The sequence below is a fragment of the Ursus maritimus genome, unplaced genomic scaffold, assembly GCF_017311325.1.
Source record: "Ursus maritimus isolate PB19 unplaced genomic scaffold, ASM1731132v1 scaffold_11, whole genome shotgun sequence".
NCBI classification, from domain to species: domain Eukaryota; kingdom Metazoa; phylum Chordata; class Mammalia; order Carnivora; family Ursidae; genus Ursus; species Ursus maritimus.
The window spans coordinates 24,747,845-24,819,933 of NW_024423453.1; the positions used below are offsets into that span (position 1 = coordinate 24,747,845).

The 72,089-nt window shown below is 35.1% G+C and overlaps 1 protein-coding gene across 1 annotated transcript; it reads left to right on the plus strand.

Moving 5' to 3' along the window:
• Positions 1-25,028: 25,028 nt before the first annotated feature.
• PCDH10 (protocadherin 10) lies at positions 25,029-44,024 on the plus strand. Its single transcript, XM_040625941.1, has 5 exons — positions 25,029-28,013; positions 29,592-29,650; positions 30,201-30,307; positions 38,012-38,317; positions 43,984-44,024. Exons 1-5 carry the CDS (start codon positions 25,383-25,385, stop codon positions 44,022-44,024), a joined length of 3,144 nt encoding a protein of 1,047 aa, XP_040481875.1. The 5' UTR covers positions 25,029-25,382.
• Positions 44,025-72,089: the final 28,065 nt, after the last annotated feature.

Here is a 72,089-nt window from a genome sequence, read left to right on the forward strand (position 1 = left end):
CAAAATTTTAAAGAAAAGTAATGAAGTGATTCACTTAAAGTCAGAACTATTCTAATGAACACAGATGGGAAGATAATCATTAAAAGAAACAGCATATTTTCAGATTGCTGGAATGTTCTATGTCTTGATATGGATGGTGGCTACCTAGGTGATCACTTTATAATTATTAATTATATTGTACATTATGTATTACATATTTTTTTGTATTTTTGTTATATTTCAAATTTTTTTAATATTTTAAAAATTTGGCCATGCCCATTGTAAATGGGTTGAAAAGTGACCTTCCAAAAGGTCTTTCCACCCAGAACCTCAGAATGTAATCTTATTTGGAATTGGGTTTTATAAATGTAGTTAAGATAAGAATCTCTAGAGACCATCTCTAGGACCATTTAAGGTGGGTCCTAAATCCAACAAGTTTCCCTATAAGCCACAGGAAAAAAAGAGACACTTAGATATAAGGAAGAAGGCCATGCAAAGATGGAAGAGGCAACTGGAGCTACACTGGCATATGCCAAGGAAAATTGTGAGCCACCAGAAGTAGAAAAGGCAAAGGAGAATTCTTCCCTAATAGAGGTTTTGGAGGAAGGCAACATTTGATTTTGGATTTCTGCCCTCCACACCTTTGAGAGAACAAATTTATGTTGTTTTAAGCCACTAAGTGTGTGGTAACTTGTTACAGCAGCTAGAAGAACTAATACACTCATTCTACAGACAATATTGTACACTGAATCCTTTACATTTTGGGCTGTGGAAATGGCCTTGGTTACAATTCTGACTCATTTACAAACCTCGGACAATTCATAATTTTTTGTAACTTCAGTTTTCTCATGTGTAGAATGAGAATAATACTATCAACCTAAAAGTGCTGTGGTAAAGGGTAAAAAAAAGCATTAAAAGATCTCAATACATTATACCTGTTAAGGGCCTGGATAATTATACACATTTATATACTCTCCTCACAGTGTGCCACAAATAATGGACTGTTCTTCAGAGAAGACCATCATGAGATGAGAGATGAATAAATTAAATAATTTTGGTAATGCTATAAAATTAAATTAAATCAACTTGCCTTAGTCTCATTTCAGGAACACCTAGCAACTAGTCCCAGAAGAGGCTTAACTACGTGAAGTAAAGAAGCTTTTCTAGTCACACAGGTCTTTACCGTTCTGGTCTCTGTGAAGTTAGTTACTCATTGTTGTGGTTAAATACATTCTGCTGCTTATACTGTTGTTCAATAAGAAACGATACCAGAGAAAGGGAAATAATTTCAATATATTCAAAGAATCACGTTATTCACCAACCTTGAAAAACACTTAAATGAAGACTTTTTAGGAAAGAAACTATTGGTCCTTCCCTAAGAAGAAATCATAGCCTTTTTCTGTTCTGTACACTTATCTGAACCTCCAGTGCAAAGCATGGTTCTAAAGAACAAAATCACCTAAAAATATAGTCACCAACTACATAGACATTCATGGTATCATTTTCATATAAACAAAATTAATTCTAATTATAACATTATCACAGTTATCATAATTGTGCTTTATTTAAATTTTTAAACAATGAGAGATCAAACAAAACTAAAAATAATGAAATGTAAACACAAGCACTAATTCCCTTTTTAAGGCAATATTTATAGTTCAAAGAAGATTTGTAGTATTAATTTTATTTAAAATATGATGATCAGCTTATGCTTTGGAAACATAATTAGAACATGTAACTTTGGCACCTAATCTAGTTTCCTGGTAAAACTGTTTTGAAATTTGTCATCATTAGAAGTTTTTTTTCCACTAAAAGCTTACTCAAGCATTGTCCATTCTGACTAAACCTATCCATTCACCTTCACTGAGCTCCTTACCTTCCTAACTAAAAAGTATTAAGTTGGATGGTGGTTCAGAGCAGAGATCCTTTTTTATTTTTTTTTAAGATTTTTTTTATTTATTTGAGAGAGAGAGCAAGAGAGAGAGGACGCGCTGGGGGGAGGAGCAGAGGGAGAAGCAGTCTCGCCCATGAGTAGGAAGTCCTATGCAGGGCTCGATCCTAGGACTCCCAGGGAGATCCTGCCTATTTTTTTTTAAAGACTTATTTATTTTTAGAGAGACAGAGGTGTGTGGAGGGAGAGGCAGCAGGGGAAGGAGAGGGAAAGAACCTCAAGCAGACTCTGCGCTGAGCACAGAGCCCAAAGTGGGGCTCAATCTCCTGACCCTGAGGTCATGACCTGAGCTGAAACTGAGAGCAGGTCACTTAACCAAATGAGCCATCCAGGTGCCCCTAGAGATCCTGCCTAATTAAGAAGAAATAGGTAGATTGTGATTATGAGTTGACAAAGGGTCTCTTACGTATAAAATTTTAGATCTAGTATTTAGCAACTCTGGGTCTCAGTTTAAGTCATTTAATCTTTCAGACCTAAGTTTATTCACTTATAAAATGGAGATGATAATACCTACAGCAAAGGGTTAGTGCATATAAAAGCATTCAATACATCAATAGATAACATCACTTAATAAATATTAATTGGACATTAGCCTTAACACATCCTCCATATCTGAGTCACCTCTTTCTGAGTTAGCTTTATTCTTCACAAATCCTGTATTTTTGGACTACTGTCCTATCTCTCTCATCTCTCATCCAAGCCTTTTGAAGGATTTGTTTGTTTCTCTTTAGTTCCTCATCTCCCATTCATTGCTCAACCCACAAAAATCTGACTTCACAATAAGGTTTTTTAATATACATGCTGTGATTTATACATATCTACATTTCAAAATGCAATCTATATGCCAGTGACTTAATATAGGACTGTGAGATGCATACTCCATCTTCCATTCCCCTATTTCTATTTAAATATAAATAAAGCCATTTTTTTTGTTTTGTTTTTAGCCTTCCATGTTACCACACAGAGTAAAAGATAATATTTCCAGGGCTTCCTGGTAACCTGGTGAGATACAACTAAATTCTTGTGAAAGAGATACAAGCAGAATGGAGTGAAAGTTTGGCTAAGTCTCTTTAAAAGGGAGGAGCTATGCCTTCTTCCATTTTGCTACTGGAGACACCACTGTGATGGAGCATTTACACTAGAAAGTTTGGACCCTGTGAAAGGAGTGCCACACCTTGGAATGGCAGAATGAATATCTGAAATAAGTCTGGATGACTTCTTTAGTGCTCAATTCAGCCTAAGTTGCCTTCCACTATGCTTCTCCCACAAAAGTGAAAAAAGTCTCTATCTTGTTTAAGCACCTACGATATGGGAGTTTTCCCTCTCTGTGCAGCTTAGCTAATTCGATCAATTCTATATATTTGAACCAAACCTTTCTGATGAGGTCCAGTCCTATATCACAGATTGCTATTTCATATTTCAAAAGATCCTCAAGGTTAATGCATCTGAAACCAAAACAGTTGTGTCCCCCAAACTTCTTTCCCATATATGTCTCAATTAACCATACCAGTATATGCTCACTTATTCAAAACCTACATTCCCTTGGATGCTTCCTCTCTCATTTGTAATATAAATATGTATTATATATTTATATATAGTTTACAATATTACCTTGAATTGACTTGAATTCATCTCCTCCCTGAGTTTACCCCCATTTCAATAGTATATTCTTATCTCTTACTCAATTACAGAAATTTAATGCTACAAATCAATACGTTTACTGAATTCTATACATTTGAGCAGGACATTTTATGATATTGGCCAATAATATCAATATTTTTATAAGCATTAGTAATGTCTAAAACACACAGACAACAGTGGCAATTTTTCTAGTAATAGGCTAAACACAGACTCCAATATTATTCACAGGACGTTTCATCCACACATTCTTAACATAGGGAACGGAGTACTTTAGAAAATCAATTGAACATTCTGGTATGATTGGTGATACAGTTTTACTGATGAAGGAATTCAATCAGTATATAAATATACGTATTTTTAACTCATCTTTATTCCAGTGGAAGAAAGATCAGATTTGAATTCTGTAGTTAGCAAGTAATAATTTCTCACAAGAACGTTTTGCCATCTCAGCTAACGTAAACAATTATTAATGTGAATTCACTAAAGTAAAATAATGAAAACTTTGAATTACCGAATAGTTTTACAAATTAAAATTATTTACATGACTTCTGGTTAAACATGGCTTCCTCTGATGCCTCTCAAAACTGTATTAAAATGACAAGTAAATTAATTTTTGAGAAGTTACCTATCCAGAAGAGAATGAGAAGAAACCACACCGGCCGAGAGATGTCAGAAAATTTTAGGTATAAGAAAAGTGGATGGACATAGTACTGCAAATAAAACCAATGCTAAAATGCCCTCACAGGAAGAAAACCAAGTGGCTCCTTATACACCATAAATTACTCAGAAATTGGAGTTACCAGTGAGCACATGGGATAAAACTGAAAATAATGAGATTTATTAAAAGATGGACTAGATCACTTCTCAGATCTTTTTAATTTTCCCCCCAGTCCTAAAAGTACCCTTCCCTCCCCTCAACATACATTAACTTTATGGAAATGGTAAGTACAAGAGACTTTTATCTCTGGGTCTCCAGACAAGGGTGACAGAGGTGGAGGTGAGGTACCCAAATGAAAACAAAAGGTTTAACACGGAAATCTGCATAGTCAAAAGTGGCCCGTTTCATGTTTATCTGCAAGAGATTAGAAGATCCTGCTCTATGAAAATTAGTCCGGGATAAATGATCCCAAACATTCATATTTAAGAATTCCTGATTAAATGATTCTTCCCACTCTGAGGGACATGTATCATTTTCATACCGACCCTTGTATAACTGAGCATCCAGCGAACTTTTATTCTAATCATTAAAGCAACATTTTAGTTGTGCTTTAAAACTGAATGGATGGTCAATGAGCACCACACATAAAGCAATCCTATAAATGAAAAATATTGAACAAAATCAACCAACAGAAAATAGGATCTGAGAAGAAAGAATAAATACAAGAGAGCATAATTCAGAAGAAAATATTTTTTTCTCAGAGAGGTATTAAAAAGGTACATTAAGAGTAAAAAAAATCTCTTATAAGTTAAATATATGCTAGCAGACATAAAAACATCCAGTAGAAATCTTGGAAGATCAAATTGAGAAAAAATTTAGGAAAAAAATTACAAAGACACAGAAAATAGACAGGAAAATATAATAGAATTAAGGCACTGATTTAATTGAGTTTCAAGAAAAATTAGAACAAAATAGAGAAAGTAAGTTTAAGAAACAATATCAGAATATTTCCAAAAACATATATATATGTATGTATATATGTGTGTGTGTGTGTGTGTGTGTGTATATATATATATATATTTTTTTTTTTTAAATTTCCAGGAATGGCCAGCATCCTCCCTGTACGGAAGGATGAAAGATTACTCCAAACTTTGCTGTGAAAGAGGAGCAGGCAAGGGGGTCAATGCTCAGAGGCGAAGACCATTTGCTCTTCTTTGCTCCCCCTTTTATTGGTCCTTCAGGATAATCACAAATCCTTATCACTGTTCCTCAAGCACTTGATGTGTGACAAGGGATCTTACTGAAACTAGGAGGATCTGTTCAAGGGAATGATACCTTATGCTAATCTGTGTGTTCTACAAATTCTGCTAAACATAGCCTCAGGGACAACGCATACAGCTCTTAGATCACAGGGTGGCTGTTTGGGCTAAGAAAGCTCCAGGAGGGCAACTCCCCGAGGCATTCCAGCAGGTGGTCATGCAGGCCTAGGCATTCCAAAGGCCTATGCCCTTCTCCAAAACCTTCTCTTGCCCCCAGCAGCCTCAGTGATACATTTTAGCAAGCCAGGTATTATGGATGATTTCATACTCTACATTAACCCCCAACATAAATATATGTATTTTAAAAAACACACATATTTTAGAATGCAAAATGGTCCAGTGAGTACTCAGCTCAATGAAATGTGGTTGTTTGGTTTTGTTTTTTTTTTTTTGTCTCGTTTTGTTTTGCGTGGAGCAGCACACAGGTTGTATCATCTTGAAATTTAAGAATACCAAAGATAAAGAGAAAAATCCTAAAATCTTCTGGAAAGATAAATAAGCACAACAGGTCACATTACACAGCACTAGGTTTAGAATCAGAATGTCAGAAGATTTTTCAAGAGCAACCCTGGAAGCTAGAAGAAATGGAATCTTCAACTTCTGGAAAAATAAACATTTCTGAACTAGAATTAGATTTTCAGTCAAATACAATGTTCAACAACGTCTCTCAGAATTGTATGATCACAAAAATGTGATCCCAAGACAAACCCCTTTCTCATACGTTTCCGGAGGACACATTCACCTAAAATTAAGGAATAACCTAGAAGGAGGATAAATATAAACTGGACACAAGAGAACACACAGGAAATTTCCAGATGATCGTGAAAGGAAGTCCTGGAATTGATAACTGTATCTCTGACCTGCAGCTCAGCTGCTGCAAGATAGAATAAGATGCTGGCAGTGAAAAGGGAAAACAAAAAAAGAATCTAAAAGGTCACCTGATATGTACGTACTAAGGGAGTTTTACGGTGTTTCTGGAGAATTTGGAGTGATAGGTATATACAAATTAAAGACATAATTCATCATCCACTTCAGATAAAATCCATTTTACAAGAAAGCAATTACATTCATACTATATGACATTTAACTCAGACTTAAACAGATTACATACTTACAATAATGTAAACACCAAATAATGTTTTAACCAAAATTATAATAAGACTCCAGTGGGATAATGGAAGGTTTAGAAGACTGTTTTTATACGTATGAATGGATTGTTAAAAGAACTTCTATTCTGGGACATTAATAGCTATATGCAGCCTAAAATGCAGAGGTCAAGAAACAAAAATATCAATGAGGTATTTAGATACATAGCTAGAAATATCAAAAGAAAAAGCTTATAAAGTTTAAAATACTTATCCTTGGTGACTAGGTATCTTGGATGGGGAGGGTGGGAGCAGAAAATCCCAGTTTTTTGCACACTGAACTATTTAGTTAAAATATATGCAAATGTATTACATTAAAAAAATTAAATCAAAAATTAGTTCTTTTTAAGCAACTGGAACCTGAAATATGCTAAAATCTAAAACAAAGAAAATATTTCTTAGGAACATAAACGCCATAATTAATAAGTTGAAACTGTCATGTCAAAGTGATTGAAAAATAATGCTTTGAACATTTTCAACTATTTTTAAAACTTTGAAAACTGCTTCATCTGTAAGTATGTATACTTCTCCTATATAATTTTTTACGCTATTTATTTGTTTAGTACAATCTTTCCCACTGTGTCAAAAAAGTCCAATACTACACCGAAATTTTCAGAAATTCTCAATTAATCAAGTGTGAATTAATATATGATAGACGCTAGACAGCAAAATCCCAAATGCTGGCATAAATTCTGCTTCTGAATCAACCTCAACTAAAAAGTAGCAAAACTGAAAATAATCTCCATAAAAATCCAATAATTTACAACGTAAAAAAAAAATCACTGGTAAGAAAAAAAAGGTCTTCATCATCTATCTGAGTTGAGGGAGGAAACATAAACAAAATGTTACTCATTCTATTACTTATGCATTCAATTCTGCAATTTATGTTCCTCTCGTGTTCATTTTAAGAAAAGTTACTCTTAGCTTTTTTATTAAAGTGAGAGGGAAAGGAAAACATTAATGGGATTGGCCTGGTATAATGCATTTGCAAAGGTGAAACCTTAAAATGAAATCGAATGGGGCACAAGAAATCAAATGAGCTTAAGGATTTAACTATAACCAGGGAATAAAAGGTTATTCACTTTTGCAAAATCAAAGCAGTCTCTGACGAGTCTAATTAATGAATAAAATTATTGTTTCTTTTACAATAGACCTTTAAACTATTTCTACTCAGCAGTCTCAAAATGATTTCACTAGTAGCTACTGGAGTTATTGAGCTGAAATGGCAGCTGCTGTTTTTCTTAGTTCTCTTTATTCCATAAAAGGATTGGTAACTTATATTGGGGTTCCAAACACTTTGCTAGCAACTCCCCTCTGCTTTGTTTCTCCCCAGAAAGTTTAATCTAATTCAGAGTATTAAAAGGGGAAGAATCAGGTTATTTTTATATAGTAATTAAAAGTATGATGCCTTTTATTCAATTGCTTCTAAATTAGGACTGCCCTTATAAAGAAATATTAAGCTGAAACAGATAAAGTTCATCTTCATAAACACTACAATTAACTGGGGATGGAAGGATCTATATGTAAGCCAAGTTCTCTACACCTGTGGTTTACCAATATCTACATGAAAGAAAGATTAAGCAGCTTTCCAAACTGCATTTTGAACTATTCAGTAGATGTCAAAATACTAAATCCCTTACTCTTAAAGATCAGTGAAATCTGTTTTCATATTTGAATACTTCTTTACCATAAAAACATATTCATGCCTTTCTGGTATAAAAAAAAAAAGACTGATATTGACCCTAGATTTAACCATAGAGAGGCTTCAACAAAATATTACTTAGACAAAAGTATACAGTCTGGAATTTTTCAGTGAGTCATTTAGAGTGAATAAAACTAAATCAAATGAGCAGAGAGAAATGTAAAAAGGTGAAAAATCCCCTGATTCAATTAACTAAAGGCAGGCTCCCTCTGACTTCTTACAACTAAAGATTCTTCTGTGGATACAAGTAGGCTAATTAAATAGGTAGCTTTGTGCTTCTTAATTACTCACATTTCTCCCATAAAGATATTATATGAAATTTAACAATCATTCTATAGAAACTAAAACACACATTTCCAATTGCATGTGATGAAATTATTAGAAACAAGACATCCATAAGCATGTATAAGATAATTATATATATGGTATACCGTACTGTACTGAGCTCAATGTATGTAAATGCAAGAATGATTTTTTAAACGTGATTCTTTTAACATTTAGGATTAAAAATATATTCATTAACTGCATCGCAAATCTGTAAAATAGGAAATTCTTTATCTAAAAAATAGGTTTGCTGCAAATCAGGTATGGCAAATAAGTAAGCTAAATACATATGGAGCATCTTTTAAAAAATAGATTAAATACGATCTATAATGGTACAATTTATTCATCAAAGTCTAAAAACATAATCCACACAAAATAATTTTCTTTACAAAAGAACTTTAAAAATAACTAATCAAGGACTTCACAAACTTCTTAAATACATAAATGTAAAGGATTATTATCACTAATGTAATTTACTATTAACTTTGTATAAATGTGGAGCACTGTGTTGAAATCATTCTGAAATGTATTAAAAATGTCTCTTTCTTATTAAAAGGACTACAGGCAAAAACATTTAACCTTTTCTCTGTCTTCGTTATGTACATCATCACATGTGTAGCACTTAACTGAATTCGTACAGATTTCTGTCTCTCTGTTTTCAAATCTGGTGATACTTCTACCCACATCCTGCCTGTCATCCATCTCTTCTCATCTGTATACAGATACACACTAGAAAGAACTAAACAATGGCTCTCAAATCAGGTACTCAGACTAGTCATATTACCTTACCACTTTTCATATGAAATTTTTTAACTAAAAAAAGTTTTTGTAAGCACCGAGCACGATGTCCCAAACATGTAGGACTTCATTTCACATTTTTCAATAAGTGAGTAAATAAGTAAATGAAGTTAGTAGCAAATAAATAAGCTTGGGAGATAGGCATTTTGCTAAATAAAACTAGGAAATTTAGGCAGGCAGGAGAAAATCTTTCAGAGCATTAAAACAAGAGTGAGCATTTTGTAATCACAGATTATGCATTCACAGAGGACATGACTTGTTCTAAAACCACTGCTTGCATAAGAATGGTATTTTTGCAAAGGGCAATGGAAGCAGGCTCTTGGAGCAGTCAAGTTTGATGAAGTTCTTTGTCGTCAGTTTCCATGTGAAACTTTCTTGTTCAAATGACGATAACTACATTTTCTTTTTCACTTTTAATTTATTTTTATTATTGCTTAGCCATTCCTCATGGAAGATAAGGGTTTTGATAATGTAACCAAGAAATTCTTCCAAGGTCTCCTTCTGGGAACTCAACATCTTAAACCACAGTTTTACCTCCACTGACACATTCTTAAATACTACCTTACCTTTCTGCCAAGGGAAAAAAAAAAAGGAAGCCTACGCTATATCCAAACATCCCTTTACACCTTTTTTCTTTAAAAGCCTTTTTGCCATTAGAATGACAAAGTTATTTTAATGGTTCTCCCACTAATTTAGTGTTTGGGGCAAATTGCCTAGTGGGAAAACATTCAATTTAATGGCTAATGAGAAATCTACTTTAAAGCAACTCCTGAAGGAAATCTTAAAAAAAGAACAGCTAAAGTTGTGTTTGTGTTCTCTTTCCATGGCAAACCACCATAGTCACTTACTAATAACACACTCTATTTCATATGTGAATTCTATAACCCTCACAGATTTCAGAGGTACTTAATTTTAAATTAAAAGATCCTCTTAACCTGTTCAGCTTTTCCTATTCTTCACAGCACTTTCCACCTTCTGACATACTAAACGATTTATTTATTTAATACATTCACTTATTGTTGTCAGTACACACACACACACACACACACACACACACACACACACGGTAAAATGAAGGCAATATATCCCAAACACCTTGACACATGGTAGGTGCTGAATATGCATTTCTTGAATGAATAAATGAATAAACCAAAATTTCTTGCCATTTTTTAATTTCAAATTGAAGTTACATGGAGCATAACAATTTATTAACTTCTGAGGAGGGCCCTATATTTAATAAACTTGAGTTCATAAACTTTAAATCTAGATTATCATACAGGTCCATGCAAGCACAACCTAAATAAATGATTTTTTCCCAGGCCCTATCTAAACATGCAAAATAAGTCAGCTGTACTCACCCTGCAATATCCATCAACATCTTGACAATGTTTACTTATTTTTTTTTTTTATTAAACTGAGACATCCATAGTGGGAAAGATTGAGATCTCAACTAATATAATAATAAAACATTCTTAGAAAGACATATTCCGTGGGAATATGATAGTTCCAAACATAATATTTCTTTCAGGTGAAAAGATACTTATTCTTAACATGCTATTTGACTCAAAAGCTATCTGAGAGAGTAAATTATTCAAAAACACGAGGCAAAGTCCTGGGGTCCACTGCATTTTTCCAACCCAAATGGGAGGAGATTTAAGGTTGCTCTCCTAACATTTTCATGGTTTCAATTTGGTTTTCAAATGAACTCAGTTCAATACATTTAGCTAATGTCTTCTTACATTTCTACTGGTCTATACCTATTTTAGACTCCAAATGCTTACGGGTATTCAGACTTCCAAATGCTAGAGAACCACATCTTTTCAAAAAACAATAAAACCTGTTGGAAAGTACTTAAGAAACGTTCAAGTTTTGAGAACTTGACTTTTTAACCTTGAAAAAAAAATTTGAAGAAACAGTTTCTGAATTTCTTACTTATTTCTTATGAGAATTAATAATGCTTCAGTATCAGCTTGAGAGAACCAAATGATCCTAAAACAACTGCCGAGCATTAATGTGAGCATTTGCAAGCAAGCAAATCTATTTGAAAATTATAAGCTACATATAGGTCCCAAATTGCAAAGTAACTGCATTAAAATGAATAAACAAATTATGGTAGGGAAAGGGACAAACAAAGCAAGCAAGCAAACATAAAAAAAACCCCACAATGGAGAAATTACACATACAAAGTAAATACCGCTTACTTGATTAGCAGTATAGTGGCAGTACTGGGTAATGTCAGCCCTACGCTGCTAATTATTGACTTGACCCTCAGCAATATCTGAATCTATTCCATTCTCAGTTTTCTCCTTTATATATAAGGATTTGGGATTAGATAAAATGGTTTTAGTTTAAAAGGGAAAGAGATTATCTGACAAAGCTCAATATGTAAAACAAAGCAACAGGAAAATTGCAGGGTACAAGAGTTTGACGGGCTTGCCTCTTTGGCTCTCAGCTCCGCTCTGCCCCAACTTCCAATCCTGTATGTCTCTCAATAACCTTCATAAAACCTCTGAATGCACGTCGTGAAAACTTCTGGAAGGAATGGTGTCAATGGACCACTCTAATGCCTAATGTTCTTATTCTCCATAAAATGCCACAGTACGGGTATTGATCATCAATTTAAAGTTTTTCTGTTTCTTTACATCATGTATAATTTTATAATCATACTCACGAATATAATGCTTTCAGGGTGGATATGAGGCATAAAGAATAGCAATTTTGTACTTATTCTCAAAGATAGATATCACACCTCAAGATAGTAAATCAAGAAAGTATTGAATTTTTACAATTAGCAGTCAAAACACATTTGCTTGTAACTTTTAAAACAGAAGATGCAGAGACAGAATAAAAAATCTCATCACTGGTTTGATATGTAATTCTAAGAAGACTTTCAGCTTTAAAATTCTGATGTTAATATTAAATCAACTGGTCAGTGAATATTATATTGTTTCTAATATATCTTTAATAACATTACAAAAAAAATTTTTTTTGTATCTTTCAGAATAAACCTAAGCTTTAAAATACTTCCCAAGAGCAGGCATGCTCTTATTTGAGGGAGTTTATCTGATGTTTTTATTAAAAACAAAAAGGAAAGGGGAGTTCAGAATGGGAGTTAGGATTACAGTAAGCTTAAATATGAAATTGTTAACCAACTAATATATCTTCTATCTACCTGCAATAAAACATAGAATTTAGCTGTGTATACTGCCACCTATAATTCACTGAAATGTAACACATTCTTCTCAGATAAAGAAAATTCGCAAATGTTGCTGAACACCATACAAATTCAGCAGGGATTCTGTGACCATCAGCAATTTAAGAGAAGAGCACCATATTAAAAAGATGTTCTTAAATGCCATAACCTTTATTTTTTAATCCATTTTATTCATAATTATTAAACTTAGAATAAACTATAAAATCAATATTTCTTTTATAACTAAAATTCTTCTTCATATGTAAAATTTCAGAGCACAGAAATAGAGGAGTTCTTGTTATAGTCTCCAGTCTATAAATCAGATCTCATGCTCCCATGCATGTCCTTATTTTAAACATAAAAATGTTACATAAGTCATGAGAAAGTCAGCTAAATCCAAGCTACTAACTTTAAGGGTAAGAAAAAAAGAGCACTTTTTTAAAGGGGCATTCATTTTAAAATTGTAAATGAATTTTCCCAGCCTAGATTAATTCGGGTGTGCTATTAAACAGAATCAGGACAAAGATCAATAGATTTTTTAAATAAATAAACCACGTGCTCTAGGTTGATATTTACTTTTTTTTTTTTGCCTTCCAGAGATAAATCGTATATATTTAATCTTAGAAAAACAGTTAAATAAGAAATGATACACTAAAACATAAATGAATGAAAAAACAAAAACCTTTTAAACAAATTTTAATGTGAATTTTGGTAAGAAATAACCATAAAACGACCAGTAACTTAGTTTTCCAATCAGAAGACACTGTCAAAGTTATCTATGCATGTTAGAAATACTCTCCACTTGGAATCTGAAAAACAGGTTATTATTTCAGGACTCTCTAACTGAAAGTAAACCTCTCAAAAGAGTTTCTGGGGATCTCAACATCAAAAATTGGGGATTTTTCTAACCCTGGTAATGAGCAATATATTGAAAGGCTAACAATATTAATTCCCCCTCCTCCCATATCACTCTCAAAAGGAACTCACATTGCAATAAAGAGGTCCAAAATTTTCAAGCTTCGATTTCCCCCTCCGGAATCTCCATCTGTTGCCACCATTAGCAGTTTCGGTTAAAGGGATCCCGGGAGTGCCTCCCAGAAGGTTACTGTTCTCCACTCGAGGGCCTCACGTTGTGCGAAGAGCACAGTTTCTGCTGTCTCTCACATATTTGTTTAGAAGTTCAACTGTTACTTGCCTTCAGGAGTAAACTCGAAGAGCACACGGTTAAGCCCTGTTGTGATGTAAACGTGCCACGTGCGAACCGTCTAAAACCGAAACAAAGCTTCCGAGCTTCCGAAATGGAGAATCTCACGCATGCGCTCTTAAAGAAACCTAGGAGCGTGATTTCCCGCAAATGCCCCATTTAAAAAAGAGGGAAACTTATCTCTGGGCCAATGAACATCCGCGAACAATCTCTCTCTCCTCAAGCCAATAAACCTACTGCTTGGATTCTGGTCAGACTCTCCACTCGTGTTCCTTGCTCATAAATGCAGCCTCCTGAGTCCCTCGGACTGGCAAAAATTTGGTATATTTTTTCCTTTTGATTTGCAATTCCTTTGCTATTCCCGAATAAACTCAATTTCTGGTAATTCGAGTTTACCTCTTTTTTCAGTCGACAGATGCTATCATAAACCTAATTATCCCATGGTTTTATATGTTTTAATTAATGCTCAAATCCAGCAGGGAATTCGTTTTCATATATCATGAAAGATGAAAATCTAAACCTTTCTTTTCACAACAGACATGAAACGTCTCCATTTTAAACCAAGCAAACTTCTACATATAGCATCACCGGATGTTGTGACATCCATCCTATTTCATTGATACTTTTTTAAGTTTTCCTATACCAAAAACATAGTTTTAACTGCTATGCCTTTTTTCTCCCTAACATGTGTACTTACCTTTACACTGAAACCCTTTCATTCTGGTCAACTAATCCTGACTTTATTAGTCTGTGAAAAACCTCACAGGATTACTCTTAATCTTGCATATGTAAAATAGTTGTCAGACTAATTACAGAATTATTTCCAAACTCCGTAACATCTAAACCACAAAATGGGTCTGGCAGTTATAGAATAAGGAAGCTGGGGAATACAAAAGGAAAAATATATATGTATCTATATACACTAAGGCAACCAATAGCCTTTTCTTGAAGTGACATAATTCCATTTCAGAAGATTGAAGAATAGAGAAGCTAGAAGCAAGACAGTGTCCCCTCTGGATTGAAATTCAGTATATCTCTTTGAGTCTACGAAGGTAATCAACATTTCTTTTTAACTGAACCCTGAAATACTCTTCTAAATTATAGTGTCTCCTGATTCTATCTGAAGCAGCAAATGTCCTCCCATCTCATCCCTTAACATCTAACATTCTAATCACAGAGGACTCCTTCTTAGCTTGTCATGACCTTATAAAAGGAATAAAATAATTCAGAATATTAGCCATTTTACTTACTCTATTCATATCTGTATATAAGGTCAACATTATATATATGAAATCAGGTGAAAATTAGAAAACAAAATCGTAATGATATATCACTTTTCAGTAGTAGTTGGGGAGAAAAAAAATACATTTCATTAGTTGTGAACACTTACAAGGTGAACCTTCCATCTTAGGTTTCTTTGCAATAACCAACTTAAAAAGACCTTTCTCAAATATGGACTATAAAAAAACATAGATTGTGGAATTGAGCAAAATATCTTAGAAATATCTTTAAAGATGAATAATAGTAGAAAGTTAAAAGGTCAATCATTCATTTATTTAGTCAGCACATTTTTATGAAGTACTGGTTATGCAGCCAACAAATCCATCAAAAATGTGACCATTTAGCTGAATTTTTGTTAGGTTCCTTAGGCTTAAGTAATACTTCCCTCTTCTATCTGTCCAACAGAATGAAAACATGTTCTTGTTAAATTAGATACTTACTTAGGTAGTCTCAGTAGGAAAGGTTCAAAAATGGTTTGAGAAAATCAGCAATCAGCACTTCATCATTAGATTAGCAACAGCCAAGGTCCTCAAATACATATGCTAACAAGCAATAATATTATGTTTTATCATAATTCTAAGGCTGAACATTGGCTATTAGCCCAAACCACACCAAAAGCATTATTCAGGTATATTGCCAAATGAGGATCTCACCCTTGTCTACTGACCTTAAATTTGGCCAGGTTCTTGCAGCTGGTGATGCGGAGGGAAAAAACCCAATGAAACAAAATTAAGGCCTTCTGACATTGCAGACTTCAGGAACTAAGTCCAGAGTCAGGATATTGCCCCATAATTGAAAAGATTAATTTGCGGCCTTTATGATCTCTATAGAAAAGCTTTTTGCTATCACTGCCTTCACTTCTTCAGTGTGCAAATTCCTCTAACCTGCTTCAGATAGTTTTAAATCATAACAAGGGGTGTAACATAACAAGAGTGACTGACTCTTGATTTCGAATCAGGTCAGGATCTCAGGGTCCTGAAATCAAGCCCTGGGTCAGGCTCTGTGCTCAGCGCAGAGTCTGCTTGAAATTCTCTCTCTCCCTCTGCCCTTTCCCCCCCCATTCCTGCGTTCTCTCTCTCTCTCTCTCAAAAATAAATCAATCATAACAAAAACTGCCCTCTTCTGGGAATCTTTGTTTAACTAATTGGTGTTATTCTAGTCTTTCCTTTACTCTTTATGCACTTGGTTGTCATAGTCATTACATGTTTTAACAGGGTTTTTTTCATACTGTTCAATTAAGTTATTAAAACCTTTTGATGTATATTATTTATATATCAAATTGAGTATGAATTCTTAAAAAAATATACCCATGATTTACATTTTTTTCTATCCTTTCAGATGACTGTGCTCCTATCACATAAGCACCCATGCATGTTTTTGCTTTTAAAGTTATAAGAACCTACTGAAAAGAATATTAATAACAGCAATATTGAGCAGAAAAATTACAAGGAGAAGGGTGCTGAGGAGAAAGTTAAATACAATTGAGGCTTGAGACTCAGAATTGGTCATTCTAATAAACTCATTCTATCTTAAGTAACTGATTTACACTAATTCGTTTTTAATTTTGAGAATTTTGGTACTCATCATCATGAATAGAGTAGTAGGTATTAAAGCTTTACATCAAGGAACTGGAAGAAAAATAAGTGAATCTATCAAATCAATGTACTTTAATCCTAAAATTTTGATAAATACAGAAGTAAGAAAAACAAATTTTTACAATGAAAGAGCATGTTCTTATCAAAATGATTTTTTAAATCTATCTACATATCAGTATTATCATATAAATTAAAAACTAATATAAAATTTAAACTTATCTGGAAGAAAACAAATAAAAGTTTTAAAATAAAACACAACTATGAAAAAAGGTCATTATTGATTTTTATGTCTTGGTGCCTAATTAAAGTATTGTTAGTTTAGTCTTCTTCATTTATTATTTGCATCCAATCTTCAAAATTATAATTTCCTGCAAAATAGAAACAATGTGGAATTGTTTTTGCACCTCAAAGTAAATACTTTAGTTTCTGTTTCACGAAGGAAATAAAATCATTAGGAATCAAAGCCAATTATTCTCAATAAGTATCTCAATAAGGACACTTCATTCAAAACATCTTGTTATAATAATATTCAACATTTATTGAGAGTCTACTATGGGCCTAGAATTTTACATAGAACATTTTAGTTAAGCCTCACAATGACTCTACAAGGTCAATATATATCATCATATTTTAACAGATGTTCAGCATGTTTGATACACTTTGACAGAGTTTCAAAGGAGTTAAGTAATGTGTCCAAGTTCAAATATTTTGAGAAGCAGTGATTTGAGCCCAATTTGGCTTAATTCTCAAGTTTATGTTCTTCATAATTTACTACATCATTGCCTTCCACAGTTGGGTACCTTTAAAAATGACTAAGATATAGAACTTACCCTGCAGAGCCTACATTGCACATACTCTGAATGACTGGGTACACTTCTAAAAGAAATATGATATTTCCTCTGTCAATACTTATTATCAAAATAATAGTACATATTTTACTTACAGTAGGTAAATAAGATCCCATATCATCTTCCTTTGATTATTTCTTTCCATATTAAAATTGTTTTAAAGTTGTTTCCTTCCATTTTCTGCTGGCACAAAATTGTCAAATAAATTTGTTTAACTTTGAAATTTCAAGTTAAAACAATCTTTTCTGAGCAACACTGAAGAAATTAGTATAAAGTGATATTTTGCTAAAAGAAACAGTTCTCCTTTTAAATGAAAGACCAGTTCAGAAAAATATACAAAATAAACACTAATATTTGCATTGGAAAAAACTGATATACTTCTTGGGTTTTTTCTAGCTTTTAACAAACTCTAATAAACTAACGCAATACTGCCGGGACCATTGATCAACATTGTATTTTTCAGGACTGGATGAGGCAGAGATGCCTTCCTTTTGGACACATTTGCTTTATCAATTTCCATTTTTAGTCATTAAAACCTACAATTCCCATGTCAGGCACTTCTGCATGAGAAAGAGATGGCTGCTATAAACCATTCACTCTTGTAAGAAAACATATTCAAGCTTGGGTTTCCTGAAAATACACACACACACACACACACACACACACACCACCTCCTTAAATTCATTTATGAATTTCCCAACGGCTCAACTCAATGTACTAGCCATTTTGACCAATACTGCTGTCCATACAAAATCTGGATGAACCCGACCTCTAAATTAGCTCATTTTTTTGTTTGTTTTACTTCTTAAATAAATCTAACTCAAACTAGAAAAACATCATGGTGTAGGAAAGTGAGCCTCGACATGAGCATCAAAAGGCCTGGATGTGAATTTTGTATTAATTTGACGAGTTATTTAAATTCTGAACATCCTTAGTATCTTTACCTGTAATATTGAAATGGTAATATTTATAGACATGGGCAGGGATATGATAACTTATGTAAGCATGCTTGGAATACATTGGCTGTTTAAAGGTCATTAGTCAGTTTCACCTAAAAAGCCCCAAAAAACTGTAATAAAATAAAGCATTTTACAGTGTAGCATTGCCAGGCCCATTGAAATAAGACATCATGAAAATCAAGTTTCTAATATAAAGAGCTATACTAAGTAGGCAGGCAGTCAAACTGGAATAGATAATTTTTTATTCAAGTGTCTACTGTTTACTATTGTAACTCCAATTACTAATTACTAATGTAGTTCTCAAGTTATGTTTGATATTCTTTGCATGGTGTCTGTCTCCAATAACATTTTCAAACTCTTCAGAAAATAATGCTATGGCTTGTAACCCTAATCACAACTTGGATAAGCTCATTTTGTATTTATAAACTCAAGGGACTTCCCCTTAAGAAAACAATTTATACTTACCAGACAAACACTAGCATTATGCTGACTGTATCATTGTCAAATAAATAATGCTGACTGTATCATTGTCAAATAAGCAGCAAACACACTGGGGGGGGGGGGACACACAGAATTCTAAACACCTTTTTTCTTACTTATATAAACTTAACCAGGGCTTGCAATTAATTTTTGAAATTGTTCTGAATCAATCTTAATGTTTAAACCTTCATTTCTACCATTGGGCCCCATCAGTAAAACCCACACATCACTTATATTAGCAAAGCAGCTTGCTTTTTAAATGTGATGTCTTGTAGTTCTTATTTACAATCCTAATCACTTCATTGATTTCAGTAAACTTTCAGTAAGAGTGATTATTAATGCTGTCAAAAGCAGAAGCTGTGATTCAATTTTTTTCTTTTTCTTTTTTTTATAAACCTGGATAATTAAGATTAAGCCTAATAATGTGGTTCTGGAGGCCTCTGGGTAATTAGAAGTTTCCTGTGGTTGGGTATGTAACACAGCAAAGACACGGTCTTCACTTAAAATTTTACCCATGCCCTAAAATACTTATATAAGCCACAAATGGTTAAATAAAAGTGCTAGGAGTAGTCGCTCATCGTAACACAGAGGTAACCAGACTTTTTTTTTTCCAGACTCAAAAAACAAGCACCACATAAAATTTTACCTGATTTTTTTTTTCTGTAATTTAAGACAACCATAAGATCTATTCTGTCTACTAAGACCAAAATAAAACTAAGGTATATAACCTTTTTACTAACTCAGGTGTGTCTTTAACACACTAAGGAATTAAACAATTTTCGGGAAAAATAGGATGAAACAAAAATGAAGAAGGTAAGAGACATTTTGGAAAAATCAGATTTTTCAATATCAAAAGCAATGAAAGGAAAAGGTAAGGTGGGATTATGCATTTTGATTTTCAGAGAAAGAGGTCATGATGTAATAAAGATTGTCATTCTAAATTAGATCTATTTCTTTGCATTCTAGAAGAAGGTGTGGAACAAAACATAAGTTTCCAAAGGGCTATTTATCACCCAGAGACAAAATATGTGAAGGAGCTGACTAGAATGTTAGTATGTTCAATGTTCACCCCTCCCACCATACTCAGGAGAAATATATACATTTGGAACCCATATCAGACACCATTGCCTAATTTAAAAATATTCCTGGACCTCTTATTGATCAATATCTCTTATAGAAAGGATGAGAGTGTAGCATCTGAACTGAAACAGTATTATTAGAAAATGATATCGTGAGCATTAGGATGTATAATTCATGTTGCTTTCATTTGCTCAGACCATTGTAAAAATCCATAAATCATTTTCTTCTTCATGTATTGCTTAAGTGCAATTTGTCATTTTGCATTAGAGGGCTGCTTCAGCTCATCAGTGCTTTTAATTCACTGTTTAGAGTTTAACAAAATGCTGGCCCTGTCTGATAACTGAAAAGACACTGAAATGTGAAGCCACACCAATATTAATTAGGTTAAACAAAATGGAGAAGAACATTTCGACTTTGAATATCAAGTAATGCTGTAATGGTATATCTAGTATTCCCAGTCGCGAAAACATGGACTGGTTTGTTCTCTGTTGAGTTCAGAACATTACAACATAGTATCTAAAGAGTTACCTAAACGCTTGTAATAGCATATGCTATAAATCTTTTCTAGAAACTCTAGTCAAGATTCTCTCTCCACAGTAACTGAACACAAATTAACACAATGTCTGTGGCTTTGTCTCCAAAGCCTTGCCTTCCCACCTCTTAAGTTACACTGCTACAAATAAACCTATTTCAAGGATACCCATAAGAGATGCTGTAGGGTCCAGGTCCTCTGAGTTTGCTCTCTGCACTCTCCTTGCTGGGAATGACAAATGCCAGGAACCATCTAGCTCAATCCTGGCTGGGTCTGGTGTTTGAAAGACTTCTTATTGACAATTTAAATTTTTTTTCTTCCATTTCTTTATATAAAAAAAAAAATCTCTCAAAGCTCTGGGCACACTGCAATAATAAGAGGATTTAGAAACAAATTGCTTTCAAGTCAAGTTAAATCACTGCAAACACTCATTTATCCAAACGCTGGTTAACAAACTTGCTTCCCTCCCGCCTTTTCCAGAAAAGGGTAGAGAAGAAGGCAACCCTGTTACCTAGTTTCAAGGTTTGTAACCTTGCATATAAAATGCATTTGTGGGATCTTTAGCGCCCCCCAATTTCTGCTGTACTTAGAGGCCAATGAAATACATGAGTGCGCATTATCATTCTCATACACCAACCAGGGCTTTTACGAAAAGTGATTTTGATACATCCCTCGAAATAATAATAACTACTTTCCCGTTCTGATTTAGGATGCAATTTGTTTTGACCCAGATGGTTGGCTCCCCCGAGGGGGTGTTGGGCGTAGGGGGTAAGGTTGTCTTCGCTAGGTGTTGCTGTTTCCCTCCCGGCGCAGTAATAGCGTGAGGAGGGAGAGAGGGATGCAGTATCACAGGATACTTGGCACTTCAAGGAGGTCGTGAACCCCACTACCGAGGCCCTTTACGTAATCATGGCCTCACTAAATTCCGGGGTTCACCGAAGGGAATGTAAAAGGAAAAGGAATTAAGAGGCATTTTTAAAAGGCTTTTGTTTTGTGGGTGACGGGCTGGGGCTATATAATGGTTTCAGGGTAAGGAGGCAGGGAAGGCTACTAATGCCAGTATCTGAATCTTGCCCTGAACAAAATGCTCTCTCAGTTGCCTTTGGCTGGAGCTACCCAGAGCGAGGAGGAAGGCCTGGCTCGGGTCTGTTCCCCCTGGCAGAAGACCCCGTCGTCACCCCGAGGGTCCCAGGCAGCCTTAGAGACCAGAAGTCAGAGAGACGAGACCTCTAGAAGACCCTGGCCGGTGTCGCCGGCGCGGACACAGGCCTTCGCCACCCAAGAAATCCTGCAGAGCCCCCAAGAGGCGAACCCTGCCGAACCAGAAAGCTCCGAAGCAAAATTCTCTGGCTTGTCCTATGCTGCTTTCGCCGCTAGGAGACGCCTGTAACCCACGTTTGCAGAGAGAGTTCCCGGCTCAAACACAACTGCTACCAAAAAAAAAAAAAAAAAATTGCAGCTCAAGTGTTACAGTGGATGTAGTGATTATTTACAGGCAAATCTGGCCATCTCTCCACGTTCTCATCTCCACCTCTGGAAGCTCTGTGGCTCTCAGCGAACGCCTCAAGTCGGCTCAAACTTCATCTACATTTTGAAAACACAAAACCTCTTCCCCAATTTCTGGATCTGCATTGTCATTCAGCCACATGTCTCTCACACACAAACACGCGTGCACACGCGCGCACATACAAGTGTTTCCAAACGTATAAATGAAAACATTGGAAAATTACCGTCATTTAAAAAAATGGTCCAGGATTCTGATGAGTCAGCTGGAAGAGCTCAAAATACTTCATTTCAATCCTGCAGATCTAAAGAAAAAGGGGGGGGGAGGGGTAGAAAGTACAGATGCAATGCCGTTATTAATATTCAGATACACTATAATCTCCTTTTCATTGATCCACAGGTCCTTTTTATAAACTGCCACTCCATTCTCAGCAGTAGACGTGATGCTAAAATCATTTTAACTGCAGCGGTTTTCTCTTGGCTATGGCCAGTAGTCAATTTACTGCAGCTGAAAAAGGATTAGCCATTTTTGCTGGCATCCTTTCCTTCTAACCATTCAAAGGCAGGACCCATCTCCATGAAAGAGCCAAGGGTGGGGGCGCCAGGGCACTAGACACGCACTCGCGGGATTCACAGAGCCATGCCTCAGTCTGTAATCACTCCCGTGGACACTCGCTCTCCTTAATTCCCTGCCACGAAGAAATGTCAACGTACCTCGGGGTTGGGGAAAGGGCTCTCCTTTTCTCGCAGGTTGTGACGGTGTTACTCTCGGGTCATTCATTACCAGGAAGCCGCAGGGGACCATTCTATATTGTGGCATAAGAAGAAAACTGAACAGGCGCGGCTTTCGTGAATAAACAACCCCCTACAGCCCAGTAATTAATATACAAAATACGCCTTTAAAAATCTTTTTCTTGGAGAATTGACATTCATTCCACTCTCTAACATTGAAGAGTTCGCGCTGTATTTTAACTTCACAAGGACTGGATGCATGGATGCGATGCTTTGCCCCCGCGTCACGGCAGTGGGCACTCAGAGCTCTTCAAGCGCATCCTTCGAAGTCGGGGTGTGTGGTTCGGGGCTCCGTTGGGGCTTGCACAGACCTGTGCGCCGGGCCAAGGAGGATGGATGCGAGCACCGTTAAGGGTGCAAGCGCGTTCGCTGATAGCCGCAGCGGCACAGACTCCGGCGCCGCATGTGCTCGGCCCCTGACCACCTACCCATCCTCACCCCTGCGGGTGTTTTCGGCCGCCCCGCTGTTGTCATCCAGCGGTCTTGCCTCAAACTGGGCAACAGTCGGTGCCCCAGTTAAGCATGGGGGCGGGGAGAGGGATCTCCAAATGTCAGAAAAAGCAGAAAATAGCCTGAGCGCGCCGCCGCAGCATAGCACTTGGCCGAGTGAGGCGCAGGGATATCCGAGGCGCCTTGCAGCGCCCAGCGATGCTCCCATGCCAGCGAGTCGGACGTTAGGCTGGCGTGCTTGAAGGCGGTGCTCAAATGAAACTCCTCAGTCATTGATCAAAGCGCTCGCAGTTACAGCTAGGTCCCCAAGGGAATTAATCTATTTGGTAAGAATGTCGTGGATATACACTGAGAGAGGGAAGAGGCAAGTCTAACGCGTCTGCACATCTATAGTAGCTGCCAGCCCACATCTCCTGGCGTGAATCCCTCGGCTTTTCAGGACCCACCTCCGCCCCACACTCCAACTGCTTCACTCCTTTCCACACAATATCCTTCAGTCCCTCACGCTTAGTTTTACAGAATCCGTATTATATCTCTTCTTTTAAAAATGTCCAGCCAATATCTGCCAGAGTCCCTTAATTAGGTAACCCCTACAGTTAGTGGCACCTCTGCAACTTTACCCCTTTCCGGTGATTTATTTCCACGATCAGTAGTAAAGGAAAATACCTTAAAGGAAAAAGAATGTTAGCGTCATTGGAAACCCCGCTCCGGAGAGAGGATACCGCTGCTGTTGCTATTATGTTTTCTCATTTGCTGATGCAAACAGGGGAACCTCTCTATTCCCTCTCCATTACCTGCGACTGGGGACTGGGAACTTTCCGCGGCAGAGTCCCCAGCCAGCGCCTCGGGACCTGCGGGGCTGTTCTCACTCTCACACTCACACTCACCCCGGCAGCCCGCCCGGACTTGGGTTCCATCCCGCCCCTCCCGGCTGCCCAGTGACGTACCTGCTTGACAGCCAGATTAGCCAATTAGCGGTGGCTCAGTGGGTGGTGCTCCTCAGCGATTGGTTGGCAGAATGAGGGCGCTGCGCAAAAACAGAAAAGCGGAGCGCTCGGAGCTCAGAAACTGCCAGCCGAGATCACAGGCTCTAAGGCTGAAGCAGGAGGAGGGAAAGACTGGAAGGAAGACAGACAGGTTAGAGGGAAAGAGGCTTGGGAAGAAAACAGCAGAAAAGAAACTGCTCATCACACTTATAGAGAGGCAAATGATGGTGGAGATGAGGACAGAGAGAAACCAAACTATGAAAACCAAAAAATACAAATAGAGCGAAAGAGGAGAAAATGCCAAGAAGAACATCCATCCGGAGAAATGAAGAGAATGAAAGTTTTATGCTGCAGAGCCGTTCTATGTTTTTCCGGCACAAAATTCTCTTGCTGTTTTTAAGCCCTTTTGCATTTGCCAGCCGTTGACATTGAGGCATGTTCAGCGGTGCCAGCAGCATCTCCTCTTCCTTCTCCTCTTCCTCTTCATCTTCCTCCTCCTCCTCCTCCTCCTCTTCTTCCACCTCCTCCTCCTTCTCCTCCTCCTCTTTCTCCTCCTCCTCCTTCTCCTCCCATCAGCAAGAAGACAAACCGAGGACAGTCTTGAAATATCGAAATTTCCTCCTTGGGATTTGCCAGCGCCGCGTTGCGCCAAGACTGTCGGAATAAAGGACGCTGACTATTGTATTATTATTTTATTAATTGGTCAGTGGGAAGATTACAGATGAGGAAAGGGGACGCCTGTCACCCTTCCTGCGCTAAGATTGAAAAATGAGGCTGAATTGGGGGAAGCCCTAAAATGAAGCAAAAGGAATAAGATTTTTAAGGACAGAAAGCCACAGGAGCCCCCCACATAGCTCACTTTTATTTGTTTTTTTTTTTTTTTAAGATTTTTTTTCGTGGTGGTGGGGGAGGTGATTGGGTGGCTGGCTGGCTGCGGGAAGCTGCTTCCTTTCCCTTTGGAGATGATTGTGCTATTATTCTTTGCCTTGCTCTGGATGGTGGAAGGAGTCTTTTCCCAGCTTCACTACACAGTGCAGGAGGAGCAGGAACATGGCACTTTCGTGGGGAATATCGCTGAAGATCTGGGCTTGGACATTACAAAACTTTCAGCTCGCAGGTTTCAAACGGTGCCCAACTCGCGGACCCCTTACTTGGACCTCAACCTGGAGACCGGGGTGCTGTACGTGAACGAGAAGATCGACCGCGAGCAAATCTGCAAGCAGAGCCCCTCCTGCGTCCTGCACCTGGAGGTCTTCCTGGAGAACCCCCTCGAGCTGTTCCGGGTGGAGATCGAAGTGCTGGACATCAATGACAACCCCCCCTCCTTCCCAGAGCCGGACCTGACCGTGGAAATCTCTGAGAGCGCCACGCCGGGCACACGCTTCCCCCTGGAGAGCGCATTCGACCCAGACGTGGGCACCAACTCCTTGCGCGACTACGAGATAACCCCCAACAGCTACTTCTCCCTGGACGTGCAGACCCAGGGGGATGGCAACCGATTCGCCGAGCTGGTGCTGGAGAAGCCGCTGGACCGAGAGCAGCAAGCGGTGCACCGCTACGTGCTGACCGCGGTGGACGGGGGAGGAGGGGGAGGAGGAGGAGAAGGAGGGGGAGGCGGCGGGGGAGGGGGCCTACCCCCCCAACAGCAGCGCACCGGCACTGCCCTACTCACCATCCGAGTGCTGGACTCCAACGACAATGTCCCCGCCTTCGACCAACCCGTCTACACTGTGTCCCTACCTGAGAACTCGCCACCGGGCACGCTCGTAATCCAGCTCAACGCCACAGACCCAGATGAGGGACAGAATGGCGAAGTCGTGTATTCCTTCAGCAGCCACATTTCGCCCCGGGCGCGGGAGCTCTTTGGACTCTCCCCGCGCACCGGCCGGCTGGAGGTGAGCGGCGAGCTAGACTATGAAGAGAGCCCAGTGTACCAAGTATACGTACAAGCCAAGGACTTGGGCCCCAACGCCGTGCCAGCGCACTGCAAGGTGCTAGTGCGAGTACTGGATGCTAACGACAACGCGCCGGAGATCAGCTTCAGCACTGTGAAGGAGGCGGTGAGCGAGGGCGCGGCGCCCGGTACGGTGGTGGCCCTGTTCAGCGTAACCGACCGCGACTCAGAGGAAAATGGGCAGGTGCAGTGCGAGCTGTTGGGGGATGTGCCGTTCCGCCTCAAGTCTTCCTTCAAGAACTACTATACCATCGTGACCGAGGCCCCCCTGGACCGAGAGGCTGGAGACTCCTACACCCTAACAGTGGTGGCTCGGGACCGGGGCGAGCCGGCGCTCTCCACCAGTAAGTCGATCCAGGTACAAGTGTCAGATGTGAACGACAACGCACCGCGGTTTAGCCAGCCGGTCTACGACGTGTATGTGACCGAGAACAACGTGCCGGGCGCGTACATCTATGCGGTGAGCGCCACAGACCGCGATGAGGGCGCCAACGCCCAGCTAGCCTATTCTATCCTCGAGTGCCAGATCCAGGGCATGAGCGTCTTCACTTACGTGTCCATCAACTCTGAGAACGGCTACTTGTACGCCCTGCGCTCCTTCGACTACGAGCAGCTCAAGGACTTCAGCTTCCAAGTGGAAGCTCGGGACTCCGGCAGCCCCCAGGCTCTGGCTGGTAACGCCACTGTCAACATCCTCATCGTGGATCAGAACGACAATGCCCCTGCCATCGTGGCGCCCCTACCTGGGCGCAACGGGACTCCAGCGCGCGAGGTGCTGCCCCGGTCGGCGGAGCCGGGTTACCTGCTGACCCGCGTGGCCGCAGTGGACGCGGACGATGGCGAGAACGCCCGACTCACCTACAGCATTGTGAGGGGCAACGAAATGAACCTCTTCCGCATGGACTGGCGCACCGGGGAACTCCGCACGGCGCGTCGGGTGCCGGCCAAGCGCGACCCCCAGCGGCCTTACGAGCTGGTGATAGAGGTGCGCGACCACGGGCAGCCGCCCCTGTCCTCCACTGCCACACTGGTGGTGCAGCTGGTGGATGGAGCTGTGGAGCCCCAGGGTGGGGGCGGGGGCGGTAGCGGGGGGTCAGGGGAGCATCAGCGCCCCAGCCGCTCCGGCGGCGGGGAGACCTCGCTGGACCTCACCCTCATTCTCATCATTGCGCTGGGCTCGGTGTCCTTCATATTCCTGCTAGCCATGATCGTGCTTGCGGTGCGTTGCCAAAAAGAGAAGAAGCTCAACATCTACACGTGTCTAGCCAGCGACTGCTGCCTCTGCTGCTGCTGCTGTGGCAGCGGGGGTTCGACATGCTGCGGCCGCCAAGCCCGGGCGCGCAAGAAGAAACTCAGTAAGTCGGACATCATGCTGGTGCAAAGCTCTAATGTACCCAGTAACCCGGCCCAAGTGCCGGTGGAGGAGTCCGGGGGCTTCGGCTCCCACCACCACAACCAGAATTACTGCTACCAGGTCTGCCTGACCCCTGAGTCCGCCAAGACCGACCTGATGTTCCTTAAGCCCTGCAGCCCTTCCCGGAGTACGGACACTGAGCACAACCCCTGTGGGGCCATCGTCACCGGCTACACAGACCAGCAGCCCGACATCATCTCCAACGGAAGCATTTTGTCCAACGAGGTAAGGCTGAAGCGAAAGGACCACCATCTCTCATCTCCTCCATCTGAAAGCCTCCTCTAGCCCGGCCCTTGTATCTCTGGTGCACTGTGTATTTATATTTAGGATATTAACTTATTTGTATCTTTGTGGGGGCAGGAATTGGGGGGAGGCTATCCTACCCCTTCGTATGTAACCTAAGCTTCCTGTTGTCTCTAATTTTCTGCTCTCCACCCCTCCACGTTTACTTTCATTTCCTCCCTGGTGCTTTGCCACCTTGGACCCTCCCCCTTTCCTCTGACATCGTTCCTTTAAAATCCTAACCCCTTCTCAGTCCTTTCCCTTTCCAGAAATCTGAGGGTAAAGGGAAAAGTGCGCGGGGGAGCAAGGGAATTGCGATGGAGGGACTTTCTGGTACTGGCAAAGGTCTTTTTCTCTTTGCGTTTGTCCCAGGCATTAATAAAGTTAATTCTGTTTGCTTTGTTTATCGATGCTTTCAGTCGCGTGTAAAAGTAAGCTATAGATTGTTTAACTTCGCACAGTTGTCTAAACTCGAATGCATGTTTTAGTGAATAAGTTATCAGATCCTTTCCTCTGAACTCGGGTTGCAGAAAAGCCTTCAGTTCTGCTCTGGACAGCATTTACAGACGCTCTTGAAGCCCAACGCCCACACAGTGTGAATTTGAATGAAGTTGCTTTGGCACAAGCCCCTGTAAGCGTAAACTAACGAAAGGCTTAAACAATTGTTACCTTAAATATATCTTTTAGCGAAAAATCACCTTTTGCCACTGTTCTTGACAAATCACTGCTGTTGGCTTTCTTTTTCAAAGAATTTGGCTTGTCAATTCCGATTTCTTTTTAAAAGATGGAGAAGTGGCAAAGTTGGAAGGAGGGAGGGAGGGGGAGAACAGAGTTGATTTATGTACAAGAAAGTTTGGACCAGAAAGGGTGTGTGGATGGTGGAGGTGGGGAGGAGAATGCAGAGGGCGCTTGGAGGGGGAAAAATTTGGGGGGGGGGGAATTATGATTCCTTTCTTGGCAGGTTATTTTATTTATTTGAGTCTTAGATATTATTAATTGACTTTCATGAATACTTGTATAGCTCATTTGTATCTTAAGCACATTTTGAAAATAAACAACAAAATAATTCCATAAAATATCCAAACTTTTTGCTTATTGAGCGTGCTGTTTTTCTTGTGTCAACCAGTATGCACCTAAACACTTTTTTAGGCCACTGAAAGAAGGACTGCAGAGTGTACCTAGGTTGACTCTATGAGGGACAATAGTTTATGAGCCCTAGCTATGAGGTCATTTGCATTCTCTCCTTAATTGTGCGCGCACACACACACACACATACACGTTTAGAATTGGCTTTTTATTTTTGCAATTTTTTAATCCTTCATTGCAAATCTAGACTGAAGTGTCTCTACGTATTGCCCTTCCCTTAAACAGCAATCCCTAGGGTGAGGTCTTAGGACGGCTTGAAAATTCATAAAACTGTACACAATTACTTAAACTAGACTCAATTCCTAACCTCAAAAGAAGACTACTAGTTAAGCCCTTAGCGTTCAAATGCTCTTGATTTATTTATTTTTTTTCTAGACTAAACACCAGCGAGCAGAGCTCAGCTATCTAGTTGACAGACCTCGCCGAGTTAACAGGTATGGACTCTTTTTTTCCCCCCCTAGCTTGGTGTGTGGACAATTTACTACCTACTAAAATTAGGAATTAGGTGTATTATCCAATATTAAAATAGAAGACGTATAAAGCATCTCCAGCTAGATCAGAATGTAAATACCGATTATGTTGGGGTTCCTAGACAATACATTAAAAATATGGGTATATTTCATCTATATACAACTTACTGAATATATTTGAATATTTTATCAATTTATACTCCTACACTGCTTCTGATAATCTCCCTATTCCGGGTGAATATATACTTTCTTTTATGAAAATGATATAAACATATACATAACTCTGATCATAGAATAATGACCAAAGTGACATGCCTAAAAGGTTCAAACTGACTGCTGTGCTCAGTTTTAAAGAATTAGGCTTAAGGTGATGAAAACTACCTTTCTGCAGAAATAAAGCCAATTGAGACATCTATGAATCTGCAGCACCATTGGTGACCATGTGGTGGCAGAAGAATGTTTTCTGTGTTTCTTCACCTTTTTTATTCTAATATTCACGTTTTTGTACTTCTAGTTCTGCATTCCAGGAAGCTGACATAGTAAGCTCTAAGGACAGTGGTCATGGAGACAGTGAACAGGGAGATAGTGATCATGATGCCACCAACCGCGGCCAGTCAGCTGGTAAGTGTGTTCAAAGGGCAATGGTGACTTTTATAGTTTGTTGTTGTTGTTGTTGTTAAAAGTAAATCTAGAAAGAATGATGTCCTGGGTAATTTTCTGTAGGTTCGATGTTGGTAAGTCCACAAGAAAATGGTGTCATCCTACGTTGATAATTGTGTATTCAAAGAGGATTATAAAAATTTAGTGTTCCTTTGGGTAAAGCTAGAGATTCGTTATGAAATATGATAGAATATGAGCTATTTCTTCCTTATATAACATTCTTTAGTGCAATTATATCGCATACAAAAACCTATAGATTTCTCACCTGCTCCAGGCCTCAGTCTTCAGTCAATTAAGGTATTATTAGGCTTGTTTATGGATGAGGTAACTGAAGATGAATGAAATTGATTGACCTGCACAAAGTCACAGAGAATAAGTGGATGATTGGGAACTAGAATCCAGATTTCTTCCTTTCACAAGCAATGCATTTTGCAAGCCACTGAGTATTGAATCAAAGTAGGAAAGGTGATTAAAAGTCATGAATAGGCTGAAAGCAGGATTTCCAATGCTGGGTTCTTAGGCTTCAGGTCATTAGTAAACATTTGATAATGTGTATTTTCTCAAGCATCCTAGGTTTTCTCATATTTTCAATAGGGTCCATGACATGTCAAAAGTTGAACCCCATGTATATTTGTATATGAGGTTAATAATAACCACTGATGGGGTTGCAATGTGATACATATATTTTACATTGTTTACCTTTACTTTTTTTCTATATAAATTTAACTGTTAAGTTTTATAGGATGCTGATAACTCTGTTTACTAATCCTTAAAGAAAACACTTTTAAAAATAAAATATATACCTTATAATAATGAAAATGATTTCACAAGGGTTGGATATTCTTTCTACTTCATTTGCATTTCAACTAAGATGTGTCCTTGTTGATTTTTTTTTTTTTTACTTTTTCTTTTTTGATTGAGCTTTGTGTTTTTCTGACATGTAAAGAAATGGAAAGGCAAATTAACCTTTGTAACTTAAAAAAAAATTCCATCATTGGGCCATCTCTAGATTCAACTCTGTTCACTTGATTTTGAGCTTTATTTTGATTAATGATGGAACCACAGAGTGATAGAGTCTTCATTTTCAAGGTAACCTTGGTCCTAGAGAGCACGCATTCCTTAACACACTGGGTGGACCTCTGAATGGTGCTGAGACAGTGTGTCAAAGGGCAGTACCCGCCCCATGGTCGCCTGGCAGCAGTGGTTACTGCAAGCCTCTCACTTGGCTAATGTGTGCTGTGTCTGAGGCTGCCTTAGCCTTGGGAAACACAGGCAAGAGGAGGGGGAAAAGGCTGCTCAAGGGTCTCTTTATATTGCTGCAAGTCATTAATATGCAGACCTAATGAGACTTGAGAACTGCCAAGAATCCCCGGAGGTCCCTGCCCCTTGCGGGCCTTCACGCTAAGTGAACAGAGCATCTATTTAGTGTCTGGGAACCTGACAACAAACCAGATCTTGCCAGAAGTTTATATTTGAGTACAAAGTCCCTTTCATTTTTGGCCTATATATGGCATATGATTTATTGTTATCTTTTAAAAGCTGTACGTTTAGAATTGCTCATTCCTATTCATTTTCCAGGGTTTCTAATTCAAGTTAGCCTTTTTAAACTTCTAAAACAAAATGTTTAATATTAAAACAGTATCTGCTGCATGTTTCCTTGGGTGCAATTTATCCTTTTCCCACTCCCCCACCCCTGCTTTGTTTTTTTCTGTAGCACTCCAGTCTCAATGAACATTTCAATTAGTTTAGTCCCTCAGACATAATGAGCTATAATAACCTAACCAAAGAAAGAGAAACGAATAAACATCTGCAAAAAGTGCTAAATTTGGAAGATGGATGGGAATAGATTCTTATCAACCTGCCTTCCCAGTAGCTATTTTATTTCTGAGGGACTCAATGTTGCCATTTTGGTAATGTTTCTTTCAAATTATTTGAGATGTCAAAGCATTAAAAGGAAAATTAAAATGCCAAATTGTGTTCTGGAAAACATTTTTAAAAAACAAGGCAGTTTGTATTTTTCTTTATCAATGGCAAAATTTTTCCCCCTATCTTTACTTTCTTAAACATGAAAAGTATTACAGAATTAATTTATTTTTGTATTTCATTGGCAGTTCTAGGGCAGCCACAACATACCAAGCACAATAATTGCTGTTTTAGAATTGTAATGACACACTTGTATTAAGAAGTAATCTCACCTTTGTGTGCTGAATTGCAATCAGATTTAATATGTCTAATTTTATTGTAAGAATGATTTTGAAGTGTTTTCTTTTTAAGTATAAAACCCTAAATGCAGAGAATTGAAATGCATTTACTTAATGACTTTCTCCAGTTCATACTGATGTTGTGTACCGTAAACTTTATAGCAAGTAGCTGTAATAGTTCCTAAAAGTTAAACCCATTTCAGGTGAATAAGTACATCTGTTTTATTTTCTTGTAAAGTCGGGTATTGATGATCATCCAATTTAGTAATATTTAGGAAATATTCACAGCACATCTATTTCCAGGTTTATGATTTGGAAAAAATTCATACCAATAAGCAAATCTTACTCAGCCAGTTTTTAGGGGGAGAACACCAGATTATCAAGGAAAAATAGTACTAGAAAGACGTAAACTCTGAATCCTGTCCTTTAGTCTGTACCTCATTACATATTCCATTATGTACACTATTGAGCTTAGTGCTTCACCTGTTTAAACTTCCTAACTTTTTATTTATTCTCAGTTTCTTTTTCTATGTTAACATTACTTTGTATTTATTTATTTAGATATGCCTTCTATTTATTCTTCTATGAATAGTTTTCTTTTTTGTTCTTTCTTCCCTACCCCCCCTGCCTTTCTCCTTTCTAAGCCATTTGCAGTCACCAATCTTGTTCATAGAAGGGCTTTAAACACGGAGGCAGCTGCACAGAGAATCACATAAGCTTTTTCAGTTTTCTACTGCACCTGGCTCCATGTGTGAAATTCTTCGGCTTGACCACTGCTCTGTGGCATTTTCTTTCTATAGCCTTGTCAAGGTGCTTTCCGTTTTTTTCAGTGCACTATTGATGTATTAGTTAGGTATGGCAGAAGTCCAGGGAGATGTGGTAAATATATGTATAAACCATCACAAGAGGAAAATCTGATTAATCGCAGCTCAAATAGCCAAAAAAAAAGTCAAAGTGTACTTAAAAGAAATATAGTTTCAATTTTGTTTAGTATATCATTAGATTAAAAGATTTTTTTTTCTGATTTGCAATACTGACACAAAAATTTTAGTTGTATATTCTTAAACGTTTTAACATTATTACAGGTACATCTGAGGAGATATATTTATTTGTAAGAATTTTTTTGCCTCAGTTATTAAATCCTTGCAATATTCATACTCCTGGAATTATCAATTCATTTTTTAATAATTGTGTCTCCTTAAAATATATACTGAAGAATAATAAGTGATTCTGTTAATGTTACTTGTTATGGTTTACCTGAAAATTGTCAAGTGGCTCCTTCTTGTTAATTTTTCTTTCAGTTACAAGGAAACTTAGCTTCTAAGTGTGTTTATTTTTAACTAATTATTGAGATTGATACATGATATGTGGTCAAAATTTAGCTATACATAAAAAAAATAAAGTGATTTGAATTGTCAGTATCTTCAAACTAGTAGATAAAGTATAGCATGAAATGTGTCTGGCCGTTGCACAACTACTGCAATATCAATAAGACAATTTTTGATTTATCATAAGTACAAATTTCCCTCTCCCACCTCCAGTAAGAATTTAGATACTTGCAGATAAACATCCGGACTTATACATAAAGTGAATTTACATTTGTTTGCAAAAGCTTACTCAGGTTTCTGGTGAAAATCTGAGCTACAAATTGATGTTACAGAAAGATTTATAATTGGAAAAATATATGACAAAATATTAGAGAAAATGGAGAAAAATATAAACATTTTGAATGATAAGGAGAAATTTTAATGTACATGTTTTGATTTTTTCATGAGTGAGTCATATTGATAAATATCTGCCTATGAGCTATGTTTTTCTAAAAATTATAGCAACTTTAGTGGTTGTTATTAATATCTCTCCATTTTTTGGTGCTAAGCGGTTAAAGGAGGACTGGAAATTTCTTCAAAAAATTAAGTATTGATTTTCTTTAAAATTAATTTATCATGTTATGAAAAATTAAACATTTTTATGAAGCCTTGGTGCATGAGGAAGACATGTACCCATAACTTTGTATTATTACATTCATCAGAAAACAGCACAAATTGAATACAATTATAATATTTTTGAAATCACAAGTTGTTCTCAGTGGTGATATCACTGCCTCTGACTATAAGGAACAAGTTACTTGCTGGTTAAAAAATATGTATTTAAAAATTTGTCTAAATATATCTTTGCATAACAGGCAGTCTATCACGTCAGCTGTCATGCCTTGTAGAACAGATTATTTCTGAGAAGTTGGAAAAATAAATAACTAGGAAAAGAAATTTCAAATAACATGTATATACATATATACATATATATATGTATATACATATACATGTATATATGTATATATGTATATTGAAATATTTCTTAGTAAATAGCAGAACTTCAAAACTGAGGTTCGGCCTGTATTTTTCTGCTGTACAAGTATCACAGGTTCTATAGTAAGGGCATTTGAATAAGAAAAACTAAAAATCAGGTTAAATTTATTTTCTCTTGGGCCTTTAATTTGAGCTATTAAAAAATTCTAAGAGCAGTGTGAAAGGCATACATTGTAATATGTCACCTGCCCTATAACACCTGGCACTCCTGTGTATTATGTAGTTATTTATCACAACAAAACTTAAATATACTTCTGTTTATTTGGTCATTAAATAATATATTTAATGGGACTGGAGATAAATGAAAAAAGGTAAATACTGCTAGTCTTTTAGTGACTCCCTGAAGTGAGGAATGGTAATAGGAATATTTATCTGGTTCTCAAACTATATATCTAAAAGGCAAAGGATTTGAAATTTATTGATGTACTATTTGTTATTTTTCTTTTAATTTTGTCTCTATGATATTTTTTTCCTCGTGAGAAATTGGTACACTTGCTTTATCAGTAAAACTTGTGAAATATATTCGTGCACAATTTGTGGCACCATCTCTCTCTTTCTGGTTATGTAAAGCTCTGTGTTCGTACTATGGGAATCACACTTTAAAAGGACTAGTTCATAAATTTAGTAAGAACATTATTTATAAGGGCTCTCTTCCTTCTGTCAGGTAAAATTGTTCTTCCAACAAAAACTTTATCATATTTCTCATTTTTCCTGTTATGCACATGATATATTTTCTGTACAGGTTCTCAACTGATGAGAACTTGATTACATCATCTGAGGGAATTTTAACTAGCCTCTAATAACTAAGGAAGTGGAAAACCAGAAAACCATTAACTTGAAGAAAAGAAAATGGGCACAATTGAGTATACACTATCTATAAAAACAAGTACTATTGAAAGTACCTACTAACATAATCAGACAACATCTTAATAATGTTGAGAGACTAGTTTATTAAATTTTTTCTATGAGAGAGATGATCATATTTAAAAATATGAGACTCCTGGGGTACAGGTGCTCGAAAAGATGTGAAAGATTATTAATGGTCTCATGTAGTATATTTAAAATGATACTTATCAGTCATATGAGGAAAATTGCATTAATTCCAAATTTTGCATTATATACCCATCTTTATTAGGGTCTAATAATACAGTTTGATCTTAATATTTGAATTAATTCCACCAACTTTAAATTTAATACCTTGAATTTAATTTTCAAACAAATGATTGCTCATAATAATTTGAATTTTAACAGTAGTTACATCTATCAAAAAAAATCTTTTCTTCTCTATCACACTGCAAATAGGAAGCATTTCTAGTACAGTATTCAAAACATAAATCTCTGTGGTTCTATGGCTCTACCTACCTCATATGTCAATGTGTATCAGGGACATTTTCCTTCCCTAACTCTTTTTCTTTCTACATCTCTTCTTGAAGAAATAGGATAAAAAAACTGAGCTACTTTGGTGTCTAGAAAAACATTGACACGTTTTACATGCTTTCTTAGTCTGGTTCCTTATCCTGGTTTCAGCTCACGTTTAAGTTCCTCAACGGTTCACTGATCAGTAATTTATTTCCAGGCTTATGCATGACAATTATCAATGGAACATTATAATCGAAGTCAGACTCAACATTATACATAGTTTAATTTAAAATAAAAAAGTCATAAAGTGAGATTAATATATGATAAGAAGCTTTGTTTCATTTCTTTAAACATAATTTACATAATTAACTGTTCTGAACTCCAAAATACTTGCGGGTAATCTAGAAGATTAATACTCCGAAGAAATCTTTTCTGTATTTTATACATACAGATGTTAACATTTACACACAAACAAGTAAAGCAGTTTGTGACACAAATGCCATCAGGAATTTATAAACTAAAACTGACTCAAGAGTTCAAATCACTCATGGTATTTATAAGAAGAAACAATCAGATGGGTTCATTAAATAAATATTAGTCTGTCAATTAAAAACAGGAATTCATACTCACGCATTCGAAAGTTTCTTTTATACAGAACGATCATACTCAAATTATTTAAATTGATCCTGTTTAAAAACATGCACAACAAATGTGTTAGTATGTTTAGAAATGTATTAAAATGTGATTTAGGTTTATGCACTTGTTTTTCTGAGTAGGGGTAGTTATCAAAATGAGTACCAAGAAGTATTCTATCATGCTCAAAAATTGTTCTGCTTTGCTTAAGAAACTGAACTTTCTTGCGTCATAAGTCAGATAGTGTTAAATGATCTTGTCAATCTGTGGGAGACAATGAAACTTGAAGATGTCATTTGAAATCTTAGTATTCTCAGATTAGTAGGGAAACTGTTCTGTGTTGACTAGGACAAGTGTTTTCCAATGTGAACATCTAATAAGGTATTTGTCAATAGTATCTGCAGCTGACTCACATTACACTTGATTACCTTGGTTTCCCTAATCACAGTCATTTGTTCGGGTTTTGTCTGCAGTGGTAAATGATAAGTGGCTTGTAGTAATATGGGCTACCAGAGTGTCATTGAAACATACCTTTTAGGGTCATTTTCTGAGAACCTGAGAAAGCATGCTCTTGGCCACTCCTGAAATGTTTCGTTCTTGTTATTTATCAACTTATCAATATGTGTGCTGTATTTCTGTTGAATTTCACTTTCTATTTCATGTCCAGATTTCATAATCTAAATATCATCATTTGTGCTTCACATAGTTCTGATGTTTTTGTCTCTAAGAAGAAAAATGTCGGATGCCTTATCATCATTAGAGATTATGGATTATAAAGGCTTTACACTTTGCATTTTTCTCTGTATGAATTTCACCAGAGATTTTAAAAAATATTCATTCTTTTTCTATTCACCATCCCCTAGTTATTTAAATAATTTAGAGCCAGAATTTTCCCCCAATACTGTGAGAAATTTAGAAACATCTTCCTCAGGGTCCTCTTTGCTAGAAGTCTAATCCTTTGGAAAATAGTACGAAGACATTTTTGGTTCCTGTGAGGTTAAGGCAAGAAAACTTTGGCAAAACACATTTACCCAGCACTCTTTATGCTACCTGTAATGTTTCACATTAGTGAAACCTGAATCTGTAGTTTCTCTTTTTTCTGCTTACAGGTATGGATCTCTTCTCCAACTGCACTGAGGAATGCAAAGCGCTGGGCCACTCAGATCGGTGCTGGATGCCTTCTTTTGTCCCCGCCGATGGACGTCAGGCTGCTGATTATCGCAGCAATCTGCATGTTCCTGGCATGGACTCTGTTCCAGACACCGAGGTGTTTGAAACTCCAGAAGCCCAGCCTGGGGCGGAGAGGTCTTTCTCCACCTTTGGCAAAGAGAAGGCCCTTCACAGCACTCTGGAGAGGAAGGAGCTGGATGGACTGCTGTCTAATACACGAGCGCCTTACAAACCACCATATTTGAGTAAGTATTACATAAAAGGCTTTATCAAAGTATTCCCTTTGAGGGAATAAGTTCAACATGTCATTCTTCTTAGTAAAAATAGAGTTCAGGTTGTTTTCAGAAACAAAGATAAAAGTGACTCTTGGATTCAGGCAGCACTTTACTACGGAAAATGAATATACTTAACAGGAAGACAGGTTCCTGTGTTAGGACATGGTTGTTGACAACAATCAAACATAACTTTTGATGTTGAAAACATTTTTCAAATGTGCTTCATATTTCCTTTGGATATTGCTCTCTTGCTTACTTGATTTCCATGTGTTTTGAAGGGCTTAATTAAGATGGAAAAACATCTCTTGACACTTGAGTCACTGGGAGATTTCATTTTTTTATTGATGCCAGCATTATCGCATAATCATCCTTCTTCCACTGTGACATTAAACATTTTAGGCTAAATTAGGAAATCAGTGCAGCCATCACTTTGACCATTCAACGCAATTTAGTAATATGTTCATATGGAGTAAGTCTCTGATCAGAATCAGAGGAACTATGTGATGGAAACATATAAATAAAGCAATATTCTTCATTTACTTAAAACAATATGTTCTTCTAACATGGAGACATTGAAAATTGTACTCAGCTCTTTCAATATTGGGACCATATTCTCTAAGTGGGTTATTTTATACAACCACTGTGAAAATAAAAATGCTTAGAGATTCTGTAGTGTTATTTCCTTTGAGGACCTTGGTAATGAAGTTATCCTATATGCTCTGCTATAATAGTTATCTTTTCCTTTTAGTTAATGGGTAAATACCACTGACAACTCAATAGTTTGGTCAAATCATATAAACTAATGTTTGATAAGGATGAAACTCATAAAAATTCAAAAGATAACTTTTATCTTTTATGGCAAATCCAACGTATATGATGTTTTCTTTCTTTCATCTCCTGGTATGAAAAAAATCATGGAATCATAAGCTAGGAGCAAAAATGAGACAGATTGCAGATTATTCATTTCTTTTATGATTTATGGAATGGGAGGGAAATAGAAAAAATACTGAAAGGAAAGAAAAAAACTAGAAGAACATATGTGTTAACTCTTATGCATATAAATATGAAAGTCATGGATTGAATGCATTGAGGACAAGACTACTACTGTAGACATTGGTAATAAGAGTGGGCAAGTGTCCTATGGGTAAAGAAATAGATCTGCCATTGGATACATACATTGGGATGGCAACAATGATTAAACTGTTTCAAATTACTTGGAAATACCATTACCCCACAAATGATTAAGTATTTTAGCATTTCAGAACCAAATAATTGCTCCTGTCTATAAACTACTGATACTTGTTTTGCTTTATCTTTTGAAGTTAAAAAATACAAGGAAAGCACATATACTTAAGGGAAGTACTTTGAAATATCTAACATAATAACTATGATGAAATTTGGATGCTAAAGTCCCAAAGTTTAGCTCACATATCTACATACATTAGTGATTTAAAATAGCCTGAAATAGTTACATGTGTTGCTGGAGATCAAAGAATGCATATATTATTTAATTAAGAAAATTAAGATTTGTTTGCCTATTACTCAGAAATAGTAGAATAAATTAGTTTTTAAAAACTATTTTTTTCCCTGTGTTAGCCAGCTCACACCATTCAAAATTTAGGGTTTGGGATGAAGTGTGACCTGGGTGAAAAATAAGCAGAAATATAAGTATTTAGTCGTTTTTACTTATATTTTCCTTAGTTCTTCATAGAACTTCAACTTCTGGTGTTTAATGTTATCTTAGACTCACACAATTATCTTTAAAATTACATCATGGTTCTGATTTAATAGACATAGTCGATTTTATGGTTAACTTGATAGTATAAACTACAAATAAAAAACATTCCTAACGATTTTGCTCTCCAAATTCACATGATGATAGTTGTTAATACTTGTATTATTTATCATCAGGAATGGAAATATTCTCATCTTCTAAATTGAAAAGCATGTCCCTTAATAATTAAACTAAAAACTTGGCACCTATAACTTGTTTTTAATCAGAATGTTTTAAATAATTATTGGGGTAGTAGTTTTCTTTTGCTGAACATGCATTTAGTTCTGTAGTGAACATAATGTTTATTTAATGTTAAGAAAGTAGCTGTATATTTAGTTATTTCTGTAGAGCTCTAAAAATAAAGCCTAATGAAGCTACCATTGTCATTTATAAAATGATCAGGAAATGGTAATATGCTTAATAATACAAATGAGATCATCGTCTATACCCAAGAACTTCCCATTTCTATACTTCTGATTGCTAAATTTAGAATTCAAAATCGCAAGAAACCTTCTTCTACACAAAAGTACGTGTATGCACGTTAAAAAAAAAGTAGTTTGTGTTTTTTTTAAATGCCCAAATACAACTATATTTCCTTTTTTTTTTAATGTGTAAGAAAAGATCCATGAAGAGTATGCATGATGCACTTAATGAAATGGAAGTTATTTTTTAAATTAGGAATAATTTAGAAAATGTCTATTCATACTCATTAGTCATGAGCACTTTATGAACTTGCTTGCTCTTATTTTTGTTATAATGCTGTAGTTTGTTCCTACTATGATAAAAACCAAAGGGATACACTGACAGATTGAAGAAATAAATTTAAACATGTAGAAGGTGGTTGTATTCAATACTCAGTGTTTAGATTTATCTTAAAATGCTAATGAATTTTAGTGTAGCTTTACCTTTTTCAGAGAAATAAAAAATACTAAAATATCACCTTAACTTTTGATAAAAATTAATCACTGTTTTTGACACTTATTAAAATGAAACGTAAAAAAAAAATTATTACCTGGAATTTAAAAATAACACCACATTTTATCGTGAAGAATTCAAGAATTTCTTTAGTATTATAGACATCTTATTTAAAATAAGTCTTTCAAATGACACAACATTATACAGAAAACAATCTGGATAGTCTCAGCAAATAAGGAGCAAAAAATAGTTTAAATTCAAGAATATAATTGATAAAAGCTATATGATTAAGATCATATAAAAACCCAATAGTTAAAACAATATCTTTAATATTACTTTTGCAATCACTCTTGCTTATGATTTTGGCTTTCACATCATTGCTTATGACTTTTGTCAGTAAACAAGCATATCTTTTGGTTTGAATCAGTATAAACAGTACAGTAGTAAAATTGTAAGTATTCATTATTTGGAAACTCATTGATTTCTTGTCAATAAGCATAATCAATGCCTAAGAATTAACAACAGTCAAAAGACAACCAATGAAATTCCATCTAAAATATATTTGTGAAAATCTTTCTTTCATTTATTTAAAGGGTCATATACAATAATAAATTATATTGAGTGAAATGAAAAAATACCCTGACATAATAATTTTTTAAACCCTAAATCCATGAAATTTTCTAGACTCATAGGACTGTAGGGAACCTTTTATTGAAATATCATAGTCTATCATGTGTTCACATTACACAACATTTAGACTAGTCCATGTATGCCAAAAAATTACTTGTTGTCTCCTGACCTAATTTTATTTTTTGCCTACTTTTTGAGTCCTTTTGAAACTTCGATTCAACTCAGTCTTAACACAAGAAAAGATGTCAGAACTTTGAAACATTCCATTTGAAAAATTGCTGACACTTTACCTAGACTTTTTTCAGTAAACCTCATTTTGAGAAAATTCTTTTGGGCATCTATGTTATTTCTATGGTGCACTTCAAGTTTTCAGTTGATTAAAATTGTAGAGCATGTTTTGTTTAGACACATCTCTTTCAATCCCTTCATTATCTCAATCTGCCTTCTGTGAGTTTTCGTAATTTGTTGAACTCAATAGTGTGGTAAGAACATACATAAGATTCAAAATAAAACAACTTTTCTTATTGGTACACATCACCCTCGTATTTATGAATCCTTCTATATGTTTTCTCTGGGATTTCTATATTCCTGTAATGTCATAAACATAGCATCAGTTTGTCAAATAATAAAGTCCATAAATAAGCATATTATACATGGCCTTTTTAACATTTCTGTCTCATAGGTCCGTACATCACTAAATGAATGGACATCTTTTTCAGGATATTTTTTTCTAGTACATATGTTAATTTCTGTTCCCTTTTTCTCCAAGTTGTGTTACTTTTTTATAATATCCTATTTCTGAGGCTTTTGCTTCTCTCACTCTTCTTTATAAAAATAGCTCTAGATTTGTGAACCTAACTTTCTCACTTTTTTAGTTTAAACCTTTGTGACAAATCTCTGGTCTTTGAATCACATCAGTCCTTCTGTTTTTCATTAAATTCCTTTGTTTAGTAATTAAGAATTGATCTCTCATAATCAAAATAGTTTACTTACCTCAACTCTGTAAGCAGGAAATGAATAACTCAAGGCCAGAAAAAAAACCCATCCCAGTTCATATTCTCTGTATGTCTTCTGTTAGATGTAATGTTCACTGAATTTTACGATATTTTAACTTCTTTGAAAAATGGTCATCTATTCACAATTTGTATCATTACTCCAGTTAGCTGATCCAGTAGCTGCCTGGAACCTTCCTGTAACTTCAGATAACTGAGATATTATCACATTATCTTATTTCTTCTGTAGTTGGTCAGTAATGGCCCACCCCAATTAATAGGACTTCAAGTGAAAGCTATAAAAATCCTTCCGAGGTGAATGTTCATTTTACATCTATACATCTGGCAATTTCTGTAGGCAATTTGTTTTTCATTTATTCAGACATCCGTGCTTCTCAGTGACTTATCACATGTCATTTAAAATTTGTGCCTTTGGGTGCATTGGAACTGGTTAGTATCTAATACTCTCTTGGCGTATTTAGACTCATTATCCAGCTATGCGTATTATAAGTGCTAATAATTATGTGATAAAAAAGGGAATGAATGGCTGAATGAATGTTTTTAAAGTACCCAAATAATCTTTAATGCTGTCGTTATACTTTCATTTACACACGCATCTACACACAGTTTTGTTTTGTTTTTAATCCCTAGGCAAACTTTCTTTTCTTCCAATTTTTAAAATATGTTTTAAATTAGTTATACCTCTCTCGTGCTATTTCCTACAAGTTTTTCTAAGGGGAAGTAGATCGTGAACTCATTCAAAATATTGATATGCACGTAACCAAGGTGCTTTTGTAGTTTTTCAGTACTCTGAGACTTTAAACTCCTTTTGATTCATTCTAAGAACTTATATTCTAAAAAGGTGTTAAATTTGTTTCATACTTATTAACTCTCTTAGAATTTTAAATACTCCCCTTTCTTACCAGATCTTTGAGATAATCTTTCTTTGATGTATTTTATTTGCTAGCAGCTTTCATAGTTTAGGTCTTATCTTTTACTTCTTTATAAAGCTAATAGATATAAATTTTCATCTAGTATAGTCACTTATTTTTCTTATATAATTCCCATGTAGGAATTATTTATTTGCATGTTATTAATTTTATTTTTGAATGGACAGCTACGTAGCTAAATAAAAAAATATATTTAAGGGTACGTAGAGAAGACTTAATTGATAAAAGTAGTTTATATCTATTCAATATTTACACTCCTTAGTATATTAGTCTCCATCTACTGTTTAAAGCAGTTTATTTCATGCATACTTTGCTTTTTATTGAGCTAACATTTAGCATATTAATATTATTTATATACCTCATTTTATATTACAGATCATTTCCATCCTCTTTCTTATTTTGTACATTGGAAGTAAATCCATATAAGCACTTGTCCGTCATGTGAGCCTAACAAAGGAAGATTATCAATTAAAATATAAATAGAATTATTCAATGAAAAGGATTATCTACTTGGGATTTTTTTCCTGCCTCATCATATTGAAGATGTATGGGTCAAAATTTAAATGCATTAAGATATAAAGATATTGTGAAGAAGTCTGGAATATACAAATTCACTTGCTTATAAATATCATTAAACATTATTCAATACTCAATGTGCCAGACGTTTTTTGGGTGAGCCTGTGTCTTCTAAAGTCCTTTTAATAGGAATTAGATAGCATCATTTAGACAATATAATTTGGAAACTGTTTTGGACTGTGAGGTTCATTGTTCAAGATTAAATAATATTATCAAATTAGGACTAAACACAGCATAATGGGAGTCAATTTAATGTTTCCCAAAGTATAATAAAAATCTTGGAAGTTTTATATCAAAGTCTAGTAAGACTCCCTAATTACTGCATTAGTGGCCCCCAATCACTTACATTAATTTAGGTGAGGAGAGTATAGAGGATTTGAAAACATTGAATCCCAAGTGTAATTACATACAAAAGGACATGGATAAAGCCAAATTATAAACTAGCAATTTTCACAGATAAAAATCAGGGTTTTATTTCTGAATCTTTCATCGATACATTATATAACATTATACTTGTACATTATAGCTAGGCACATACCGTTTTCTTCCTCCTAGAGATAGTTTTCTTTTAACTGTGAAGATTGAAAAGATTATATGTGAACTTAATTTCAACAAAATTTCCATAATCTGTAGAGTGTTATTAAATTATCAGTCACAGAAAAAATTATCAATGACAGCTTTTAAGTCATTGAATTCAACAAGTGATTGTAAACATATTTTCTGTGTTCTATTTCATGATTCTGTTGTATGGATACATTTGTGCACATATATATATCTCATATAGAAGCATTATATTTTTAATTTAATTTAATTTTTAATTATATCTGTCAATTACCAGAGGAGGAACAGAGCATGATTATTTAACTAATGGCTACTTCATTATCAGATGCTGTTAAACATGAGAATATAGTGTTTTTTGAGAAACAGATAAGTGACGTAATTAATTTTGGTCCGTTTCTTTATTTTTTAAGGTACTGATTGTACTTTTTGAGGACCAGTTCATACTGCATATTATAGTAAAGTTAATCGTGACGCTATGAGGAACTAGATGTCTGTATTCTGAGGAAAACTTATTGTTACTGTCTGTAAAAATGTTGTACTAAGTAAGCCTTTTTTTTTTCCTCTTTATATGTTGCTATTAGACAGAATCCTAACCTAGATTCCAATATTACTTGTGTTGGATATTTAATGGTATGTTTTACACGTACTAGAAAAGTGAGTTAGTTTGTCATCAAGTGGTCTAAGTTTCATATTTATGCCAATAGCTATATTTCAACCAAAATTTGGATAAAGACTGCATTATTCATAAAAAGCATACTTGTAAATATTCTTTGTAAAAATTTTTGGGTGTCTTAAAAAGGAAAAAAAGACCCAAAAAAAAAAGACCTAGGAGAAACACACAAATAAAATCAATATCAAATGTATATTTCTTGAGTTAAATTTTGAATCACCCTTGGATAAAGAAATAGGGTAAAGGGATTCTTTGCGATGTCACTAAACATATCATTGGGTTTTGTCTCAAAGTGCAACAGATGGTAGAAAGTTCTGAGTCAACAATGGCAACAGTATATAAAGTGTACCTAATAAGTTGTCCCAATGGGATACACTTGGTGATGTGTATAAGATACAATATTTCCCACGTAGTTTTAATCAAAATAGTGTTAGAAGTAGGTCCATTGATATGAAGGTGAATGTTATAGTTTAACTGTTGCTATTTTTTCATTCTTAGAAAATGTATAGAAAATCTGGAGGCTGACCTGTAAAATTACTATAAAATTATTGTGCTCTTTCACCCCCACTGTTAATAAACATGTTGCCAGAACTAGTCCCCTTGCTAGTCACTGATGGTGTGGGTTTAAGGTTTATTTGTCAGAGAAATACTCATCAGATGACTATACGGAAGGTCATGAAAATGAGATATGTTTTGGTAGATGTATCTTGATTCTTGAGTTAACTTAATCTTTTTGATAAGAACAATGGTAATAGAAAACAATATTATGTAGAACCCACAGAGTTCTACTAAATTATACTCTTAAACATAAAAATGATGGATAATTTCAAGCATATACAAAAATAAACTCTCCATGTCTCCAGTCTAAACAATGATCAGTTCTTGGCCGTATTTGTTTCATCCAAATACTAAGAACACTGTCTTTTCACTCAGATTTTTAAAGCAAATCCGGAGGTCCTACTGCCTAATCCATGAGTATTTCAGCATATGTTTATTTATTTATTTTTATTTTTTAAAGTTTTTATTTATTTATTTGACAGAGAGAGAGAGAGAGAGCCAGAGAGAAAGGGAACACAGGTAGGGGGTGTGGGAGAGGAAGAAGCAGGCTCCCAGCGGAGGAGCCTGATGTGGGGGCTCCATCCCAGGACTCTGGGATCACACCCTGAGCAGAAGGCAGACACTTAATGACTGAGCCACCCAGGTGCCCCTCAGCATATGTTTTTTAAGAGAAAGTTTATTTTTAACATTACCACAAGAACAGTATTCTTCTTTAAAGAAAGTTCTTACTATCCTTGGTTGTCTAGTTATTGTTCAAATTTCCATAATTTTCTCATAAATATTATTTACTTTTATATTTTTATTTATAATTTTCTCATAAATATTATTGATATTATTTACATTTAATTAATTGGATTCACGATTAAAATAAGCTCCATACATAGCAACCCATTTTTAGTTTTTTATTTTTAAACTTTTTATTAAAGTATAAAATACATGTAGAAAAGTACAAAAATCACAAACGTATAAACCAAGTTTACACAAAATGAGCTCACTTGTGTAATCAGTGGCCACAACATTAACTGGGTACCATGTCCAGTAGTCAAAAAGTCCTAGTACTTCAAAAAGAACCTCAAAAAGTCCTGCATTCTGTCCTCTTTCAGCTACTAGCACCTCAGGGGGTGCCACTATCCCGGCCTCTAAACAAAAATTAATTTTTCTGGGTTTTCAATTTTATATAATTTGAATAAATGAAATAGGATAATATATTTGTTTCACTAAAATGTAATAGCCAGTTGTTCTCTCTGATAATATAGGGAAAGCAATCAGCAGAGCCTAAAATACACCAATGTGTAAACTAAAAAGACAAGTTAGTTAGCATGTATTCCCCTTGAACATGATTGCTCTTACTATTTTTGGAATTCTTACCATGTCTAGTCTTTCAGAAATGCTTGGTACCTGTCTTTATATCTTTGAAACATTAACTTAGTGGTGTTTTATAGAAGCAAATATTTAAATATGTTCATTTGAATACCAGATTATAATGAAAGAGTAGAAAAATCGAAATGTCTGTATTTCACATTTCTTTGAGTCTAGGTTAGAAGACTGTGGCAAATTGGCATTCAGGATGCTAAAGGGAGACTTACTAAAATAAAGAGATTAACATTTTGGAAAATGGCATATCTGAAGAGAGTTTGAAAGGATTGAGGGGCTGTGAATTGAGAAGAAAAGGGGAGAGGTGACTTAACAAATGCTAAGTGTTTAAACAAATACTACACAGATAAGATAGGGATCAGTTAATCTGTCTTTATTGAGAAAATGGATCTATATTGCATCCTGAGAGATGTAAATTACACTTTATGGGAAATATCCTGACCCTGACATTGGTATTTGCTCCTGAGAGATGTGGAAATGCTTTACCTAGAGAGCTTTACAAACTACAAACGTAGGCATATGTCAGCTGTGATTTGGTGGAATGGCACTTTCCAGCCCTGAGATGTATTTCCTGCAGAACGTGTTTCCCAGCACTGGGGCTGGTGAAGGAGTAAAGAGGATGAGGCTCAGTTTTACTGGAGGACGAAAGAAAGGCAAGTGAGAAAGCCTAGGTTTTTTGGTTTTTGTTTTTTAAAGATTTTATTTCTTTATTTGACACAGAGAGAGACAGCCAGAGAGAGAGGGAACACAAGCAGGGGGAGTGGGAGAGGAAGAAGCAGGCTCCCAGCAGAGGAGCCTGATGTGGGGCTCCATCCCAGAACGCTGGGATCACGCCCTGAGCCGAAGGCAGACACTTAGCGAATGAGCCACCCAGGCGCCCCAGAAAGCCTAGGTTTTTATCTATTTCCTTCCCTTCCTGTTTCTGTCTAGATGACTTCTTACATTTCTTAGGGATTTTGAAAGGAAAAAAACTGGTTTCGTAAAGGCTTTTTTGTCCCCCTCACACACTGAATTGCAACGGATGATTAAATATCCAGGACCAGAAATTAAGAAATCGTAGTTTTAGAAGGAAATTTAGGGACATGTGTAGAGGGCAAAAGCTGAGTATAAAATGTCTATTAAATTTAGATAGATACACAGTATATAACATAGATCATGTCTATTAAAATTATGCATTACAACTTAAAAATGTAAAGCTCCATATTATATATAATAATAATTTATGAAAGGAAGACAGATGACTATAGATTTTAAATATCTGACTCTGTCAAATACGGAATCTTTATTGAGCTGGCTTATTTCTCTTATAATAAGAATTTTCCACTTGTGGTATCATTTTATCTTCTGCTGAATTTTAAGGAAAATCCTTGGTGTCGGTTACTGTGAAATGGCTCGCAATTAAATAAAAAATGAAACAGACATTATAATGATTCAAAGTCAAGTTGCCTACTTTTTTTTTTTAAGATTTTATTTATTTGAGAGAGAGAGAGCGCGTGCAAGAGAGCATGAGCAGGGAGGAGAGGGAGAAGCAGGCTCCCTGCCAGCAGGACGCTCAATTGTGGGACACTGAGATCATGACCTGAGCTGAAGGCAGACGCTTAACTGACTGAGCCGGGCAGGTGCCCCAAGTTGGCTACTCCTTAAATCTAGTAGTAATACGTGCTTTCTTAAATTATTTTGGAAGATATAGCAAGCACGTTGTTTATGATCATTACATTTTGGTTTGTTACTTTGGAGAGTAAATTAAAATGTAGCATTAGCTTGATAACATGAAAACATGAATTAATTACACACTTAAGAAAAATAAAATGAAGGGAAAAATAATCAAATAGGAAATTGTATTAGCTAAACATTAAGTCTAAATTTAATAACAGTAGTAACTACTACTGAGTGCCCATTTTATAGGCATGAAAAGATGAAATAAGACACATAAAGGCACTGATTTCATAAATTCACAACCAGTGTTATAAGGTGATAGTTATTTTTATCACTCAAGGGTGATGAAATAATTTTTGAATTAGATACAGGAATTATTTGTGATTTTATAAATATACTTAATTATATAGAGCCGAAGGGTTTGTTTGGTGTTAGACAATGTAGAAATGCCTTTTATTGACAGATTGGAATGAATTCTAACTCCTTTGAACTTGAATTAAGCTAAGGATTTGGGAAATCAATATTTTTAAATTATATATGGGATGGTGTGAAGATAATTGTTTCTCAAATTATAAGAACAAAATATTGACTCATTGAAATTACTGAGAAAGGTAATTTTTTTAATGCAGGCTTACTTGGAATTATTTTTAGGAAATACTTGACATTAAATAATCTAATTTCATCTCTCGCATTTAATATTGAGCTTGGGATCTAGGGACATAATCCTTGAGAACTTAAATTGCTTGCTTTGTAGGAATTCTTCATAGAAATTATGTTTTCATAATGCTTATAGAGAAGGTGTGCTAATATATCTAATATGGGGAAATATTATCTTCCCCTTAAATAAAAACATTGAATGTAGTTTATAAAGGGTATATTATATTGCTTTGAAGTTAATTTTAATTCTATGCCCTTTATTAATCTTTCAAAGTTTTTCATATTTCAGTTACTTTCTAATTCCAGAAGGATGTCGATCGGTCATATTATTTGTAATACTTTAGCCAGCTGCTTTAGGCATGTCTTCCCAAGCTACTGACAAAAGCAGGGTGACCCACATTCAAGAAAACTTATTGTTGAGCACCTCCTATATTCCAGGCATAGTGATTTTCAGTTTTGTTCGCCCTAGAATTAGATTATATAAATGTTCTCTAGGCCAACTATATAGGAAAATGATTATGGCTTATGAACTCATCACAGATAGATATGAAAATAAGATCAATACCTTAAATACATGTATAATAATGGAATCAATTGAAATACTCTTGAGAGATATCCAGGGGGAAAACAGAAATATTATGAGAACTTTGGTTGAAAATGTAAAGGGCATCAGATCAGGTTCATTATTAGTGCTCACACTTAACCTAATGAATCCTCATTCAGTAGAACGATGCAGTATCTTCTGCATAGATCAACATACTCAGATCAGGTCCTCTCAGTGTCACCTGCTCTGTGCTGTTCTAGAAATATGCAGAAGTATTTTAAATTATTGATATCCTCCCACCCTATACCTCACGTTAAATACCAGCCCTCTTTTGTGATAATTTTGGAAAAGAAAAAAAAGAATAAACCGACCGCAGGCATATTACATCTCTAGTGAAAAGTTCTCAACCTCCTTTTTCAGATGTACACAAAGCACAACGTACTTACCTAGTTGGATTGTGGTCTTGGCAAATACTTGAAAAATACTCAAGTCTTATTTTCAGGATAAGTTTTCCTAAGCATCACTAATTTTACCCATTTTGACTTTATGATAACTTGAAATTTTTAATTTCAGCAAATATCACTTTCTGATTTTGTTCTTACGGTATGTGTGTACTTCCTTTGGACTCGTAGTCCACTACCTAATTACAAGAGTGGGTCTTTGTATGGGTCCTCATATCAGAGATGTGATGTGGTCTCGTTAAGAGCTCCGGTTACAGGGCCAGTCTGCCGGGGTTCCAATACCGATCCAGCCAGTTCCTAGTTGTGTGACCTCTGTAATTTCTTTAACCTTCCTGTAACTCATTTACCTCATCTGTGACATAGATCCTCAAAATCTCATTGTAGAGATTAAATTATTTAACATATCTGAAGCAGTGAGTGCCTGGGCCCAAAGGAAGCACTCATTAAGTGTTCAAGGCAACCATATATTCAGTTAAAATTGGAACAATGACATCAGCCTGAGTATGGAGAAAATTAAAATTCTGGCTTAAATAGAACTAATTATGCTTTCTTTTACTCCCAGAGAAAAATCAGACTCCAAATGTTCTTTTCACGATATATCACTATTTTACATCTGCAGTATATATTCTTTCACGTAATACATATGTTTTAAAAGTACAGTATCCCTATTTTTCTTTTTCATCTGTGAAACCAATGAAACCGATTGAATAGAACCAAAGGTATAATGCCCAGCAAAGACTAGGCTGCATTCATTTTATGGTGATGTTAGTCACAAAGCTCAATTATAATTTTTAAAATTTCATGTTCTCATTATTTTGCTTAATTTGTGTATTTACAATGAGTAAAGATACTTGATCATGTACAAGAAACAGTAAAAATAATCTGACAAAGAATACACTTTTGAGATGACAGATTCTTATTTCAACCCAAGAAACAGCATATTATATTTGAATTAAAGAATATATATTTCTTCAGGCCAAAAAAAATGTTAAAGTGATACAAATAGGTGCCTATATCTGATCTGATGTAACCTGCATATCAACAATTATACTAAGAGTAAATTCTGGCCCTAGACAGGACATGGCTACTACTCCAAAGAGCTCTGATATCCTTGTGTGGGAGACACAGATGCCCAATGATCATCACACAAAGTAAATGAAAACAGTCTGTTACCATGTGAAAATTGAGTCTTTCTATAACGTATATGAAAGCTATCTCTGTCTGCCACAATTCAGTATTTGAACATGCAGAAGCTCAAATATTTTCTTGCCTCTTTTTCTTCAGTAAAATCCTACGACTATCTGGTAAACCTGATTCTCTCAGTCAACATTGTATATTTATGTTTTTGTAACTTTGTCTTTAAAAGTCATATAGAACTAGCAAATAATGTCACAAGCTCATTTGAGAAATGCCTAAAAAACTACCCAAACTTTACGTTCTGTTTATGGTTTATTCATTGGGCTCTGTGTGTACTGCTCATGATGTTATGATTCCGTGTGTTTTCTGTCTCCTGCCTTCCAGGTCGGTTTTGCATGTATATCACTATTTTGCCCAAATAACAATAGCCCTAACCACTAAGTTTTAGTGCCCGATGACAATTCAGCATTATATATTCTTCTTTTTATGTGCGTGTCTCATATGAAAACAAAAATTTCTCATTTTTTAAAATAAAATGGTAAAAATTCCTGCACTTAATAGTACTGTTGCCCAACTATGGGGAAAAATGAAATTTTGAAAGAGATTTAATTGTTTTTTCATTTACATGTCTGTGAATGAAATCACAATGTCCACTGCAATTAAGCATTTTCTCTCTTCTAAAAAAACACTGTTTTTCAATGATTCTACTTTGAGTTTGAAAGTTATGTTTTGGGTAGATTGACTCATTTTAAGTAGTAATACCAATAGTAGTAGTAGCTAACAATTGTTAAGAAATTATTATCAGCCTAGCACTAGTGATTCAAATAACTTTTCAGATATTAATCCATATAAGCCTTACAATAACCAAATGAAATAAGTATTCTGGCCCATTTACAGATTATACAGTTAAGAAAAAGAGATGTTCAGTAACTTGTCCTTGGTCTGATGGCTAGTGAGGTCCGGGAGCTAGACTTTTTATTTGAGACCACCTGATTGTAGAGGGAGCGTTTATTTGTAACCCAGTCACTATTTGAATCCCAGGCTTAAGAAACTAGACACCATTCGGAGGGGCGTCAGAAAGGATGTGTTATGTGGTGATTTTGGTTTTGTTTTTTATCAGCAGACTGTTATTGCAGTTGTCAGGCTTTGTGGCAATAAGAGCCTGGTGGAGAATGACAATGAAAGGATTAGCAATAGAGAAATTTTGAAAAAACAAGTGGAAAGTATTAGAATTCTCAATGTAGCAATAAAAGATAAAGAAAGTAGTTATTCAGGATGGTTCTGAAATCTTCAGACTAAATGACTGGGGAAAGGTTGCACCCCCGCGATACTACGGCTGAAGTTCACGTGCTGAAAGGGAATAACATGGGTTTTGGTTTTGTTTTTTTAAGATTTTATTTATTTATTTGAGAGAGAGAGAGAGAGTGTGAGAGGGAGGAGGAGGAGAGAGGGAGGGAGGGACAAGCTGACTCCATGCTGAGCTCTGAACCCTTCACAGGGCCCCATCTCACAACCCTGTGATCATGACCTGAGCCAAAACCAAGAGTTGTCTCAACCGACTGAGCCACCCAGGAGACCCAGAAGGGAATACATTTTGACTGGAAAACTAATAACCAGCTAGGAACACCCTTGAAAGTACATTTCAGTAAAATGGAGAAAGATGAAATATGTGCACTTTATTAAATTAATATTTAATATTTTTGGAAGTGAAAAGTGGATACAAGGAAAGGTGATAACTGAAAATACTAGTAGGCTGGGGTTATTTTTGGATAGAAAAGATCTGATCAAATGCATGTGACGTTTAATCACTTAAAATATGTTATTTTAAATGCCATAATTAAAACTGTCCCTGTGTGTTCACTATTTCTGTGAATTGCCGACCAGATGTTCCCAGGATGAGATTTACTTGTGTCTCTCTGTGAAAGAATATACCAGAAGTTATGTTTTATTTAAAAAAAATCAGTTTCACAGTTATAAAGTAAATTTAATGCTAGTCTATGATCATTAATTGCCTTATTTTTTTCTTTGTTACAATATGTGGGAAAAAATGTTCCATGCTTTTGTATGGGTACCTAGCTTTTATTGCTGCCGATACTACTCGAGGCTTGAGATTGGGGACAGAATCACTTCTTTGAACAGCTCCTTTCACCCCTTTTTTCTTTCAAAATTATCCTTAGTATTGAGTTATCAGCTCCAAAACACCCAGGTAATCATCTGATTGCAAAATATTTTGTTGCATTTGGGAGATTCAGGGTGATAGAATGCAAACTATTTCCAGATATGTGAAATATAAACCCTGGAGTCTTTGCTGGGCGGAGGAGACACAGGTGTACTTTCTTTTGCATTCCCCAAGCCCATCCTTTCTGCCTACCTCACCAAATTAATGTGGACCCCTCCGTTTTTCCATTTGGTTCTACTGTCAAATAGAGTATTAACTTATATTTATAGACATTTGACTTCAATAGTCTCCTCTAAAAATTCTAAGAAGCTCCCTGTTGTGGCTACAATAATGTTCACTAGCTTTATTTTATTCTTTTAAGATATTATTTATTCATTTGAGACAGAGAGGTATAGAGAGAGAGAGAGCATGAGCCGGGGGAAGCGGAAGAGGGAGAAGCAGACTCCCCGATGAGCTGGGAGCCCGATGCGGACCGATCCCAGGACCCTGAGATCATGACCTGAGCCAAAAGCAGACACTTAACGACTGAGCCACCCAGGCACCCTGTTCTCTAGCTTTTAAAAGTTTATGTTTAAACCCTGCTTACAGTTTCTGCTTCATGTCATTCAGTGATTGTCAGCTTCTCCATGCACATTTCCCCCTGGTCTTTGTGCTTTGACACATTGTATTCTCCCTCGGGAATGCTTCTCATCTCCAAAACCACACCTCACCACATCAGCGTGGCCATCTCTTACTCATCAATCAAGATTCAACTCATTTTACCTTTAATAAGAAGCCTTTCCAGACAAAGACAGATGTACATTCTTCTTGTAACTTCTAGATTTTTAGGCATGATTGCTGTTTTTAAAATATCTTGTGAAACAATTGTTTTTACCATTGGATGGTTAAATCTTTTAAAGCAGAATCCATGTGTATTCATTTTAGAGTCTCAAGTCCGAGCATTTTTTCTGGAGCAAAGTAAACACTCATAAATGCTTATAGACTACATCAATGAATCAACAAATGAAACATACTAAAGCTAAGAAAGCAAGTGCTATTTTTTTTGTCTTTAGTTATCTAGTTAGGCATCTTCCTGACTTACACAAATTAATATAATTATAATAACCTCTTAATGCCAGAACAAATAATCAAACAACCCTTCAAACCTAACCATTTCCAATCCTAACATACTCTTCCCTGATTTCATCATCTTTCAATCTTCCATAATTTTCATGTCCTTTTTATTCTGGCTTTACTATATTAGTCCTTTTATTCTTTTTTTCTGATTGATCACTTCTTCTTTAAAAACTCCTTAAGCCTCAGGATGCCTGGGTGCCAGTTGGTTAGACATCCAACTCTTGATTTTGGCTCAGGTCTTGATATCAGGGTCCCTGCAGCTGGAAGTCTGCTTAAGATGATGCCCCTCCCCTTTCCTCTACCCCTCCCCCACCTGCAGGATGGTGCACGTGTGCGCATGCTCTCACAAATCAATAAATAAATTTTTAAAAAACCCCAAAACTCCTTAAGCCTCATGACTCACCATCACCAACTGTTAATTTCACTAATATATTTTTTCAGTGGTCTGTTGCGTGTCATTTACAAACATATATGTAAAAAATCAAGTAAATATAAGGTAATTAAACAAGCATAAATGGAGGGAGATCCATTGTAATACATGCTTACAGGCAGGGACAAAAGATTATTCACAGTACAGGGTAACTATGTCTATAGGCAATTTATCTGACTTTCCTTTGGGTTTTGGGGGTTTCATTGTAACAATTTTTAAGTGTTTGGTATTTTTACTTGTCATCATTATTGCACAATTTATTTTCAGATTGTTTTCTTAGTTATTTTTCTGTGGCTTTGTGGCAACTGAATATCTCCAATACTTTTTTTTTAATAAGGCAAAATTTTGATTTTTTTAGTGTGAGAACTTTATTAAATATGAAGGTAGGTTTGTACATTTATCATGTTTTAATAATGTTATATATATCTTGTAAATAAACATACATTGTCAATACTACTTAACCAGAATCTGTTAGTGGCCCCAGCAAAGGTTGATTATTTAAAATTTGAACTTTGTCCTAGATTTATTGTGGTATTTTTCATAAATAGTAAGTGTATACATGACTTTTATCTATTATGTGGTTAAATATTTACAGTAATTAAGACGAGCCCTATTTAAACACACATTATAAAGTCATGAGAGGTAATACAACTATTTAAGGATCCAAATCTTGTCATTTATTTAGTACATAACTAGCATTTAACAAGCATGATATAATCTTATTTCAAGAATATAGCATTTTTGTGATTTTTTTTAAAGGTGAGTTTGGTTTACTGCCTATCAGTTTTCAAAGATTTTATTTATTTATTTGAGAGAGAGTGAGAGAGCAGGAGTGGGGGTCGGGAGGCAAGGAGCAGAGGGAGAGGGAGAAGCAGGCTCCCCGCTGAGCAGGGAGCCCAATGCACAGGCTGGGATCCTGACCTGAGCCTAAAGCAGGTGCTTAATTGACTGAGCCACCCAGATGCCCTGCCTATCAGTTTTCATATCTTTAATTATCTGATGATGGGTTAAATTCAAAGGACTAGGGGGAGGTGGTTTAATGAGTTTCTAGGGGATAACTAAAATTAAAATGTATACATCGGTTTAGATTTTAGAGTAAATGATTTAAAATTATGTTTATTATGCAAAAGAAGAAAGAACATTTTATCTAATATGCTATATCTATCTCACAAAACAAAGATTTCATTCAAAACAAGGTTAAAATTTAATCCTGATACAAAGAAATAATCTAAGTGATAATTAAAATTGCATCCATGTATGATGTTTAATTCATTAAATATGAATTTATATTGTAGATAATTGGGTTTCATTTCTCTATCTTCTTTTGAATTTTATTTATGTATTTTCTTTTGAATTTTAAATCTTGATTTAAAGAAAAAATTTTGATATCTTAATGTTAAATCATTTTAGATGGAAATACATATAAAACTATATGAATTAGAGTTATAAAATAATTAGAAAATATAATGCAACATTTTTCTAGAAAACACTATAATATTTGCCCCAGTGGTGACCAGTGTCATCCGTGGTGTGTCATGAAGCAGATGCCTTAGGATAGGGTTGCCAGGTTTAGCAAATAAAAGATAGGACACCTGGATACTGCAGGGGGCATATGTATACTAACAAATTATTCATTATTGATTTGAAATTCAGATGTAACTGGGCACTCTGTATCTCATCTGCCAACTTTGCTCAAGGGGTTTTTGAAAGCCCATACATAGTCTTGGGGTTCCTAACTTGTTCTAGTGTGAGTGATCAGCCTTCCAACCCCTCTCTGAGCCTGCAATTCCCATTTATAATCTGCTATTTGTTTTGACATAGAAGCAACTGAATTACGTTAGGGGAATCAGATCAATAAGAATATTAAATAAACAGCTGTACTTTTACACACAGTTTCTAAGTAGTGTGTACTGTGTGTGTCTTTCTTGAAAATAAACTTGTATACCTTGTGTTATAAGTATTTTACCAATCCAGAAGATTTTCCACTTGTTTTCATGGCTTAAATATCTAAGGTGTTACTTAAATTATTTTGAAATTGTATCACTGTTTAAGTAGATTATTAGTGATTAATAAATTAGACACATGGCTATGTATTTTTTAAATGAAGGTCTTATGTGTTTATTTTTAAGTTTTCCTATCTTTGCTGGAATTTATGCTTGGTTTTCATATAAAAGCAAAGTTGAGCACATCACTAAGACCTGATCTAATATCACGGTACAGTGATATTTGTTGCAAATAGATCTATACGCATAAGATCTCTATACCTGTGGGAATGACCAATCCCATTCGGGCGCTTTTCATGCCTTCTGCTTTGAAAATTAATGCTAATTTCAACCTTACAGGGAAATAAATAATTTGATCTCCTTATAATGTTGTTTTGAAGGAAACTAGTTGAAATACAAGTGTCTAAATGTCAGCAAATGTTATCGCTCATAATTCTCAAAGACAAAAGAAGAATCATTTATTCTTTAAAGGAACATATGGATATCTTGTTAGAATTTTAAATGCACAAAATAATGGTATTTGTCTAACTTGGATGAAAGTATTCTTTGTCATGATTAAAGTCAGATAATTGTGTGGATTATCTTTAAAAGAAATTTCAAGGGTACCTCTTTATTGCCAGTGTAAAAATGTGATTTTCAAATAGTTCTGGAACAAATCAGTGTTCATATTTTAGTGGGTTATGATACAGGATTCCAGGGAAATTTCATCGATATCATAAACATAGAGGAGCACATATGTTAGAGTTCTATTGCCTAACTGTATATCAATGTAGGGTGGAAGCATTTAAAAACTACTTCAGTCTCCAAATTTGATTTTAAGACACCAATGAATCAAGGTGTTTTTGTTCACCAAAGAGAGCCTGATGGAGTGGCTAGAGTGCGCTGGGTAGGGTCTGTCCTATTATTTTCCCCCTTCAGGGAAAACTCGTTAAGCTTCTGAGGCATAATTTCCCACATTTCTAAGATGAGTTTAGAATAGATCCCTTCAATCTATAAAATTTTATGCAATACCTTGTCATAGTAGGTTTTTACTTTTTCTGAGTGTTTTAACTTAGAGGTGTAATATTTTTATCATTTAAAAACAGATATTTAGAATATTGACAACTCTTGTGTTTAGATGGAAAAATTATGCATGATTACTGTGTTTTTAGCTATTTCGCTTAAATCAATTTAGATAATGATAATAATCAAAGTGTATTGTCTATTTAAAGGAGCTGATACACTATCACTGGTTTTTGCTGTAGAGCTCAAAGCACTCTTAATTAATCTAGTTAATTAGAGTTAAAGATTCTTAAACCAAACAAAATTGAGTTACTATAATTGTGCTTCTACCCTGTCAAAAATATTAGTGGTAGTTGACATGGTTGCAGTAACCCACAGACTAGAAACTTTCTAGTGAACCAGTTGTAAATGTGCCATCACCTTTGTGCAATGGCAATTTTAAATTACACATCCCACATACGCCTAACCACATGCAAGTATATAGAAATCTCTAAAAGCCTATGGATCCTCTATCTAGAAGGAACCCATGATGTTTCCAGGGATTCATTGCCTCATACAAAGCTATGTGAGGGTCATGCTATAGTGTCACAGTTGTGGAATGTACTTCTGGACAAATAGAAGCTCCTATTTTCAAGATTGTTAAGACTTTTAATTAACAATAAAGTTTGGCTTGAAAATAAACTTTGAGCAAAAAGTTCTGAAACTTTCACTGCTGGTAAATTCAGTGCTTTGCACAGTGCATCAACTCTGCTTGATCTTGGGGGGCACATTCCAGCTTACAAAACAAATTCCTTCTTTGCACATACCATTCTTAGTGAGAAAATGAGTCCTAATTAATTTTTTAATCCATAACCTTAAATTAGCATACAATCTTTATCACAACTGAAACAGAGCAGTATTGGTTACACTGGATTCTTAGGGGAGATGGTGACTATTGTTAAGTAACAAAAATTCAACTGAGTACATTTTAAATATCTAATTGGCTTTATTTAAATGGTTCACCAATCGGGGAGCATCCCATCTAGCAAATACAGGAGCCCTCTGAGGAAATTGGCAAAATTTCCTTTCTATAGAAGGAAGGTGGGGCAAGAAAGTTATTAGCAAAAGGAAAGGATTGTTCCAGGCAAGGCTGCTTTCCCTTGGGGGGATAAAAACGGGGTCTTAACATGCAGATTACCTCATCTTCCTTTGGGGAAGGGAGAGGGCACTCGTGTCTGACTCACTGGTGATAATCGCTAATCGAAAAGTTTCTTCTGACTGACTGGTTAACACTACATCTCTGGGGGAGGTAGAAACTGCATTTAGAGTAGGTATAGGGCTCCAGTTTAGGAATTTGGTCTAAGTGATGTCATTTTGAAAGATGAAAACGACAGGCAGTGGTTTTCTTTTTAATAGTAGTTAAGGGTGCTAGAATTGCTACAGCTAGAATGTCTATGAAAAGAATATGCTCAACATGCTTGTCTCCTGTCTTAGAAAAGATCCAGTTTACTCACTGAGTGATGTCAATTTCTCTACGCAAAACTACGCTTGCCGATTTCTTACCTCTTCAAATACCCATGAATTTATCTTTTAACAAACACTTATTAATTGCAAATTACATCGTAAGCAATTACATACACATATAGACTAAAATGAACACTTGGCTTTAATATATATTTCTTGCATGAATGTTCTGAAGGATTGTTTGAGTCATTTATTTCACAAAGTTTTCTCTCTAAAAGACTAATCAAGTTTACATATAGGAACCACTTTCTCCAGATGAATTCTTGTTTTCTAGATATATTCTATGATCCCTGAACACTGTCAAGATAGAATAAAAAACATACTGTTTGATGAAAGGAAAAAAGGAAATTTAGCTTGAGGATGTTGTGAATATTACGAAATAAACGTAAGAACTCAAGTTTATGCTGCACTAAGCTAGTATTATTGGACAAAAGACAATATATATTACATTAACAGAAGGCTTTCAGTCTTTTTGTAATTCATAATAAATTAATAAATTTAATTGTTATTTCCATAGATATATCTTAAAATTTAAAACCTTTCTGTCATTTTTTTGTGAAAAGGAAAACATTTACAATATGAACCATGTACAATTATATTTTAAAATATAAAAGCAAATCTAACACTGTTCAAGGGGGAAGATAGACAAATCAAGCAGCGACCCACATTTAATAGTTACTGCTATTATGCTCACTGAAGGACTTTATAGTTAAACAGAAAAAAAAATTAGCAAGATTTTTAAAGAGAATCCTCAAAAATGGCTCAAGAATAAGATAGAGGAAAGTAAAAAGAATTGATTATTCAACTGGACAGATCCCTAATGGAGGCTTGCTTTTAAACGATCTTTCAGTTTATGATACGCTTTTACTCAGGGAAGAGAGGGCAGGTGTTTCTGACTTCTATAAGGGGTAATGGGCTTTAACTCTTGTCTGCTAGATTCACTTTACATATAAAGAAGTGTCCTGACCGTGAGGCTCATTAAATATTTGAATGTGCTCTGGAGCAGGTTACTGATCTTAGCCTCTGGAAGTTTTTCACTGCAGTAGAGTCTCAATCATCTGGGATATTCGAAGGCTGTTCTTTCAGTCACAGAAATAGGTTAGGTCACTTCACATGTTTATATGTTTCTTTAGCGTCTATGGTTCATACTGTCATAAAATATAAAGGGTATTTTGCTTCCTGTTATGCAAGTATAGAAACGTGAATATTCAAATTACTGAATTGTCATTTTAATATATTATACCAAATTATTTTTCACCAAGCTAATTATACTATTATACGTGGTATAAATAGGATATCAGTACTGATATTTTTACAATTATTTTTGCAACATATATGCTTATAGTCATCGATCAGAATTTGTAAATGTCCAAAGTTTAATATCATACTTTACAAATTATCAAAGGCAATAACAGGATTCCACAATATGAGGAAAAATACGCATCCTGGAACTTTCATTAAAAAATATGTTAAATATATGCATACATACGTGTTAAATATATACGCACATATATATGCTATACTATGAAAAATAAATATTTGAATATCTCCTTTCCATTAAGAGTGATTTTTTCACCCATAGTTCAGACAATAAGATAAATGTCTTAAATGTGAGATTTCTGTAATTCACTATGAAGAATAAATGCAGTGAATGTATAAGTAGAAGTAAAAAGAAATACTAACAGTCCTTTTCCTATTACTTTAGATTTGACTGAAAAAAAAATCTTTCATCTCTATCAAGTGACCAAATCCCTACATATGCTGATGAATAGCTAGGGGAAAAAATGCATTTGCGAATTGAAAAGAAAAGGCAGAAAATTTTCAAGTATGCTTTCATAATTCCAAAACATATGTAGAATACATCATAAAGCATAGAGATTCAATGTATTTGACCCATTCTCTCTAGCCTGAAATGCTTCAGCAAATGCATAGCCATAACAGTTAACGCTGTGGAATAATGTCCTTGGCACTGACTCTAAAATGTAATAACATTGCTTTATATATATGTATATATATTTGTATGCTACTTGTCCAACATTAACCCAGACAGCCCCCAAAGATAATGAGTATTCGATATTCAAATTCAGTTCTTAAAAGCTTTGAAATAAAATGTATGTGACTGTAACTTTAGTGATAATACTTCATTTTCTCTAGTTTGTCTGGCCGTATTTCACATTTGGGAAATTTGCTTCGGAATGGAGGAACTCTTTCCTCCTCATCCTACTTTGTTCTGACCTTCAACCTCAGCCCTTAACACTTGTCCTATTCAGATTTTCATTTCTGAATTAACAGATAGGTGGGAGAAGGTAATTTAATAAAAGGCAATGATATTATTCATATAACTGTTGGAATAGGTGCACTTTAAATAAAAGCAGCACACATGTAACTCTAAGCAGTAATTAAAATATGCATTTAAGCTTATGTTTAGATTTAAGATATCAAGTATACTGTGTACTAACCTGTGTTCTTAAAACTCTGAACTATTTTAATAATACAATTTCTTTTTGTATTTTGACTGAATCAAATGAACATATAATATCCATGCTAATAGCTTTTCCCAAAAGTAATCTTTTAACCTAATTAGAAATATTTTACTGATTTAAATATGTATTGGGTTGGCTAATTTCTACATTATACTAAGATGTAGCTTTTCAGTATATTAATTTTTGCACATAATAAATTACTTTATAGGTTGAGGATAGGTCGCTCTTGAGTTTCTTTTGCCCTCGAACTATAAATGTTTGAGATGTTTCCTATAAATTAGTTTCCTATAAAGGAGTATTTTAAGATGTTTCCTCTAAATGAGTATTTTAAGAAAAAACATCCTGTAAGTAATATCTCTAACTTATTTTGAGAAAAGTGGTATTGTTTATAGGGTGTTCATATTGACTGGGTTGTCCTTGAAAGCATAAGATTATGTCTTATGTAATTATTACTAGTGTTCCCTTTTACTCACACAATTGTTCAGCTTGGACAGTAAGTTATTTGGTCGCCGTAATAATTTGTCCAATTCATTTTTCGAACCTGAATTTCTACGGTGCTTAATTATTTGAATTTACTGAAGAATTTTAAATTCTGGTTGGTATAAGCCAAATATATTTAAATCAGATATACTCAAGTTTATCATGAAACAGGGAATTTAAATTCAACAACATAGGATAATAGGATTTGATTATTTAAAAAGAGCAAATTTCTGTTTGCTTTTGTAAAATACTCTCTGTAGCATTATGACCAGGTAAGTTATAATAACTACCACGTAGTCCTTCCTGTGTTGGAGCTAACTCATTATATAGTTCATGATATTATATAAAATTAGAAAACAAAATATGTTTTGATTGTTTTCAATACTAGTTACTACACAGTACATGTATATATTATTTTTTACTTTATTTCTGTCAATGGTGGTGCTTGACTTCTACAATTTTAATTGATGTGTCTGCTAAACAGTGGCCTAGGGAAGAAATGTTTGGTGGTCTGGTCACAAACTGAGCTTGTGAGGAAAAATAAATGAGAGAATCAGGGAAATAAATTAGGAAAATTATAAACCAGATAATCTACTTGAAATTAACAGACATACCATAGAGGAGGAATTGAACTGACCAGTATGTTCTTACATTCATGTAAAGAAACCCCAAAAAGAAACAAAAAAAATCCAACTATTCACCAGATTGAAACAGTTCAGTTATGCTATTTAGAGTAGTTCTTAATTTTTAATTCTCTCTCTATATATACATAATTTTTATTTTAATTGACTTTACACAACCGAATTGCCTTTTATCACAATTGTACACAATTTTCAGTACCTTTTTATCATATATCTATTATGTGCCAGATACTGACCTAGGGGTTGCAGTTTCTGTTCTCATTGTGCTCATTGCCAAATATAAAGATTATGGATAGGTGAGAAGAAATATCCATTATCATTATAAATAAATAAAATACTTAAAATATCTAAATGATTGAATTTGGAAATTCTACTTCATAATTCAATACATTTTATAAGACTTGGCCAAGTTCAATATCTTTTTCTCTTTGCACCTCTACCTTCTTTATAAGAAAACCGATTCCTTTTAGGGGATAAATTTAGATTTTTTTTTTTATTCTGTAGACATGAAAAGGTTTGGTTTTTGAATAATTTCAAAGGTGAGATAAAGTAAACCTAGAAAATGTGAAGCATCATTTACTTTTTAACTACATAAACACTTTCTGGTACAGTTTTCTGTATCGTATATTGACTTAATATATATAATTCAAAATTTATTAAACTAAACATATAACCAGTTTTTCGGAGATATTATAAAGGATTATTCTAGAATGTTTAAGGGCCACACATTTTTTTCTATACTCTCGTCGTGCATACATAGTGAAGTAGGGATTGTTTGGTATGTCACTTTAAAAGGTTAGTCTCCACATTACCGGTGGTTGGTATATAAAGTATACATCTCCCACACGAAATGGGTTTTTCAAAATATCAAAATTGTCATTTTTGGAAAGCCAAGCACCAGAATAACTTTATTCTATAACTATTAGAAACCAAGGTTACCACTGAAATATTTCGACACTACATGGATCTTGTGTAGGGACACAGCTTATTTCCAATTGTATTTGTTTCTTTTACAATGACATGCAATTCTAAACTCCAAAAGCCAGGCTCCTTTTCTTAGAGTATTTTTCTTTCTTTTTCGCAGCACGGAAAAGGATATGCTAGTCAATTCTACAGGATTCACCTGAAGCAGCATGATTTGCACAAAGTCGACCAACAAAAGCATCAACTTTTCAACTTCATTATCTTGGCCATCCAGTTAGCTGTGTGTCACTGAGTATTAGATTGCCGGCGGAGTCATCGTGGCCAATTATAGGACCTAATTGCTCTCAGCAGGCCTGAGAAATGAGTTGAAATGTGCAGAACTGTAGAAACTTTAGAGGCATCTGATTTTGCCTCTCCGATCAGTGTGTGCCTGTTTACAGCACTATATATCTTTCTCTCTCCAAATGTCACTGAGCCCTTTAGATGTTTATATTCACCACGAGAAGCCAGTCATAAAGATAAAGGAAATTTGTGCATTATAAATGCAATATCACTGTTTTAAACTTGACTGTTTTATATTATTTTTGTGTGATCAAGTGTTCCCCAAACTATTCCAACTTTACAAGAAAGATTGTGATTATGTTCTTTTCACCTGTGGGTTATAAAAAATGTTGTATTCTGAAGACCCACAAAATATCAAAGACATTCTGTAGTTTATACACCGTGTTGCAAAGTGTTTACTGTACTATTTCAAAGCTTCTAAATAAATATAAAATATATATATTATATTATATAATTTTCCTAAAATGTGGTACAACTCAGTTGATTTTTAAATGGATTCATACAGTCCACATCATACAGTAAAGTAAAAGGTAATTCAGGGTCCCAAAGAGAAACTTACTAAGAAAAAAAATAATCCTTAATAATTTCCTCCCAATTTTCATATCTTATTCAACCCTGTTTTTCCTTGTTTAAAAGAAAATGAAGCTCTAAGCTACAAAATTTTGTCAAGAACTCGTACTGAATTTTCAATGCCAAAGATATAGCTGTCGATGTTATCAGAAGAGCACTGAACATGTAATATCAAAATCTCTAACAATCTACATTCTTTCGATTCTATTTCTATGGCTTTGAATTTAGAATCATTTAAAGCTTTTATAAGGAATCTATAAATTCACCTGTATTTGTTGTTAGAAAAAAACAAAAACGAACACTGGGTATCTGTACATTTTGTGATGTAAAATATGTCATTGAGATTACTATTTTAAGAAGTCATCAACCATAGAACTCACACAAAATTTTATTTTACATAGTTTTACATAGTTTTGTGACTCCTAATAACACATGAATATAATATCTATTTATAACTCTATATGAATATATAGAGATATATCAATATCTGAACTGGTAAAGAGTAACTATAAGATATAAGGGGTCTCTAAATTTAAAATAAATTAAATAAATTTGGAGATAGAAACATGTTACATTATTGTTTCAGTATTATCTTACAAGTGAAAGTTTTATAGCTTAAATATAGTCAGTGTTTTATTAATGAGAGAAATTCTTCCTGAGTCAGCCTTGAAAGGCTAAGCTTGTCTCTTCCTTTTAGGTCAACAAAGCTAATTATTAAATTCGTTAAGATATATTTTCCTTTCTTTTACATATTTTTCTTTTTTTCCTGCTGTTGTTTATTGCTTAACTGAGAGAGAAATTAAGAGAGAAAAATCAGAGAATATGAGATAATCTTCTTAGCAAAAAACAGAATTCTCGTAGCTCCCCTCTAAAAAAGCCTTCAACATATCTGAATGTTTGCCCAATCCAAATTACAGATCAATTTGGCAATATTTACCTTAATTGTCAACTGATCTTATGAATTCAGTGATAATTTGAGCTGTGCTATATTATTAAAGAATAGACTAAAACTTAACACATAACAAATGTTTTCCACCCAATTTTGTGGTCATGTAAATGGGAATATTTTCCTTCGATTAGCATACACATATTCATATGTCCTTGATATGTGTATATCTGAGTGGCTTTTGGCATCACTCATTTGACTGTTATCAAATTAGAGATATTAATATGTCAGAATCCCAGTCATTTTATATATTGAAATAATATGTGTAATGTTCCAGCCTTTTGGGAACCCTTTAAAAATATGTAAAACTAATCCACCACGTATGACACAAAAAGCACATGCCTTCACATAAGTGCAGCAGTAACATTTTCTCAAACTTTTGGCACCACTACATTAATATTTTGAATGATAGACTATTTTAGTAAGGATATGTTTCGATATAATTTAGCTGGAAAAACGTCTGTTTGTTGTAATTGCTTTTTAAACAAGAAAATGATTTTCTTGTTGAATCACTCTGCTTTAATTAAAACCTTTCATTCATCATTTTACAATTATGGGGGAAAACACACATCCATCTGCCTTATCACATGCATTAAAAATAAGGACATACTTCATATATTATGGTTATATTCATTCATTCAACCTTAAGAAACTTTCTTTAATGATCGTGCCCTTTATGTCATTGTATATAATCTCCCTTGAACAAACTTCTTATGCCATATATTTATGCATTAGTTTTTTTATGTCATAGTAACAGTTATTCTAATTTGCATTTAAATTCTTATATCATTGATCTACAAAAACAAACAAGAAAAAAGGAAATTTTATCTAATTTGTGTGAAAAATAGAATTATTTAAAACAAAATACTAAACATTTCATTATTAATCAATTACCTAGTGCATCCAGAGTAAATCAGAAGTTATAATAGAGTAAGGATATAATTTTAGCAAATTGGCTAAAATGTTATCTACCAATGATTGGGGGGGGGGACTGTAAAACAGAAAAATACAATCCACCAATAATAAAGGTTTCCAAATAAACATTTATTAGATTAGCATGAAAAGGAATTTTAGAATAGTTTTTCTGTTTAATCTAGTCATCCTAATATCCAACCTTATGTCATTTTATACTTATCAAAGGAAAACGATATCTAAATTATTAGACAATATTTCATCAATTAATTATTTCCAAAATGAATAATCATGACATTTACTCCTTGATAAAATGGCTAGTTTTAAAGTAGTAAAAATGTCAAAATATTTTCCTGTGGAAACAGTGTCTTAATGTTTCAAAGGTATGTCAAACGACAATTTTTAGAAATATTTTATCCACATGTAAAATTCTAATTTTTACCTTGTGAACATAGTTCTGTGAAATCATTTTAATTCCTATATTTAAATATCACATCAGGATTACTTAACAGATAAAATGGTGTCACTATAAGTGTATCATCTTTCTTGGGAAATATGAAGGAAATGTGTATATTCTGTTTTTTGAAGATATTAAATGCAATGCCTTTATCAAACATTGCAAATTAAGTACTATAGTAGAAGGTTTAAATATTTTAATTACTCATCCTCTTGCTTCATTTTTTAACAGTGTTATAATTTGCCGTCAGATCTTCTGTAATGTAGAAACTCTCCTACTTCTCCGACAATAGGAGGAACAAAAATCCTCACAATTCTCAACATAAACTTAAACTGTATATGAATTGTACCATTTCACCTTACAAAAATTATTTGCTGGAGTAAAGGTAATATTTAATATAATTACTCAGTCAGAATGCTGCAAATGTTAGTCAGGATAAAGAAAATTACGTACGGTACTGACAAGAGGACTGTTAATTGTCATTTCATGTGGTTTTCTTTCTCCCCCCTCATATTTCTATGTGTGCTTTTAATACCCGAGGAACTCAAAAATATTTAAAGCATTGGTATACTTGATAATTTTTCTGAAAATCCTATATTTTTCATATTGCAATTTCTTGGGTTCTTTATCTTTTTCAACTCTAATTTTGTAGTGGTAAAGGCTTTGCACTTAACATCCTTTATATGTTCCTTTTTAACAAGGAAAAACAGAAAATGACAAAATTCCATATTTTTTATGCCATGGAGTAGTAAAATTATTTTATATATTGTTAGCACTTCAAGGAATTTCCCTCCGCTAGGTCGAACAAAATCCTTATACAGTAATTTGTGAAACTACTATTCAATAGAGTATTTTTTTTTCTTCTAAAACTTGGCATAGGTCTTAGATTATAGCATTCTATGAGGATGCTGGTAGATGGGTGCCGCCAGAGTATTGCAGGCAATAATATGACTAAAATTCTAATACCTTTAGTGTGCATGCATGTATTTCTAACCACTGTTATTTTTTAAGTATTTGTAAAATTAGAAAAATGACTTTTATTTCTTGAAAACTTGTCACATGCTTAGTTTGAAGTTTTACACTCCAGATGTTTTTGAGTTGCATGAAAATTTTGCATTAATGATGCAAATATTACATTTTCACATGAGACTCAAAAATTTCTGAACGATAGAACTCAGACTTCCAATACATCCGTACATCATAGAGCTGAAAGTAAGCAGGGAATTTCAGCTCTAAACACATTTTTGAGACAGTTATCTGTGAGTGAAAACAGGGTATTATAACAAAAGATGAGTTTAAATCTTAACTATAGTGTTTGTTACTGTGAATGCTATAATAATACATAAGTAAAATGAGTGTAAATGTAATATATTATTTTATACTGCTGTATACATATGAAATAAATAAAACTAGGATACATATTATGCCATTTTTCCATGCATGGATCTTCCACTGACGCCCGTGGGAGCTTTGAATAAAAATCAGTGGCAAAATATGACCCTAAGTTTAAAAACAACTAATGCTGATTTAGTAATTTTAGTCTTAATATAACAGGTCTAAGGGGACATCTGTTCAAAACTGAGTCTCATTCGAAGAAACATATGCTAGGTTTAAAGGATTTCATGATATTTATACTTCCGAAAGTAGGCATTTAGTTCCATATGATTCTCATGATACCCACAACGAATATTTTAAATATATATATATATTTTTCCACCTAATGTTATATTTTCTTTTTTAATTTTTTTGGTTTGTAGTAATACCAAGGGTCCACAAGGAATGATACAGACAAGTTGTACACAGGATATGAGTGCCTTCAAGCAATAAGAGGAAAACATTTTATCTAAAATTTAGAAAGAAATTATTTCACATTTAAAGTCAACAGAATTGTAAGAAAAAATAAAATACAGATGGTATCGTTATTCAAGAAGAAAATATAAATTAAGGTATAGATTTTTTTATAATGTAAAAATACTCTGAATGAATCTTACAGAAATTTACAGTCTGAAACAGCTGAAAGGTAATAGAAGAAATGTGCTTGTAATCTCATGTGTGGTTTATGTAACTGATTTTCTTGAGTTCAGACTACACATATCTGACAGAAATTCATTTTATGAAGCAATGAGGGATAGGACTAGGTATTTCTCTTTTTTGGACATCGAATAAAGCCAACCCTATGGTGGAGAATAACTAATTGAAATACGCAGGAATGATGATTCTCAATGAAATATTGACAGCTACAACTACAAGTTACTTTGGTCCCCTTGGCCTGTGCCTCCTATCCCTTACTTTTATCCTTTCTGGGAATCATCTCACAGACTCTTCCATTTAACCAAGATTATAACTTTGCAGAAATAAAAATTAAATTTTATTAAATTACATACCTATAGTAAGGTCCAACAATGCGGGGAGTTAAGGATGCATGGTAGTAACATCTGCCTTCATGAAAATTCTAGTTTGCCTTGAGAACCAAACAAATTCTAGGAAAATATTAAATAATTAAATGGTCAAATAATCAAGTAATCAAATTTGTGGTTAGAACCCAACTGTGGGTCATGAGAGTAACTCAGTGTATTAAGACGAGAACATAAAAACAAAACTATAAGTAAATAGAATAGGAAAAATGTAGAGTAGAAGAGTATGAAAACATATCACTCATGGTAAAAGCAAATAGTTCTTTGTGAAACATTTTTTCTGATACATGTGTGAAATAGGTCACAAGGTGAAATACATTTCTTGCTGTGAATCATTGCCCAAATGTTTGAAAAGCACTGCACCATATGATCACTATTTCAAATTTAAATTTATTTAATGCTGTACAAAGTCAGGAAAGATCTTTTCAAAAAGTTCTTTCACATCTGAATCCTGATCTTAACCTTTGTAAAATATGAAGTACACTTAGCTGTAAAAGTCTTAACGAGAATTCAGTGAACTGACATATGTGAAATACATAGCACGATGCTCACGCACATTAGGTGGTGTATTTTATTATTAATATCACTTTCATCCCTTTATCACTATTCTTGATTACCAGAAGTATGGAATACAGTCTACAAATGGAAATCATTCCTTTCTCAAAACTCCAGACGGCTTTTGAGTTGTATCGAAGCAGTGCTTATTGCAAGACCTCAAGATGCAAGTGGACTTGCCTTTGGTATCCACTCATCAGCTCAGTTCACCTTTGCCTCACTATTTATTGTGGTATGGAGTCCAGGAAATAAAACTCACAGCTGCTGAGTTCCAGTCATTTCCCTTTGCAACTCTCAAATAGCCCTCTATTCCTACTATTGAAAAATATATATGTATGATTGCACTAGGATATATTTACCTGATTTTTTCCCTCGATCCCCAATGTGCTTTTTGAATAACTTTCTATTTCCATGAAAATAAATGTTTGTTGGAGTTACTGAATAATTGACAGAATGATATTTTTTGCATATGACTTATAAAATGAATTTGGGCAGTGTGAAATAACAAAAATTCAACTGAGTAAATTTTGAAGATCTAACTGGCTTCATTGAACTCTTCATAAATCAGGCAACATCCCATCTAGCAAGTAGGAGAGAGCTCCAAAGGGCTACAGAAAGGGAAAGGTTTTTAAAGCCAGGACAAGGCAGTCATAAACAAAATAAAGGTTTATTTCAGGCAAGGTCTGAAATAAAAGGATCTTATTATGTGGGTTAGTTCACTGGTGCTGGGCAGAAAATTCCAGACTGACTGATTAAGATTGCATTCCTGGGGAAGGTTGAAACTGCAATTAGGTTAGGAATAAAGCCCCCATTTGGTGATGTGGGCCTAGCAGAAGTAACTCCATTTTGGACCTGTGGTTTCCTTTTTAACAATTCCTTCCTTTTGATCAGACTGTCAGCTTGACTGAGAGATGTGATCAAAATTTAAGGCATTAGCACCACTCTCAGCTACCACTTGGCAGCTTCTGTTGTTTCTTTTTTGTGGTATCCGTAGGTCACGGTTCCAGGTTCATAGTCCTTAAATTTGTCATTCTCTTTGCTTCTTTTCTGGAATTCTAGTCCTAGGGAGGTCATTTTCTTGGTGGTTAGCAGCTGTGAACATACATTTAAGGCTTTTGAGAGAATGAAATGCGCTAGGGAGATTATTACATTATAATAGGCAGGATATTTTTAATGTTGGAGTGTACTTTGGAGCCATGGTCCCCCAAACCCAAGCCAGTCAAAATCAAATAAGTCAAAGAAAGACCCCGCTAAAGGAGTCACCTTTTTAAGCCAAGTGGCTTGCTCAGTGATCTTATGTGCCCAAGTTTCAACTTCCACAGAAGTGTTA

Coding starts and splice junctions, on each gene's coding strand:
- PCDH10 (XM_040625941.1), top strand. CDS start 25,383: ATGATTGTGCTATTATTCTTTGCCTTGCTCTGGATGGTGGAAGGAGTC. Junction 28,014..29,591: donor GAAGCATTTTGTCCAACGAG/GTAAGGCTGAAG, acceptor TTTTTTTTCTAG/ACTAAACACCAGCGAGCAGA. Junction 29,651..30,200: donor AGACCTCGCCGAGTTAACAG/GTATGGACTCTT, acceptor TTGTACTTCTAG/TTCTGCATTCCAGGAAGCTG.